This window comes from Haliotis rubra, unplaced genomic scaffold (genome assembly GCF_003918875.1).
Source record: "Haliotis rubra isolate DU_JTF1 unplaced genomic scaffold, ASM391887v1 Scf301, whole genome shotgun sequence".
Taxonomy (NCBI): domain Eukaryota; kingdom Metazoa; phylum Mollusca; class Gastropoda; order Lepetellida; family Haliotidae; genus Haliotis; species Haliotis rubra.
This window is the reverse complement of record NW_025766971.1, coordinates 419,838-480,785: the sequence shown is the minus strand read 5'-3', so window position 1 is coordinate 480,785 and position 60,948 is coordinate 419,838. Positions and strand designations below refer to the sequence as shown.

At 40.0% G+C, this 60,948-nt stretch overlaps 2 protein-coding genes across 2 annotated transcripts; both read left to right on the top strand.

Annotated features, from left to right (window-relative positions):
- The first annotated feature begins 280 nt into the window (after nt 1-280).
- On the top strand, nt 281-15,346 carry LOC124282720 (autophagy-related protein 101-like). The gene is given in 8 exon segments (XM_046718741.1): nt 281-678; nt 6,117-6,153; nt 6,773-6,813; nt 7,435-7,518; nt 8,651-8,758; nt 10,223-10,337; nt 11,889-12,055; nt 12,614-15,346. Coding segments are annotated over 8 exon segments (669 nt in total). The 5' UTR covers nt 281-648; the 3' UTR covers nt 12,701-15,346.
- Nucleotides 15,347-29,414: 14,068 nt separating this feature from the next.
- LOC124282708 (cytochrome P450 3A29-like) lies at nt 29,415-46,697 on the top strand. The gene is made up of 13 exons (XM_046718728.1): nt 29,415-29,539; nt 37,458-37,554; nt 38,661-38,713; nt 38,930-39,026; nt 39,272-39,391; nt 40,408-40,496; nt 41,127-41,275; nt 42,261-42,385; nt 42,917-43,034; nt 43,949-44,106; nt 45,087-45,313; nt 45,692-45,854; nt 46,326-46,697. The coding sequence occupies exons 1-13, from the start codon at nt 29,466-29,468 to the stop codon at nt 46,401-46,403; spliced, it is 1,548 nt and encodes a 515-aa protein (XP_046574684.1). The 5' UTR covers nt 29,415-29,465; the 3' UTR covers nt 46,404-46,697.
- The last annotated feature ends 14,251 nt before the right edge of the window (nt 46,698-60,948 follow it).

Genomic DNA, 60,948 nt, shown 5'->3' with positions numbered 1-60,948 from the left:
TGTCTTATAGTCTCCCTGGTGTTATACAATATAGAAGAAGTTGCCATCCATATACTCGTCTTATAAAGTCACGGATGCTTATGTCTTCTTTGCTGTTGTAGATACAACTAAAGCAAGATTTTAAAAGTCTTGTGTCTTTTTTTTTTATTATTTCAAACCTTTAGACCACAGTGGCTACACGAAACACATAATAAAATGCTGTCCGAATCAGATGAGAAAACCGATTGCTCCACAAACAAACACGCCCAGCAAGCAGTCATCTAGAGTTACGGCCCTTAGAGGAAGTCAAAATGTTTTCATTTGTGACGCAAAATCATCTGTTTACCAGTGTTTACAAACATACTTTTGTCTTCTATAATTAAATTTTACTCAGCTTAACAGTCATCACTGAATGTCCGACGGAATGAAAATATCTCGATGACGATGGTCTAACAAGAAGACGGAAGCCTGAATGGGTATTTAGCCCAGGAGATAGCGAGAAACATCCGTTTATTGCCAAACCCAACAACTGCAAAGCCAAAGGACATCTCAGTAGCTCCGTCAGAGCGAACTAATTTTGAACAGGAGTGGCGTTAGTGTTTTGGGTTTACACGATTATGATACGTGATCGATATATCATATAAAGTCGCAGAAGAGAATTTGTGGAGAATGAATGCAAGGTCTCAGGTGTTTGAGCTGGTGAGTATCTCTTGTACCCATCTAGGACTTGAGGTGGAATATCAACTGTTTGTGATTTTTGTGTATGTTTCGGAGATTATAATTAGTGAGTCTGTTTTTAACTTTTGAAATCCCGTAGGTTACATGAGTCACAGAGAATGCTTAATTATCAATCAATCAGATTAGAGAAAGAGTTGGTTGAAAATAAGTGACGACATTCAACCTCATGCATTTTATTACCTTACGAGGAAAAGGTAGTCTTACTTTTAACAGTCTGAGACTCCACACTGACGATTTTGTAATGTCCTGTGATATTTCCTCTTTTAATCCCTGAACCTCCAATACATGCCAACCTCTAATTGGCACTAGGTCATAAGTTTGGACAGGGCATCTATGATTACGGCCTAATCCGTCGAATTTTGAACAGTCAGCAGTGCCCATCTGTCGAATCATGCTTGAGTGGTTCTGGGCTAATCAGTCGAATTTCAGACCATGCTAACACACTGGGAGAGTCTAAGTTCATTAATTAAGGGATCAGCTTGCATTGGATTAGACTACATGTTTTCTAAAATAGTTTTAACTCAGTTCAGTTCAATTCTTTATTTACCTATAGTTGTACAGCTAATCGGTTGTGAACATGAAAATATAGTCGAAATTTAGACAAATATTTTGTATAAATTGTAGGAATTGATTTTTGAAGATAATATTGCAAAGTAAAAGTATCAATAATATGTTTATGCAATTTACACTTAGTAAAACTGGACAACTGACTTCCAATACACTGGAAAGCGTGACCAATAAGTCTTTGTTTAATGATAAGAGACATTCAATTCTTGCTTATACCATATATCACCAAAACACAGAGTTGTCAATATAGTCTTAACCTGAAAGGCCCAGTTCTGAACATTATTTGTTTCCACCTCATCATGTAGATATTCATAACCCCCATGTAGAATATAGTTATCAGTTCCTAGCAGCTTACTCCAGTACTTGACAGTATTGAACATCTGTTTGTAGCGCAAGGGATAATGACCAAGTTCGTCATAAACCATACAATTACAAGTTGATTTTTTGACACCCAATGACCGCTTTCAATAATCCAAATGTAATCTGTCAGTGTTTTCAGCCTTATGAGAGCCCCATACTTTAGATGCATAGCACAAAACACTTCCAACATAGCAATCGAAAACAGATAATATCATTGATTGTGTTGGACACTTGCTCGTAGTATGGTGATCGTGTGTAACATTCCTACAAACTGAAAATGTGTCGATGAAATAATGTTTCATTTTGTTGAATGCAGATATAGATATAATATCCTTGTATATATTTCTCCTTATGAAGGCATTTTATTTAGTGCATCAATTTCTCATTGCATCATATGAGTATGGTCTCCTAAGTAATAGTTAGAATCTATGTAGAGAAATTTTAGTGGTTAAGAAGGGGTGGAGCGAGCGAGCCACTTCTTAGCCACTAAGATTTATCTACATAGATTCTAACTGACTTAGAACCTACTTTTGATTGACAGTTATGAAGTGATGTCACTAGCAAGGTCATATCCTATGTGATTTCTTTACCTCACAATTTCAAATGTGAGCGCCAAAGTGGAGAGCCATGAACGAGCAGTCCGATTTCGTGAATTTTGATTTGTTGTTCGACGAACTTTTCAGCAATACTGACTTTGAATGTACACAAACTCCAAGTCTAACCCAGTTGCTGTCTATTCCATCTCAAGATTTTGTATAACATGAGCAAAGTGACGGTCGTTTCGCCCCACCCCTATCATCCTATGATATCAAACATTCCAGAGGATATTTCTGCGTCGAATAACCGCAACCTTGATTTGTGCATGCAACGTTTCATTCTTGAAATACGGAGAAAGAACAAATCGCCGTATCCCCCAAACACGTTGACACAGATCGTATCGGCGTTACAGAGATACCTTCGGCAAGACCTTGGCAGACCAGATATCAACTTTTATAAGGAGGACGATCCTACTTTTGCCGAATTTCGTAAGACATTGGATGTGCACAAAATGAAAAAATTAACGGCAAAAGGTGTCTGCGTTGACAAGAAACCTTGTGACCCAGTAACAGAAGCGGACGAACGGAAAATGTGGGAATCCAATGTGTATTCTTTGGATTCGGCGGAAGGACCAATTTAAGTAATGCTGAAATTTTATCAGCAGGCAGGTATTGATACCGAGGGCAGGAATATCTCCAACCACTCAGGCCGCGTAACATGCTGTACAACATTGTACAACAGCGGATTTAAAGACAGTCCGTCACAAGTCGAAGTGAGGTGAGGTGAGGTGAGGTGAAATTGGGTTTAACGTCGTGCTTGAGAATATTTCGCTCATATGACGACGTGCATGCATGTGTATGTGTATGTGTGGCTGCTTGTACTAGCCCAGACTGAAGCTGGTTTTATAGTGCTAACTCACTGAGATACCATGCCGCAGTGAAGCATGAATACCCCACTCAGACACATTATACTGACTCCGAGCTGACCAGTCCTTGTTGTACCCATTAATGCCGAGCGCCAGACAGGGACCAACAAGTACCATATTTGAACGTCTTTTAGTATGACGCGGTCGGGGATCGAACCCGCGACCTTCCGCTCTCCGGGCGGACGCTCTAACCACTACACCACGGAGGCGGTCCACAAGTCGAAGTAAACATTGCAGTAATGCTGTGAGAAGTTACCAACGTAAACAGTTTGGAATTCTACAGGACATCAGTAACACGCCATGTCCAACTGGGAGTGATCAGTTCCCACTGGAACCCACTATGGGTCAAGAGTATTGGCTACCAACATGTCCAAATGGGACTGGTTTTACTGCTGCCCTGGGAAAGGATAATACAAATGCATTTATTAAACCATTTGATCATGCATACACTAGATTTAACTCAACCTGCTCAGTCAGGTAAAATATTGGTAAAAGCCAGCGGGATTTCTCTCATATTGTAGAACTAAGGCAAAAATTAATAAATGGTTGTGTTACTATATAGAGTTTATTGCTGTTGTTATTAAAAGGTACATTACATGGATATAATATTGTACTTTGTTTGATGTATATGCCAATCCCTGGTGATACTGAACAGTCCAGGCTGGTATTAGTGGTAATTACTTTGTTTCAGGGGAACCTATGTCATCAGCATACTTGGTACTGATGTAGTGTATGGTGGAATGTGTCATGATATGGTACAACATGGTACAACATGGTACACATATGTGCTCCAAATACACACAATAGGTCCACATTGCTCTAGAAAAATGGATCTTTAATCTCAAAACTGGAAATGTTTTCTGATTTACGTAACTATTTATTTTAGTATGTAGAGACTTCCAACTAATCTCTTACTGTACACAATTATGAGTAAAGCAAGAAGTGTGCAGATGCTTTCATTTATTATCTTGCTGATTGTCTCTGGATTCACTTATCTCACTGGCCTTTCCTATCTCAGCCCTTTGAACTTGCTGAACCCTTTTGACATTCTAGTTAGCAAACTGTTGTGCCTCTTAGATAAAGATGTATGATTTTTACAGTTTACATATTGACAATTTCAGTCAGTGTGCAGGCTTTGTTGTAGAGTAAACAGTCGGGGAAAGAGCAGCAGTTATCAATATTGTCAATACTCTGGAATAATGTAAACAGGTTGACCTTTCATTGAGTATAGCTGCATTTTCTTTTTTTGGTACTCTGGGGCAAAGTACTGAGTTCTTCATGCTTGTCAGGCATATAGAGACTTTTTCACCATTGTCGAACAAATTACCTTCATAGAATTGAAGATACATGTTTTACACACATGAACATACATGCAGAGTAGGTTTTTCATTCATTGATTTTGGAAGAACATATGTTTAAATCAATTGCAACAGACAGCAGTCACCTGTCATGAATTGGTAACAGCTGTCATGAACATTTTGGAATCAGTACCAGAAATTGCAAACAAAAAATATTTAACATATGTTATTATGGTTTTGTTTAGGATTACAGACAGACAGATAATTTATTCAGTATAGAGGCCAAAGGCCCATAATACACATAAATTACAGAGTTGGAATAAGGGCACATAAAAGTGACAGGTTTATGTTTTGACAGTTGCAGCTCTAGTTTTATGTATACATTTAAAAAAATTCAAACATTTATGATAATATTTTTGTCTTTACTGTTAAGGATGTGTATTAAGTTTTGTTTGATGGCAGTATTATACAAGAATGGAGCAATAAACCTATTTCTAGCATCATTATATAATATACAATCAAAGAGGACAGGTGTTTCATCTTCAAAACAGTTAATATTATCTAGTTTACAGTAAAAACAGACTCTGTCAGCCATTGGTATGTTATTTTATCTTTCTACCTCTATACCTAACCCAAAATTGCTACACCTGAACTTTGCTAGAAGAGATTTTTAAGAAGGAGAGATAGAAAATGATAGGTATCTTTCTACATGCAGTAATGATTTAAAATGTTTGTAAGGAAATGAATCTGAAAGGTTATGAATAGTGGCAGACCATGATTGTTTGAGATTATCAGAAAGCCGAAGGTTAAACTGCTGCATAAATACCTTGCTATCACCGACATCCTGTGAGAGCCATACAAACCCAAAACCAAATGTAAATAAGATATTTTTTATATTTGTAGCCCATGTAGTCCTACCTGAATCATCAAGAGATTTGATCATCTATTTGGGATTACACTTTCTTAGTAAAGTACAGAATCTAGTATTTTTGTTGGGTTGAGTCCCATCTGGGATTCGAACCCACACCTTTGTGGAAACAGCAGTGGCTGAGAGGGTTAGGCAGCTGACTTTGTGTGTTGGCGATTAGGTGCCTGACCCAACAAAAGTACTAGAATCTGTACTTTACTGAAATCCCAAATATAACATATGTTACATTTGACCACTTTCTAAATGGCATTGTGTATTCATAAAAAGATATTTGCATATGAAACATGCCATTATGGATTTTGGTTTTTGATCTGTTTGAATGGGTCATAGTGTCCTGCTTGCTTGTTGTGTCTTTAGTTAGTGATCCTAGTAATCACCTACCAGTGATGTGAAATATGTTGATTTCTTTTAGATATTTTTGGCATTTTTGCTCAAAGTTACTTTTCTGATATTCATAGATAACCGATCAATATCCACTTAACGATTATTTATCTCTATGATTTCAATCAACAGCCAGGTCGGTGGGGTAGCCTAGTGGTTAATCCACTTAACGCTTCTATCTCTTGGGTAGCCGTCAGCGCCGAAGATCCGGGTTCGAATCCCCACATGGGTACAATGTGTGAAGCCCATTTCTGGTGTCCCCCGCCGTGATGTTGCTGGAATATTACTAAAAGCGGCGTAAAACCAAACTCAGTCAGTCAATCAACAGCCAATCCTAACTCACACACTACTGATCACTTCTGTGGAGTCTTCTTTTATGGTAACATCATCCTTTCTGTTCCAGTCTGTGGAAGGACGACAGATCGAGGAGGTTGTACAGAGTAAGTATACGACCATTTACCATGTTTACCATGCTTATGATGTTCATCATATGATGACTATTATGATCGTTGAAACATAAAAATGACATAATCCCAGTAACCTGACTGAGGATTATTAAAGCCTCATTTAAGGTGGTGATTATCTTCCCTCCACTAACCCACTAGGTGTGCTGATCTGGATGGTCCAACCATACACTGACAGCACAGAAGATAAAGTGGAAATGTCTAGTAGGGAATTTCATGTTGTGTCATGTTTTTGTGAATTTTAATTTTTTTCATGGCGTTTTTCGCATCATCTCCCATTGTGTTAATTCATATTTCACGTGGAGATTAACAAATGATTCTGTTCAAAATTAACAATCACCGCAAAACATGTATCAGGTAAAAGTGATTTGTTGCAAAACAGCCATTTTTTAATAAAGTGCAACAGGGCATCATGTGAACTAGGCTCTGTCTTTACATGACACATGTTGTGAATGCACATTGAATAGATGCATGTTGCACCTACATGACCATTGATAACATGCATAATTATTTTTCTTGAGAATACAAGTCACCATGGCAACAGTCTGCCATATTGCTTGCTACCTGTGTAATATCGTCTTGTGACTGTTTTCAGGTATTTTCCACACACTGCTTATGCATCGGACACTTGGAAAGGTGAGCATTATCAGCAGAGATGTTAAAATGTTTAAGGAAATAGTATTGTATGCATAAATGATTTTAGTTACAAAATTAGCCTTGCACAGGCCTTAGAAAGTTCTGGAACTGACATCTTAGTCTTCAAAAGGCTTTTAAAACAAAAACGCATGCGTGCACATGGTGTGAACATATAATTCTATAGAAACCATTTCAGTTCTGTCAGCACACTTTGTAAAAGAACTCTGCAAAATCCACTGGTGTGTATAGCAAGAACTACTGTATTATCTTGTCCGTTTTTTACCCGTGAAGATCCGGGTTGGAAATGGAATTAGAGCCAACTAACGGGATCAGGTGGTCAGTCTCGCTGACTTGGTTGACACATGTCATCGTATCCCAATTGCAAAGATCAATGCTTATGGTGTTGATCACTGGATTGTCTGGTCCAGACTCCATTACCTACAGACTGCCGTCATATAGCTGGAATATTGCTGAGTGTGGCTTTAAGCAAGTCGTGGAAGTAGTTGAAGCCTTGGTTGGAGTAAATAGAGATTATGTCTTGGTCCCATTATTTACCAGTGATTAAATAACAAACATAATGATAACAATACTGAGTGTGACCTGGTAACATATTTTTTTCAGTTCCATTACAAGCAGGAGGGAAGCTACTCCATCGGAACTGTTGGAATCATGGACGTCGACTGTGACTACATAGATTTCACATATGTAAGTCTGGCAGATACACTGAATAGCAAGTCATCATTGTATCATCTTCATATCTATTATTAGTATTTTGAACAATTCGGCTTAGGCCAAATAAAAAAAATGTTGTGGTTCCAATCACACCTCTTTAAAATTTAGGGTAGGTAGGTAGGAAGGAATTTTTTTATATATATTTTTTTAGAAGTAAGGTACGAACTAATAACATATTTATCAATGTGTAATTGTTTATTCAATCAAGCTTGCGGCAATCATGTCGACTTTCTCTATCAGAATGACAGATTGGTGCCGGGAAAAAACAATGGTATGTGAAAGCTTATTTTATTCATACCTCGTCAAAAAAACTAGGGTCGTTAAAAAAATTCAAGCGTCAGTCTGGTAGTTGGAACCACAACATTTTTTGTTAGGCCTTATTCAGTGTCATGTTTTGTTGAAATGTTTGTACTACGAAAACAGACATTACAATTTACTGTGCAGTGTTGCCTGCCTTCGGTACCAGGATCTGGTGATCCTGAGTTTAAATGCCAGATCATGATCCTTGCTTTGCAGGGGTGGAAATAACCCATTGCCCGACGTCCGAGTCCAGTGACTTTTTTCTGTTGGGCAAGCAAATTTATATATCACACTGTACCGGTGTCCAGTTGACTTTCCAACGTTAATTATGTTGTTTATTTAAAAAATCAACAAGAAAACAGACGGTATAATGGTAAAATTATCAGGGCAAGTGATTTTACATGTGCCACTGTACACTACACTAGCAATTTTAAAGTTATTTCCACCCCTGCTTTGTCAGCATAATGATTATCAAACTGATGAGCTTCATCAGAGCCATGAAATAGGAATCATATATTCATTTTCATCATCGTTAATAATATTCAATTTCAACTGTTCAAAATATATACATGCAACTTGTGGAATTAAGAACATGATGAGATACTGTAAATATATTCCTATGAACATATTGCAAGTGATTCCCTGGGATTAGATTGCCTAACCAAGCAACTGGTTTTGCATTTCTGTTACAAAATATTGACTGTTGACTGTTTCTTGATTGGCTGATAATGGAGTTGCTAGGGCTTGTGTCTTCATATTTATGTCAATTATGTATTTACTGTTTTGTCCGTGAATATATTTCCAGGTCCGTGTAGCGTCTGAAGAACTGGACCAGAATCTGCGCCAGGGAAGTCAGCATGTTCGAGACACTCTCTCGTAGCCATGGCGGTCCAAATAAGTGGGATCTGGCCAGGTGGGTTGATGTTTGATGATACTGCCCGGTTGTTTGTTTGGTACTTGGTTTGCTGTTTAACACTGCACTCAGTAATATTCCAGCTATATGGCGGTGGTCTGTAAATAATTGAGAATCCACTGATCAACAGCATGTTGTGTAACGCAATATTCCAGCTGTATGGCAGCTGAAGACCAATTCTTACCTGGATATTCATGGTCTCCATGGAATGAAACACTTGCTCTTCAGTACTCCTGGTTAGAGAGACACAGGGACTAGTCTAGGAATCTAAACTAAATCAACATTAAAGTGTGGACCAACCGCCTCCGTGGTGTAGTGGTTAGAGCGTCCACCCAGATATCGGAAGGTCGTGGGTTCGATCCCCGACCGCGTCATACCAAAAGACGTTAAAATATGGTACTTGTTGGTCCCTGCCTGGCGCTCGGCATTAATGGGTACAACAAGGACTGGTCGGCTCGGAGTCAGTATAATGTGTCTGAGTGGGGTATTCATGCTTCACTGCGGCATGATATCTCAGTGGGCTAGCACTATAAAACCAGCTTCAGTCTGGGCTAGTACAAGCAGCCGCACATATACATACGTTGCATGCGCGTGTTTTATGAGCGAAATATTCTCAAGCACGACGATAAACCCAATCTCACCTCACCTCACCTCACCTGTGGCCCAGACAACCCTGCAGTTGACCTCATAAGCATCTCTCTATGCAACTGGGATAAGATGACATGTGACAGCCAAGTCTGTGGGCCTTTGGAATGTAGATTAGGACACTATTGTTATTATGTTCTAATTCATATTTCAGTGATGTTTTAACATTTTTTGCATTGTATTGTACCTTAGAATTCAGTGCCGTTATTCAACACAATGGATTCAGGGCTCTTCCTTGTTACTGGTCCGGATACCTGTAGATTACTTCATGACTAAGTCATCACACAACATGCTGGAAACCATTTTTACATGAAGTTTAGTTGACATGGGAATATTTCCTGGAATCTACTGCAGACTTTGGGGTGAAGATAGTCATGTGAGCAGGTCCAGATTAATTCGGCAATGGTTAAAATAACAGCACTCACTGACAGTGTTAAACATGTTCATGAAGTTTTTTTAAAAGAAATGTAAAAAATATGCCTATGTCATCATATGTATCTGCACAGTTCTAAATTGATCCATTTATTTTGCAGTTCGTTCATAATAACATGTACATGGGCACAATCTGTGAAGCCCATTTCTGGTGTCCATAACCGTGATGTTGCTGGAATATTGCGGCCAAAGATAACAGTTACTGTTCAGTGATGATAAAACCAAACTCGTTGTCAGTTAAGCATGTTCAAAAAAGTTATGTTTCAAATATCATCTTCTAAAATGCCAATGCCTATGTCATCATAGTTTTAACATTTTTCAAAATCAAATAATGATTTCATGTTGGCCACATATAAAGTGTAGATGTGATCACGTTTACTTTTCCAGATATCCCTGGAGTTCTACCAGAAGAAGCGAGCACGCTGGCCCTTCCAAGCAGAGTGTATCCCCTGGGAAGTGTGGACGGTCAAGCTGGACATCATTACTCTGGCCAATGAACATGGTTGGTTGTTTCCTCATGTATAAAGAGAGGGAATTAGTGGCTAACTATTTTAAGGTGCAGCAAGTCTTGTACAGAGTTGCATCCCTTGACCATGCCAGGATCCAATGATAATGGGTTTGAATCTATGTTTATGATCCTTGGTAACATCAGTGTCTTGGTAACATCAGTGAAACATCTGTATCACCTTTGATGTTCCTCCAACATCAAGTTGATACTGATGATGATGCTTCAGAAATAATGTTCAAAACAATGTTAAACACAAATGCCCCACTCACACATATGAAGTTGCTAAATGGTTTACATTCTAAATTTGTAATGGTGCATTTGTTTTGTCATACCTACCTACCCTACCTACCTACCTACCTACCTACCTACCTACCTACCTACCTACCTACCTACCTACCTACCTACCTACCTACCTACAAACATTTGTAAAGCACCGATATCTAGTACAACTGCTCAAAGACGCTTTGTTTTCCCTCGATCATTGGATATTGTATTTTCAATCTCAACTCCCTGGGGATCATGCAACTCTTGCTGCCTACTAGGCGCACCGAGTTAATGTGGCTTTCCCATCCTTACGAGGTACCCATTCACAGCTGGGTGGACTGGGACACCTAGTCACAGTACTTTGTCCAAGTTCACTGCACGTTGCTGTACCTGCAACTAGGTGTTGGCATGTATTCATGTGGCCACCATCTGGTCAACTACCAACGGATTCGTGGGTTCTTTTAAGTGCACAAGGTTGTGTACTGTACACTAGGGGTTGTGACAACACTGAAAGAGTCTGCACACAAAGTTGACTTCAAGTTTTTTTACACCCGGTCACATGTGGGCTCGATACCGGCACTTCCAAGCTCGATGGATTACTAGCCTGGCGCCTTACACAGCTTGCCCACCGCGCCCCCATCATTTGAAACCTTGTCTTGGTACTGAATAACAGGACTACCAGTATTTCTTTTGATCATGAGACACTGTAGTTTCGGAGGGGTACAAGTAAAGTATTTCCTTAAGTGGCATTTAGACGCTGGTATGATGAAGAGGAACACTCTTTATGGACAGACAACTTCTTTATTGAAATAGATGCAGTGATAGGATCTACACTGAAACGTCGCATCTATTGCAATAAAGGAGTCATCTATCCATAAAAAGTGTTCCTCTTCAACTGAAGCACTATTTCCCAGTACCAATAGTGTAAACATTATGTATTACATTTGCCTGCAACTTTAGCCCTAGACTTACTCTTAGTCTCTGAAAATAATTAATTTTAATTATAACAAACAACTCCATTTTAGTTGAGCCCAAGGAAGATTAGGAATTCAGAACCTGCGGAAAATCTAGACTTGCTTCATTTCGAGTCTTAACATTATAGTAAGGTTTATGCTGAGACAGACTACTTGGATTCTACTGCTTCCAGCACTATTCTATTCCAAGGGATGCAACCCATCTCAAGTTTGGTTCTACATCTTTAGGTTTTTGAAAAAATCATGCACTTACTGTTTGTTCTTTACTGAGAACCACAAGCCCAATTTCTAATTATGTCTCATGCAGAGCGTCAGGTGTGCCGAGAGAGGCTGGGTGAGGTGCTCGCAGAGAAGGTCATGTACGTGGCCGACACCATGAACAGACATGAATACGTCCCCAAGATGCCAAACCAGTCAGATCTCGATCTCATCTTTGACACCGTGCATTTCGATGTGCAGCCATATCTCTACAGGGTGAGTATGGTGATCAGATTTGTTATATCACACTGCTCCATGAACTTGTACATACTTGTAAGGCATTGAAACTATCACAGTGTTTTAGGGGCAGTGGGGTAGCTTAGAGGTTAAAGCGTTTGCTCATCACACCGAAGATCCGGTTCGATTCCCCACGTGTTCAATGTGTAGAGCCCGTTTCTTGTGTCCCCCACTGTGATATTGCTGGAATATTGCTCACTCGCTCACAGTGTCTTATCCTAATGTGCCTATACACACCTGTGATGTAGTGTTGACTGTCAACCTGTGAACTGGTCTTCAGCAACCCATGCTTGTCGTAAGAGGCAACTAACAGGATCGGGTGGTCAGCCTCGCTGACACATATCATCATATCCCAATTGCGTACATTGATGCTCATGATGTTGATCACTGGATCGGCTGGTCCAGACTAGAATATTTACAGAATACCTCCATATGCTGAGTGTGGCGTTCAACAATGAACAAACAATTGACAGTAACTGCAATACAGTCTGAATGCATGTTAAACACATATATACTGACAGCGGGATGTTATTTCAGATATCGCACCAGACGACGGGTCCAGCAGCATCAGCATCAGTCGGCACCACCATGAGGAAGTTCCTGAAAGACACACTAGCATTATAACAAATACTGGATGTAGGGGATAATGACTAGACCAGTAGTACGTTATACGGATATCTCCCTCTTGTATCACGCGCTCGAGATTAACTCAGTGTATACTAACTAGGTTATGCCTTCATGCTTATCATAGTAAGGTTAAACAATGCATAAGTACAATTGGGAGTCATGCGGTTGTTATCAGCTGATAACTGTCTAGCCTGTTTCTCATCCTGATGATTGTCTAGCCTGTTTCTCATCCTGATGATTGTCTAGCCTGTTTCTCATCCTGATGATTGTCAAGCCTGTTTCTCATTCTGATGATTGTCTAGCCTGTTTCTCATCCTGATAACTGTCTAGCCTGTTTCTCATCCTGATAACTGTCTAGCCTGTTTCTCATCCTGATAACTGTCTAGCCTGTTTCTCATCCTGATAACTGTCTAGCCTGTTTCTCATCCTGATAACTGTCTAGCCTGTTTCTCATCCTGATGACTGTCTAGCCTGTTTCTCATCCTGATAACTGTCTAGCCTGTTTCTCATCCTGATGATTGTCTAGCCTGTTTCTCATCCTGATAACTGTCTAGCCTGTTTCTCATCCTGATAATTGTCTAGCCTGTTTCTCATCCTGATAACTGTCTAGCCTGTTTCTCATCCTGATAACTGTCTAGCCTGTTTCTCATCCTGATAATTGTCAAGCCTGTTTCTCATCCTGATGATTGTCTAGCCTGTTTCTCATCCTGATAACTGTCTAACCTGTTTCTCATCCTGATAACTGTCTAACCTGTTTCTCATCCTGATAACTGTCTAGCCTGTTTCTCATCCTGATAACTGTCTAGCCTGTTTCTCATCCTATTCTCATGGTGTTTAGATGGAAAAGACCTGCTATAGTACTGTTGCAAAGTGCTTGTATGAAAGACTTTGCCAAACATTGGGCAATATCTAGGATGGATGTATGTAAGACAGTGTTTCAGGGCACGATATTTTCTCTTGATAAACATGGCTTGACTCTTTTGGGATCCAATGAACAAGCCAGAACCACATTTGGAAGACTGTTATAGCATGTTGAAATCATAATTTCTTTCTAGTCATCTAGGAGCTTTTGAGAGATTTCTACAAAAGATTTAGAAGCTTTCTACATTTCATATGTAGATGTATGAAACGGTCATGAATTCTAATATGAAAATTTGAAGAAGTTTGGATGAAAGAATGTTAGGTTGTTACAGTTAGCCCCTTGTGTTCAGTGTCAAAACATCCAGATTTGACTTTAACTCACTCAATTTAGAACTAAAAGAATTCATCTCTTGACTTCCAGTGAACATAAGCGCATTTGTGGCTTGAGTTGTTGACCATCTTCCATTTTATCATTAGCAAGATTGTATCACATTGGCATAGCGTCATTGTCATATAGTAGAACATGGATATTTTGTACTGAAGGATCGAGAAGGAGAAGTTTAGACTAGTATGCGTTATTACTATATGTAGATGTTGCCAGTCTCTGTGATGATGATGATGATGATGATGATGATGATTTCTAGATGACCCAGATAATGCTGAGTATCATTATTCACATACTGACCTCATTTCACAAATCAACCTTGACAATATTGCACACAGACCCTTGATTTTAATGCCATTAAATTTTGTGGATGAATTGTTTATGGTACTTCATCAGGGATTGTTTTTATCAAAATTGATATCAGTGCTATCAGTCCTGTGTGATTATTGGAGATTAACATGGTGTTAATACACACAACTATATTGAGATTAGATGATATACAAATAAAGATATATAATTGCTATGTGAAATGAGGACTGAATTAGGTAGTAAATGTTCATTTTCTTCTCGCTCATAATCCAGTGGTCTCTGTGAGAATTATGTCTAGCTTTGTGTTTTGTGATGGCGGGTGCAGGGTGTTACAGTAAAGCTAGGGTTATAACATGTACACTGATGGGATGTTAATACTAGTAGTACTATTTCACGTAAATGTTATCTTGTATATCTCATGGCCAATTATGGTAAACCTTCCTAAACTTGCCTTGATCCATTTCCTTGGTTCTTGAAATCTCAAATTGTCTGTCCTTGATTTTCAGTAACTTTTTCAGCCAATCAAATGTCTCGGTAAGGGGAAAGGAAATGGGGAAGGGAGAACTTGCAACTGTTAGTATTGAAGGACACAGAGACATCCTTTCCTTCTAAAAGATTATTTAGGGCTTTATTGTGCATGTCAGTAAGTCTTCAGTGTTGAATTTCTGCCTTTCTCAATGTTTATGAATCAGACTGGTCACCATGTCGTTGATACTGCAGACCCAAAATTGAGCTGTTTTGAAACTCTCATTCTGATTGGTCTGTTAGACAGAGTAGTGTAGCAAATCAAATTTGGTAATAAAAATCAAGGGCAAATAATTTTTAGTTTGTGAGAACCACAGGAATTGAGCCAGGGGTTAGCATAGTTTTACAGAAAAGTAAGAATTGTAGATGGAAAAAAGTTGGTACCTGACTTAGAAACCAAGCCAAAAAAGAAGAACCCGAAGTCATATTTTCTCCACATCTGGAAGACATGGTAAAGTATAGGTATCCGACCTTCGTGCAGTGATTTAAAAACAGACAATCAGTGTAGGGACATCTTCATGACTTTGCCAACTTCTGTATAGCTCATTCTATCATTTACAAAATTTGAAAAAAATCTTGCATTTTGGATGAAGATCGGTGTTATAGAAAATGAACCGATTTGAAACATGATTACTTTGAAGATAGTTTATAAATGATACAAGATGTCTCATTGCTAATGAATTTGATCTAATATATTGTTAATTCAGATGGATTTGACTGTTTACACTTAACTTACCAATGTCTTGTATTGTCACACAAATGTCATAATACATTGATCTTTCCAACCTTCCCGTCCTTGTCTCACAGCGTTACCTGCTGTAGAAATATTAACCGAGTCACAACTCTGTGGTTGGTCAAGGGCAACATCCATCTCCAGTTTTGTTTACATGGACCATTGAGTCCTTAATTGAATAGCGTGTTTAGGGACCGTTCATAATTTATGGCTAGTGGGGGTGATAATGATTTTAAGGGGGGTCACCCATTTTGTTCTGGGGAGGTAGGGGGTCATCAATTTTGTACGTGTACTAGGGGGTAATAAATTTTGTACATAAAAATATTTTAAAATTAGGCTTACAAAATATGGGTAGGGGTGGGGGTCATTGATTTTGTACATGATATGCAGAGGGGGGTCACTTATTTTGTACATAAATTTTAAGGGGGGTCAGTCACATTGTACATGCTTATCCATAAAAATCATCATCAACCCCACCCCTAGCCATATATTATGAACGGTCCCTTACTGTATTTTAGGATTATGAAGCCTTTGTATGATTCATTTTGTAGATAATGTATTGTCCATCATGCTATCAGTTATCCTTTATGTGCAGCGTATTGTCCAATTGTGCATGGTCGCCAACTCTTCCATGAAAACATGTGCAATGCTGTTGTCTTCAAAGTGGTATGGGCAGATTTTAACTCCCCACATTCAACAGGATATTATCCATTTAACAGAATACATTGTACATGTATGGTAATTTAGTTAACTGTTTGTATTTATCAGTTTGTATTTATTGTCAGAGAATACTAGGTAGAGTTTCATATACTGCAATATCAGTTGTGAGGCAAGTAACACTATTGTTGGAGAGTACTGGGGAGAGTGACATGTATTTCAATATTAGTTGTGAGGAAAGTAACACTTTGTTGGAGTGTACTGGGTCAATTTATACGTATTTCAATATCAGTTGTTAGGAAAATAACACTCTTGTCGGAGAGTACTGGTGAGAGATACATGTATTGTAATATCAGTTGTGAGGAAAATAACACTTGTTGGAGAATACTGGTGAGAGTTACATGTATTGTAATATCAGTTGTGGGGAAAGTAACACTCTTGTTGGAGAATACTGGTGAGAGTTACATGTATTGTAATATAAGTTGTGGGGAAAGTAGCACTCTTGTTGGAGAGTACTTGAGAGAGTAACATGTATTGTAATATAAGTTGTGGGGAAAGTAGCACTCTTGTTGGAGATAACTTGAGAGAGTAACATGTATTGTAATATCAGTTGTGGGGAAAGTAACACTCTTGTTGAAGAGTACTTGAGAGAGAAACATGTATTGTAATATTAGTTGTGGGGAAAGTAGTGCTCTTGATGGAGAGCACTTGAGAGAGTTGCGAATATTGCAACTGTGTGTTCATTTTCATGTTTGTATCATTGATTCATCTTTTATATCATTTGATATACGTAGCTAATGATTATCTTGACTGACATTTGTATATGATGTTATGTATAGCGTTATCATCATGATAATAATTACTTCATGCATTAGGCATTGACCTATTGACCTGGGGGTATTCAATAACTATTTATCGCAAATACTATCTGTTGTTATGAGATTTAGTATGGTAAAATGTGAACTATGTTTAATTTGCTGATTTAGTTAGATACAAAATACCTAAGAATATCTACCTTTGCAAATTCAGCTTTCTACAGATCCATAATGGCAGTTCCATCCATATCACATGCTACTCAAACACTTTAGAGAATTTCATCCCAATAATTTCCAAAACCCTAGCATAGAAACATTTGGACTACGTCCACCCTATGTTTCCCCATACAGCCACATGCACTGTATTAGGCTATACCATAGTTTCATATCTCCCAAACATTTAGGGAATTGGGTAGCCTAACGGTGAGAGTGTTTGCTGGACTTGCTGAAGGAAGGGGTTTAATCCTCATGTTGGCAGTCTGTGGAGCTAACACTTGATGTAAGATATAGTTACATGGCTGGAATATTGCACTATAAAACCATATTCATTCATTTTCTGCTTCTAAATAAATATCAGTTTATTTAACATTGCTGATACATTTTCCAGTCCGGTGATCTGAAGTAAAGTACTCAGTTACCCTGGGCTAATGTGATGTGTACGTGTTAAACAGTAGATCCCATTCGTAACCCACTCGTGTTATTCTAATACCCATTCGTGAACAACGTGTTATTCCGGGACAAGCCGAATAGCGATCTTCTTGGAGGTTACGGAAAGGGGCGAGTGGTGCCCATTTCCGTAACCTCCAAGAAGATCGCTATTCGGCTTGTCACGGAATAACACGAGTCCGTCACGAATGCATTCGTGACCAACTCGTGATATTCCGGGACAAGCCGAAGGTTACGGAAAGGGACGAGTGGTGACGAATGTCACGAATGTAGTTTCCATTCGTAGCCCATTCGTGTTATTCCGGACAACAGATCTTCTTGGAGGTTACGGAAATGGCGAATGCAGTAGTTCTACCCAACCCCAGAACCCTCGTTGTGAGCTTCCTCCCGTGTGATGCTCTGGTACATTAAGCCCTGCTTTTAACATTGTATGTTGATCTGTCCCATACTATACCCATAGTATCACTGACGTACGTCTTCGTTGCCACAAGTAGGATCCTTGCACTCGATGTGTACAGCTGCTTGTTTCCTGTTGAAGTGTGTGCATAGACTGGTGAAAGGGGTACGTAAGTGTCGGTGTGAACTATTTAAGTTATGGACGAGTGATTGGTTGGTTGTGCAGTTTGTAATGATTGAATAAAGTATGCATTTAATGAACATGGTTTTGTTGTGATTTCTTGTAAATACGAACTGTCATTGCAAGAACACATTCAGTCTCTGAGACTAGTTTGTCTTCAGCAACCCATGCTTGTAAGAGGCGACTAATGGGATTGGGTGGTTAGGCTAGCTGACTTTGTTGGTCAACACGTCATCGTATTCGTGTCGTACTTTGATGCTCATGATGTCAGTCACTGGATTGTGTGGTCCAGACTCGATTATATTCATATGACCACCATAGCTGAAAAATATATTTGGTTGAGACGTGATTATCCGACGAAACATGGTAAGTCCAAATCGCGGTGAAAATTAGATGTTTGGATCAGAAAATATAAGTTGGGTTGATTCGATGTTTAACAATATTCTATATGATGGTGGTCTGTAAATATCGATTCTTGACCAGACAATGATCAACAGCCAATTATTGGCATGAGTGAGTGAGTTTAGTTTTACGCCGCACTCAACAATATTCCAGCTATATGGCGGTGGTCTGTAAATAATCGAGTCTGGACCAGACAATCCAGTGATCAACAGCATAAGCATCGACCTGCGCAATTGGGAACCGATGACATGTGTCAACCAAGCCAGCGAGCCTGACCACCGGATCCCGCTAGTCGCCTTGTACGACAAGCATGGGTTACTGAAGGGTCATTCTAACCCGGACTTTCACGGGCCAGTTATTGGCATGAGCAATGCAGGAATGTCTTTCAGACAATTTGAACTTCAAGTTGGGCGCAATCCTTTCAGGACTCCTGAACAAGCTCACGGCTGCCAATGATATTAAAGATCTTCCAAGATTTGGCAGACCCGTAAGACAACAATACGAGATGATAGAGCATTGTCAGGCACCGTTCATGGGACTCAGGCACATCGTTAAGCCAACAGTGGTTACCAGGGAAAACCAGGACTCTACTGTAAGCCCAGCCAATGCTGAGTATCATTATTCACATGCTGACATCATTAATGATTCACATATTGACCTCTTTTCACAAAGCAACCTTGACAAAATTGTATACATGCCCTCGATTTTAATGCCTTTGAGACTTTGTTGATGAATTGTTGATGGTACTTCATCAGGGATTGTTTTTATCAAAATATCAGAGCTATGAGCTCTGTGTGATTATTGGAGATTAACATGGTGTTAATACAGACAACTAAGGATACTAGTATTAGATTGCTATGTGAAATGAGGACTGAATTACGTAGTCAATGTATGTTCAGGATACACGTCTAGAAGACACATCAGGCATATATATCTGTTTCCAGCTCATAAAGCAGCAAGATGTCCCTGGTGTAAACAACGTGTTCGCTGGAACATTGCATCAAGGGTTCACTTTTTTCCGATGAGAGTCGTTTCTTACTGCATATGCTGGGTGGGCGTACATGTGTCTGGAGATCATTTAGCTCAGCTGTGGTTCCCGGCAAAATATCCTGTAGACGGGTCCCTTCGGGCACAGGGGCGTGTCACGCTTAGAAACAGCGTTAGAAAGACATATAGGTATATAGACTACAAAATGAGCTATAAATGGTCACACCGGATCATTATTTCAAAAGTTATACGCCACGACTCACCGAAAACAGCTACCTCCGCAATTCCAAGCCAAAATCATGGATCACCCAAGACAGCAAAAACTCACCTTTTAAATTTGTTTATTAATTCAAGCCATGTTGACAGCACCCATGTAGGGCTAGATTTGATCGGCAGCGGCATTCCACGGGTCTAAAAACTTATTTCAACATCTACAAATCATTTCCTCGACAGTAAGCAGGCATTTTCTCCAAAACCATCGGCAATCATACTCACTTGTCGGCCATAGATGGCCTTGACATTCAAGTGATCTGAGCAGATACGAGAAACTGAATTGGACCATCCGATTGGTGGAAAATATAATATACCGTAAGATATTGACTGTTTGCTAATATGGTGCGATGAAATATGAACTCTTTGGCAATATTTCTTCTATTTTGGATGATGGGAGCTGGAATAACAGTAAATTGTTAGAATAATTTTAGAGGTTGTAAAATGGATTCGATATTGGATTTTTAGGAAATTATATTTATAAATATTTAACCTCTGAAATTATTCTTACCAATTTACTGCTTAGATCACTTAAATGTCAAGGCCATCATGTGGGGAATCGAACCCGGCCTATACGAATTATACGAAATGACTGTCCTTCCTATGGTATCTGACCGGAGCGAAAGCGAGGTCAGATAACCTATAGGAAGGTCACGAGTTTCGTATAATTCGTATGTAATGAGACCGAGTGTGGTATTTCCATTTATTACCCACGTCTTACATGCATTTAAATTGACAAAATAGCGTATTTTGTTATGTTTTTGGTTTCAAACCGAAACCGGTTTCATAAAGAGGTTGCGGAAGAGTTTCTTTGTACTGTAGTACAATATTTTGCATGACGTCACAGTAATGACGTCACCGCCATGGTAACCGACGTCACGATTCATGTCAGTTGTCATCGCCTCGTACAGCCTCCTACAGTAAACTACTCCGTTGCACCTCGTTTCTTGGTTTCCAGTTGCTTCATTCGGCTAACATTTTCTCCAAAACCATCGGCAATCATACTCACTTGTCGGCCATAGATGGCCTTGACATTCAAGTGATCTGAGCAGATACGAGAAACTGAATTGGACCATCCGATTGGTGGAAAATATTATATACTGTAAGATATTGACTGTTTGCTAATATGGGCGCGAAATATGAACTTTGCAATATTCCTTCTATTTTGGATGATGTACGGAACAGTAAATTGTTAAGAATAATTTTAGAGGTTGTAAAAATGGATTCGATATTGATTCATTTTTAGGAAATTATATTTATAAATATTTATCCTCTGAAATTATTCTTACCAATTTACTGCTTAGGTCACTTAAATGTCAAGGCCATCATGTGGGGAATCGAACCCGGCCTTCGGCGTGACGAGCCAACGCTTTATCCACTAGGATACCCCACCGCCCACTGGATTTAATGAAGAGTATGTATTCAGTATTGCCCACGTGTCGAGAGAAGAGTAATATCACTAGACCAAATGGGGGAGTCCATATTTGCCAGAAATGACCCTCGTTGACCCCATCCTTAGTGGTGTACGTTTAATCAGAAGAACTGTATTTACACCCAGATTTAGGTGGCACGCACGTGACGGACATTGACCTCTCTGTCAAGCGGGCCATGATCTACAAATGAACACAGATGGGGGTTCATTAGGTTTGTGTACCACGAGCTGCATGTGTGTATTGGGTTAGTTTGAAGTGGAACACATCTAAAGATATTATGTAGAGTGGATTCAGCACTGATTTACCACGTCTCAGACTTTAGCCAAACTTAACATACATGCTTCATTCTTCTCATATTTTAGTTTAAGAACTATGCCTGTTTTAGTTGCTACATATACGGTGTTTTGATACAGTTGTTTATATCTGACTACTTAAAGACGAAAACTGTGTACAGCGTTAATCACGGAGCGCTAGATTGTTTGTCTTGTGTTTGTACTCGGGCATTAGCATGAGTGAGTTTGGTTTTACGCCGCTTTTAGAAATATTACAGCAATATCACGGTTGTGGGCGCAAGAAATGCGGGCATTAGAGCTTCAGGAGTTTATAAATAATAAAATAATCTGACTGTGCGCTGATTCAGCACAGATGTATGTTTAAAGCCGGTAATTTTCACTATTTGTCTTATTCTTGACCAGCAGCAACAACACCGACGACGATGACGATGATAATAACAATAACAACATACGCCACACTTATCTCCTTGGATAAAGACTGTTTCATGCATACCTAAAAACAAATGTTAAAACACAAGAATACAAGCAAACCGGAGTTATTAAAACAAATAATAACTAACACAAATACTGTACACGTCAGTACCTTTGAGGGGCGGTGAGTTAGCCTAATGATTAAAACGTCCGCTCGTCGCATTGAAGACCCGGGTTCGATCTCCCACATGGGTACAACGTGTGAAGCCCATTTCTGGTGTCCCCGCCGTGATATTGCTGGAATATTGCTAAAAGCGGCGTAAAACCGCCCTCACCCAGTACCTTTAAAGTGGTATCGACACCCACGTGTGCGGTCGGTACATCAGACCATCACCTTTATTTAATTTATTAAGCTCAAAGAGGCTATAAGCATCCCCGTCCAAACACTCACACACCCCTTCACTTTCAATTATCAGGTTCACTGTATAATGTATGCATCACTAAAAGGATCCTGGTCGCGAAACTAGAAATTGTACATCCTCTAATTTAGTCTGTGAAGTGTCAAGCTGACGATTGTGATGGCAACGGGGGATAGTTTCTACAAAGGCTAAGGTGAAAGTTCAGACTGCATTAGTCACGAGGGTAGAGTTACGTACCCGCCAAATACAGGTGCTCGTCTGTATTGAAGTCATGGCGGCTTTGCAAATATGCTCATTTGTTCCTCTACAGAGGTAAACGCGCAACAATGGTGTTTTGATATCAAACAGTTTAAGGAAGGTGGCACTTAAAGGATTCCGTTCTTGGGGCGATTTCGGATATCCGGAGTTGTCAGTTCTGGGATGGTGTAGGAGGTTGGGAGACACCTTTGGTGAAAGTGAAATGGAGCTATTGTCGTGGCTGAGGGTGGCTGTTGGTAAGTACATAAGTACGAACGTAGCTATTTACGCATGTATCGTTTCACACCCGCCACGAAATTTGGAGTCCCAGAAGTGTAACGATAAACACCAAATGATGATGATATCATCTAACGCCGCTTTTAGCAGTATTCCACCAATATCAGGGTAGGGGACACCTTAATCGTGCGTCTCACATTCTACCCATCTGGGGAATCGAACCCGGGTTCTCGCGAACGAGTGAACCCCCAGGCTTAGTGTGTATTGTTGGTTTCTGTATCTACTCGGGCATCCTGTTACAAATAGTGCAATTATTACTGTGAAAGATTTTCTGTTGAATTTTATTCCTGTATATTTTAGTATTTTTTGAAGGGAGAAACGAATGATTGTGTATGTGATTTTTTCAGAAAGCTTAAATGGCATTTGTTACACTCTGTGTCCTAATGTGTCGATTCGCATGGTAGTCGAGTGGTTAAAGCCGAAAGCCCGGGTTCAGTCCCCATATGGGAAGAGGAGTGAAACCTATTCTTGGTGTCGAGATATGACAGATAGACACAATTATCAATTTATTTTAAACGAACTCACTATCCTATGGTAATATTACAATTACGATTTTCTGTTTCAGGAAAGAATCTAGGATAATATTAAGATTTTAAGACTCGTCTATTTCAGGAAAGAATTTAGGGCAATATTACGTTAATTTTGGGGCAATATTTGTTAAGTTTTAGACTTTGTCAAAGTATTATCTCTCCATTACTGACCACTGTGTTTCTAACTACCAAAGAACATGTTATTGGCGATCAAGGGAAACTATTAAATCTACCATTACCTGGTGGAATACCGGTTCATCTAGAGTACAAAGACACTTAACGGTATGGAACATATAGTTACTGTGTTTAAATGGTCTAGAGCCGGATACAAACAACCTGATGTCTGTGTCTCGAAAATGAATTAAAACATATCCTTCTGTTTGATTGGACAGTCTAAATTCGCCAAGTGTTCACTTTCATTAAATGTGCCCTCAGATCGTAAAGCATTGGACTGAAATAGCTGATTTTATGAGACCGCATATATGCATGCATATAATAACTTGAATAATTAATCTAAAGCCTTGTCATTTGACAGACAATAGCCTATCTTACCCGTTTAAAACGAACAAATTTGCCCTCTCAGGGGTATTTTTACCCCATGGGGTACGTCACCGGGGGTTTGTAGTGCATGTAACGAGGCTTAAGTGTGTTGACGTTTGACGAGACAAAAGCCTATCTTAATCTTGAAAAACGAAAAACGAAATTATGACATCCAAAATCCTCAGCATCCCACGTCATCCTTGCTTGTAGGCCATGATCTGGTATGAAACCATCTTGTGTGAATAAGTTTGATCTAGTAGCGAATTGTCTACTTGAATCTGCAGAGTAGATACAGTTGTCTTCTCGTTTATACCCCAGTTCATCACTGGTAGCTGGGAAAGTTCCTATAGGTCTCCAATTTCATTTTTTAAACAATCTGAAACCATTTATGCTGAGGATACATATTTTGTCTGTGATAATTTATACACGGTTAGGATCATAATAACATAATATTATTATTATTATTATTATTCTATGTCTTGTCTTCGTTATGCATTTCAGTGGTCGGAATTGTTGGTACCGGAAGTTCAGATATTGGCAACCCATGCTGGAACTCACGTGATTTTGACATCATTCCTGGTGAAACCTGCTTCAACTACATCTTCTGTTACTATGGTTACCCTATCAACAAAGGATGGTGCTACAGAGGGTCGGCGTTCGATGCTGAACTCAAACAGTGCACAACCAAAGCGCACGGAGTCTGCATATCTCGAAGAGGTAACACCAGTTTGATTCCAACCACTTAATTAATGCCACGAACCTTTCTCCAGTTTTGCACCAAATAACCCGTTAGGAGAGCAGTTGAAAGATTGATTTTCTTGTGGTTGAAAGTTTGGCCTTCGTTTATAAGATATTCTTAATGGAAACCCAAACACTGCCCAAATGTACTTTCAAGCGGGGTTTATCTGAATCAAAAGTTCTTGTAAGATTTGTTCAGTATTAGAATTGTCATCATATTATGTCCAGTAAATCTACATTAGTTTACTCCACAATACCACGTAATGTTCCTGGGCACTGGGGTAGTAGCCTAGTCACGCCGAAGACCAGGAACTAGATTTTCGAAGCTCTCTTAGCGCTAAGATAGTCGTAAGTTAATGTTAATGCATGACACTTACGACTATCTTAGCGCTAAGAGAGCTTCGAAATTCTAGGCCCTGGGTTCGATTGCCCAAGGGAACAATATGTGAAGCCCATTTCTGGTGTCCCCCGCTGTGATGTTGCTGGAATATTGCTAAAAGCAGCGTAAAACTAAACTCACTCACTCATTACAGTCAAACGCCGTTGTGTCGAAGTGTTCGGGACCTACGTAAATACTCCGAGATATGTGTGAGGCCCATTCCCCGCCGTGATATTGCTAAAAGCGGCGTAACACTATACTCCCTCACATGACGTTCCCCATAAGGAGTCCGGGTTAGAATACTAGTGGATCCCTAGCAACCTGTCCAGTTCCTATTGTAAGAGGTGATAAAACTCACTGACTTTGACTAGAGTAACATCTTGCCCAGTTTGCTCTATTATTTACATCCCTTGAATTGGATATCGCCGAGAGTGAGTGAGTGAGTTTGGTTTTAAGCCGCTTTTAGCAATATTCCAGCAATATCATGGTGGGGGACACCAGAAATGAGCTTCACACATTGAACCCCTGTGGGGAATCGAACCCGCGTTAACTTCTAGGCTACCCCACCGCCCCTGATATCGCTGAGAGCGGCGTTAAACAATACATCACAACATGACCAATTGATGCTTCAGATTCGTTATCATCACCAAACACCAAGTTCATCTGCCCAGTCGATGTGAGTGAAGGTTACTACCCAGATTACTCCAACGGGTGTCCAACAAAACAGTTCTACAAATGTCGCGGCGGTGAAGTCCAGTCAGTGACGTGCGAGACGGGACTCTTCTTCAACGAGGGCACAGACAGGTGCGATAACGCTACAAACATACCGTGCGGCGCCATCTTGATCTGTCCGCCATCTTTAGATTATGGCGTCTACGCAGACTACAGCAATGGTTGTCCACCTAAAAGGTTTATTCGTTGTTTTGGAGGCTTTGGGGGCGAATCGATCAAGGTTGAGTATACATGTCCAGATGATTTGTTCTATAACGAAGGAATTAAATCTTGTGACTACAGTAAAAACGTACCTTGTCTTGCAAATAAAAAGGATTGATAATCTGATGGTGTTTTCCTTATATACCCACGCCTATAATAAACAAATAAGCTATTGTCCGTTTGCTGCAAAATCGTACCGATGAAATGGCAAATATATACTCATAGAAACGAATACAAGAACACATGAAAGTACATGTGCTCCTTTATTCTTTTCCAGGTTTCTTCACAAGGTATGTATTGCATTGTGAGTTCAAATTCTGGAAATTAATAAAGGAGCACTTGTACTTTCATGTGTTCTCTTATTCGTTTCTAGGAGTATTTATACATTCGAAACAACAAATCGTCTTAAATTGTATGAAAGCTAGTCATTTGTCCATACCAAATCGTCAATATAATTTTGGACATTGGCATGACGAACGGGAAAAGTTGTCTAATTAACAAACGATCATGTAGATGTTGACTATAAACTAAAGACATGTCGCTTCTATTTGATCATCGAGAACCGGGTTAAGTAAATGTTGTTAGAACCGGTTAAAAGTGGATAGGGTGGCCATTCGGCTTGCAACACAGAATAATCAGCAGTTTCAGTTTGTTCCAAGGGAGATCACTCTGAACGTATTACCTTCATCCTATGATATAGATCACACCCAGAATTATATTCAATAGAACACCTTCAATAAGAATATCAAAGCATGCAAGATCGTCGAATGGACATCCTTCGTATCTCAAGGGCTCGCATTTCGGGATGCCTACACTAACTTCCGGTTCCATTCCTGTGGTTCTCATGATATCGAATTGCCCGCCCTTGACTTTGTCCACGTGACAGTGGAAGCATCACGGAACGGTTACATGTTTTCAACAGGAGGCTAGTGTTGTGTTGAATACAATACTGTCAGTTTTTGCTCACACGGAGACACAGCCAGTTACGAGCTCAAAACCCAAGGGCGGAGAGGCAGCCTAGCGGTGAAAGCGTTTATTCCCCTCATGGGTTGAAGTTATGAAGCCCATTTCTAGTGTCCCCCTCTGTGATATTGGTGGAATATTGCCAAACGCGACGTAAAACCATATTCACTCACTGCCTCTGCTCACACTTTGATAGTCCCATGACGCATCAAGGAAACCCGTAAGTTCAGCCATTGTTAGGGTAGTGTTCATAACATGCAGTAGATTGACTTCGCCTCACATTAATCTGACACCCCGCCAGTCTCATTAAAATCAGGTCTTGGTCGTCGCTGCCGCTACACAAAGATCCCGTTATAGGTCAGAACAGAACGACCTTTCATCTGATCTGTCAGAGCCTCGCTTAAAGGGAATGTCCGAATGTGTTTTCTATCAAGCGACAAAGGTTAACACGGGGCATTCCGAACGACAGTTACGGGCGATACGACTGGTTCTGAATGATAGACATCGTCAACCTCTCGCTAAAAAAATGGTGGCAAAGAATTAGATTGGATGAGGCTTTCCATAGCCCGTTGAAAGTACTGACATTTAATGTCGTCTGTCTATTAAACTTTCCAGAATTTCTTTTGCTCTGTTTCAAATTTTAATCGATTAATTTATGATTTTTTCTAAGTCTGAAAGTCCTCATTTTTGAAACGAGTGCCGCAAAGTTCGAGTTATCTACTCTGATTAGCTCATGGCGACTGGTTAATTGACGTGATCTATACACGATGCCAGTATGTGATTGTTTCATAATTTGTGAAAAATATGTAACGTCATTTTGATAGCTAACACATTTGTGTTGCCTAATATAAAGTATTTCAAATAGGGATATAGTCGTGAACTGAAAGATTTAAATACACCTGCGTTTGTAAACATAACAACATGAGTGTTTTTCTCTGACGATCTTGCGGGCTTGCTTTGGAGATTTTACGTCCGCTGTCCAACAGTTTTAGGTGATGTACATGTAGTTATAAATAGCCATGAGTGAGTGAGTTTACTTTTACACCGCACTCAGCAATATAATTAGCTAATAGTTTTAGTTGACACATGTCATTTAAGGGACCGTTCATGATTTATGGCCAGGGAGCGGTTGATGATGATCTTTGTATGGAGAAGCATGTACAATGTGAATGACCTACCCCTCACATTTATGTACAAAGTAAGAGACCCCACTGCATGTCATGTACCAAACTTAATGCCCCCACCACCTGCCCCCACTGTGCATGTGCACGAAATTGATGACCCCCCTTACCTTCCCAGAACAAAATGGGCGCCCCCCTCAAAAATCATCATAATCCCCACCCCTCACGGGCGGATACAGCTTTTGAGAACAACACTTGATCCGCATTTACATCCTATGTCATTTAATAAATCAGGGCAAAGGGGTGGGGTGCGCATCCCTGCAAACCCCCACCCCCACACACACCCTAATCAAATTTATTCTTGAAATTTGTTCTTGAAACGATGTGCTCTTCTTACATTTCACAACGCTAGAGATATTTCAATCTGACGTTTCTGGGGCCATTCACAATTAGTTTATTCTTCATGTTAAAATTCCACAAGGGATATGCACAGACATGGCGTACTCTCATTGCTGACATGTGTCTCCGCAAATTCTTCAGTTTAAGAGATATTTTTCAGTACTTATCTATTTTGGGACGTTATTTTAATTGCAGAAAAAAATGCCATTTGCGCTTCTTAAACCGTATTCAGAAATATACATCTGCAAATATTAGTGAACAACTGGAATATACTCATGCCAATATTGGTTGTCAGCCCCTCCCCACCCCAACCCCCACACACCTCACACCCCTTCTCCAATTAAAAAAATTGAAGGGGGTGACAACCATTATTGGCATGAGTATAATTACTCAAAACATGTTTTCAACATTATCTTCATTGTTTTAAACATATCTTTTCAAAGCAGCATTTTCGAGTGTTTCAGTAATGCTTATTGCTGTTGGAATTAAACAGGAATAGAGTTGTCCCTCTTGTTTGAAGTTAGCTTGTTTGTTTAACATCCCATTCAGGCATATGACGCCCTGGTTTGAGGTTGTCCTGGCGTTCGTATGCCAGTATAAAATCCTTCCAGGGGGACACGAATACTCGGCCTGTCCCGGAATAACACGACTTGGTCACGAGTGGGTCAACAGAAAACGAACTATAGATTGACCTGGTGATAAAGTAATCCCATCGGTATAACCAGACAACGCCGATATGCCAAACCTTGACGCAACTAGGCCTAGGTATTACAATATAGGTCATATGTACACAGGCGCTCACTTGATAAGTCGGGTCTGTCTCAGTCGTATATAAAGGACGGGTCGATCGTATGCAATATATCTGTAGTGTAATAGGGTATCATGGATATTCTCGGTATCATCGACCTCCCATTGTGGTTGGTTCTCGTCTGTCTCCTTGGTCTGCTTTTTTACTGGTAAGTTATATACTACTACTACTACTACTACTACTACTACTACTACTACTACTACTACTACTACTACTACTACTACTACTACTACTACTACTACTACTACTACTACTACTACTAACTGTTACGCAGATACGCTAAAACGTAGTGCCATTCATACGAGTGTTAAAACGGAGCCCTACAATGAGCAGAATTTCTGCGGGATAAATTCCGGAAAGTGACCTACTACTACTACTACTACTACTACTACTACTACTACTAACTGTTACGCAGTGACACTAAAACGTAGTGCCATTCATACGAGTGTTAAAACGGAGCCCTACAATGAGCAGAATTTCTGCGGGATAAATTCCGGAAAGTGACCTACTACTACTACTACTACTACTACTACTACTACTACTACTACTACTACTACTACTACTAACTGTTACGCAGTTACACTAAAAACGTAGTGCCATTCCTACGAGTGTTAAAACGGAGCCCTACAATGAGCAGAATTTCTGCGGGATAAATTCCGGAAAGTGACCTACTACTACTACTACTACTACTACTACTACTACTACTACTACTACTACTAACTGTTACGCAGTTACACTAAAACGTAGTGCCATTCCTACGAGTGTTAAAACGGAGCCCCTACAATGAGCAGAATTTCTGCGGGATAAAATTCGGAAAGTGACCTACTACTACTACTACTACTACTACTACTACTACTACTACTACTACTACTACTACTACTAACTGTTACGCAGTTACACTAAAACGTAGTGCCATTCATACGAGTGTTAAAACGGAGCCCTACAATGAGCAGAATTTCTGCGGGATAAATTCCGGAAAGTGACCTACATCAGTGACCTGTTAATGAAAGCATGATCGAAGTATAAAGGTGCATTCTCACGGTACGACTTTTAGTAACGATTTGCAGTAACAGCTTGTACATCCAGCTTAGTTGCAACGACAAAAACTCTAATCAGAATGATTTTTAAATCACGTACAATTAGTTGCATCGGAGTTGTAAGACAAAGGACATGACCTATTTCGCAGCCTCTCGACCTGTCAGATCGCTCAGATGTGTGTCTACATCAGACTGACGTCCCCTTGTTCGGGTTCATCTGTACCTAAGGTGATGCTGGTAACGTGCGTTACCAACATCCCAACATCTTCCGCGTGTATACAATCAATCTTATGTAGCACACTGATAAACCTTTGGTGGTTCAAATACATTGAATGTACTGAATTTGCATATTGATGTCTATATGTTGAAGAATAAGCAGTTTTAAATTCGACAATTTCTGTTTACCGACTAAAGCAGGACAGTATGAGTTACCAGCATCATTCATTGCACGTTACCCACATCCAGACTTTGAGTTACCGACATCCTCGCGCAATTTTAAACTGCTTACCAGCATCAACTTCGGTACAGTGGTGTTGTCATCACATGTCGGAGACACGACTGAAGTAACTTGATCTTACCAGAGAAAAGTGAACGATGTTTCGATTGAGAATCCGGTTGCGACTCTCACCGATATTGGTTTTAGAGGGAGAAGATATCCTTAATAAACTGGGCTTGGCACTAAAAAACACAGCAAGGTTTGGGGCGTCCTGGTATCCACAAATATGTACAACTGCAATACTTACAGAGGCGACGTTCAACTCCATTTCACTTGACCTTGTGACCTGGGCCTTGCCCTTCAACTGCTTCAACAATAGTCAGTGACGGAACAAAATATTGGTCACGAACAGCTAAGTTCAGTTTTTCAAACCTCTCTTGACATTTGTTTCCTTTTTCATACACTCACATATTTCACTATGGTTTATTTATAATTTTCAATATCTCTAACAAGATCTAGTACATTCATTACAGAACCGATCCGTAGAATTCTTGGTTAGAATTGATCTTGGATTGGGTGGCTGTGTTGGTGGGGGGTTGGGGTCACTGACTGTGGGTCGACTGTTGGACCCCTCATGGATCTCTGAAGCAAGGTATGGTCTCGACAGTTGGACCCCTCATAGGTCTCTGAAGCTAGGTCTTGTCTCGACATTTGGACCCCTCATGGGTCTCTGAAGCTAGGTCTAGTCTCGACTGTTGGACCCCTCATGGGTCTCTGAAGCTAGGTCTGGTCTCGACTGTTGGACCCCTCATGGATCTCTGAAGCTGGGTCTCGTCTCGACAGTTGGACCCCTCATGGATCTCTGAAGCTAGGTCTAGTCTCGACTGTTGGACCCCTCATGGGTCTCTGAAGCTAGGTCTAGTCTCGACAGTTGGACCCCCCTCATGGATCTCTGAAGCTAGGTCTGGTCTCGACAGTTGGACCCCTCATGGGTCTCTGAAGCCAGGTCTGGTCTCGACATTCGGACCCCTCATGGGTCTCTGAAGCTAGGTCTAGTCTCGACTGTTGGACCCCTCAAGGATCTCTGAAGCTAGGTCTAGTCTCGACAGTTGGACCCGTCATGGGTCTCTGAAGCTAGGTCTGGTCTTGACAGTTGGACCCGTCATGGGTCTCTGAAGCTAGGTCTGGTCTTGACTGTTGGACTCCCTCATGGGTCTCTGAAGCTAGGTCTAGTCTTGACTGTTGGACTCCCTCATGGGTCTCTGAAGCTAGGTTAGGTCTTGACTGTTGGACCCTGTCATGGGTCTCTGAAGCTAGGTCTGGTCTCTGACTGTTGGAGCTCTCATGGATCTCTGACGCGAAGTCATGTCTTGATTGTCGACCCCTCAAAAGTGCAAAGATGTTCCCCTTTAGCGTTGAACAACTGTGTCGTTACCCTGTCTAAACTGTACTTGTGATTTCTATGAATCTTATCCATTAACTACTGATGTGTAAAGTCTGCTAAATGTACAGAGCAGTAATAGTTCCTTAATATTTATATATTTTCCACCCTTTCTATAGATACAATGGTGTTGTAATCATTGCCTTGGTCCAGTTTTCTGGCAATACAAACAAAATACTAAACACCATTTGAATAAGAAGTAATAGCATATGGATTGAGTGTTTAAAAACTCAGGGATTAAGCATCCTCACAAGTATGCTTGGAACATTTTCAGGCTATAAACAGCTTCTAGATTTCCCCTTTACTGATTGGTGAGTCTAAAATATTTCAAGTCATTTGAGCAACAACAAAGACATAATCTTCAACAGAAAAATTAATCAGAATGTTAAAGGGAGAAAAAACGTTCATCTGTAGCCAAATGTTTTCACGTGCATTAGTACGACAGTATAAACGTATACCAGAAATATGTCTCAGTGCTGACATTCTTCATTCATTCATTATAGATAGATATATTCTTAAGCCTTTTCTGTTCTTGTTACAGGCTACTGTAGTTATTTCTACAATCACACACTACTCTTCATTTTTCGACACACTTTCATCAGCTGCTGGTTCTCTTGTCTTAGATATTTACATTTATTATTGAACCAAGGCTTATTAGATTTGGCAATCACATTGTAAATTGAATGTGTGTGTAAAATCAGCTGATCGGTGTAAGGCATTGCTAAACATTTCACTAGCTACATAATCATCGAAAGTACGTGTTACATCGGAAGAGAGGAAATTAGACAGTGTCTGGTACAGTCATTGTCCAAACTGAATTTGTAGATCGCATGCATTCGTAACTACTCGACTCTTTTCGTGACCTAGACTCGTACGTACCTCTATCGTACGCCATTATTTCCAAGAATCGTGGCAAACCAATCAAATTGCGCGTAGTAAAACGCATTTCGAAGCATGAAAATGGCGGCACTGTTGAAGTTTGAAACTTCGGTAAAACTATGTGAAGCACAATTTAAACATAAACTTTGAGTTAAAAGATCAGAAACTTTAAACACTGAAACATATTTACAAAGGAAATGACTGTATTGCTGTTTTGCCCACGGGATATTCTAGGAGCCATGTTTGGAAATTCGGAGTTATCTTTCCTTGGTATGGTACTAGACTATTTTCATCTCCATGCCCGTTTGCGCTTAGACTCGGCCTAGTCGTAAACATGGCCACGAGAGGGTACGATGCCATCCGGCTTGCCGGAATGACACGAGTAGTTACGAATGATCACTGTGATGACTATGGATGATCACCCATGTACTAGTAAGAGCTTCTGTTATGGAGGCCACCAGGAAAAGTTCAGATTTTTACCTTATTCTGTATTACCCTTAATGCATTTACTGCTTTACATTTGACAAGACGGAGCTGTGCGATGTTGTTTCCCTGTTATTTGAAGACAATAACTTGAATAAGGGATCATTGTAGTGCTTGCCGGAATGAATGAATAGTTGCGAATGGATCGCATGCTGCAAAGGTCATTCGTCACCACTCGCCCTTTCCGTAACCTCCAAGACGCTATTCGGCTTGTCCCGGAATAACACGAGTTGGTCACGAATGGCAAAAGGTTTGTCGATTACATCACGTGACAATCACAGGTGATTGGCAGATGAGGAGACTCTGACCTAAATCCGATATGAAAAGCACTGCATAATGTCAACATGTCACTTGATGCTATAACATAGTGGAGAACACTTTCTCCAGACTACCTTGAAATCTCCAGCATGTTCGTATTTATCACCGCCACATCAACCATTAAAATTGAGAGATTAAGGGTTGAACAAAAGTCAAACAATTTTGTACCGTAATTATTAACTATTTTGTCACTTGAGAAACGTTCGATATCTATACAAGCACTCAGTAATACATATGCAAAGTGGATAAAGTGTCGTCATCCACAAAATCTAAATTTACCCCAGTACGCGCGTTTAAAGCGGCGGTCACATCTTACGGAAACGCACGTATTTGACCGTAGTGGGGAGAGTGGAACGTAGTAGACCGCAGTAGACCCGTATTTGATCTTAGTTAGACGTAGTTAGACGTATTTAAGCGTAGTTCAACGTAGTTATGACTGTACTTTGAACTTCAGCAAACCCATGATTTGGCCGTGTTTAGTCCAGACATTTTTCAACATGTTGAAGATATCTCTACGGTTAGCTTGAATGTCTAGACCCTACTGTTACCGTAGTTTGAACGTGGTTGATCCTAGTTCTCCCTAGTAGACCGTAATTAACCCTACTGCACCGTTGTGTTGACCGCAGTACACCGTGGTAACATGACACTAGGATCAAACTAAAGTTTACTATGTACATCACTATAATATACGGTCCAGTAGAACAACGGTCATGACCGTACGGTGTGACCACGCCTAAAGCCTCATCCAAACATTACCAACACAATGCAGTACATAGGTTCAGTAATCCTGAAACATTATAATACCCTGGCGTTAAAGGCCGCACTAAGCAATAATCGAGTCTGGACCACACAATCCAGTGATTGAGCCTCGAAACACGCAATTAGGATACGATGACATGTGTCAACCAAGCCAGCGAGTTTGACCAAGAATATCATCAATTTGAACGTATGTTAATGCATAATATATTTCCCTTGTTATCAGTTATATACCAGCGGATAGTCTGCCGTGAGAACAAACTCTAACAGTATCCACACTGTAACAAATGTAATCAGTTACTGTAGAATAGTCATAGTTGCTTGAGTTGCTTGACCAGGTTTCACCAGGAGTCCCATTGGCGGATCCAGAAGGGTGGGTGGTGTTTCAGCGGGTTCGATCCCCAATAATCACACACACACATTGAAGATTTTTTTCCGTTAGCGGAACCAATGGGGGTTCAGGGGTTCGAACCCCCTGAAACACCCCCACCCCCAAATTCCTGATCCGCCCATGAGTCCTACAACAGGAGTCGAACAAAGTTAAGGAGTAATTGTCGGATATCTTTCCTGACAATCTGTTTACGTTAATGAAACGATGGTTGTTCTGAGGGCCAGTATATACGGCTGGACTCTTTCCACACCTTCTATTTCCGCCTAGTAGTGAGTGAGTGAGTTTAGTTTTACGCCGCTTTTAGCAATATTCCAGCAATATCACGGCGGAGGACACCAGAAATGGGCTTTACATATTGTACCAATTTGTGGAATCGAACCCGGGTTTTCGGCGTGGCGAGCGAACGTTTTAACCACTAGGCTACCCCACCTCCGTGAACACAAGGCAGGCAGTAGTGCATGATGTCGTTCGTGGTAGGAGGGAGTTACAGGAGTTCCTGTAGCAGAAGACGCATCAGGCACAGCATTAGTCGACGGGCCTTTGTCAGTGACAACCAGCTTTCCGTTCTTATAGTAACCGAATTCACTACCCCTTTGTGTTAGTATAGTTTCTGTCGCTGATGTTCCGTAAGGTTGCACGATATACCAATCCTGTGTGAGCTCAGTGCTTCACGTGCCCTTTCTCCCCAGATTTTATCCTCAGAGAAAGGAACTTTACAAGCATTAGCTTGATTGTGTCTGGTTTGCCTATAATTCTGCCTGGGCGGAGGGGTAGCCTAGTGGTTAAAGCGTTCGCTCGTCACGCCGAAGACCCGTGTCTCGATTCTCCACATGGGTGCAATGATAGAAACCCATTTCTGATGTCCCCTGCCGTGATATTGCTGGAGTATTGCTAAAAGTCACCATACTTCTGTGGACTGACCAATACAACCTGTGGCGAGGTCATTACTATCACTATTTGCTGTAACTGGTCAGTATGTCACACATATTTCTTACACACAGTAGCTTTTCTTTTAACCGTTTCAAGCAAAACATAAACAGCAAGCCAGAATATGTGAACAGTGCTCACTGATACCTCTGAACGCGACTCCTAACTTCAGCTGAACAACAATTAATAATGATTAATCTTCAGAAAGATACAATATTTCTATCCAACTTTGCACTTCACCTTCCAATTAACAAAAAGCCACACCCAAATCTGAAAAGAATCCATTAAATGATTGTAAGGTCATTGGTTGAACAAGTTTGATGTGGGACTTTTTCCCGAGTTCAAGAGATGAAATCTGTGACAATTCTCGACTAATATAAAAACATCAAAATATCAATTTTAACTACTACTTTTCAATCTTTGGATGAACAAACCTTTTTGAGTTCAATTTTTTAAATTAAGAATAATAATTTGCACTCCTTCAGACAAAGAAGGCGGTCTCCAAATTAGAAAACAATCCAACCAATAGCGTTTAAGTGATTTGTTGAACAAACCTTTTTCAGCTACCACAAATATACTACGGTTCTTTTTTTAGAAACAAAACAAATTACAATATAACGATATCAGCTTTGACCAATAGTTTTCTATCTATTGGATAAACAATTTTTTTCCAAGTTAAATGTTTTAAATTGCAAAATATTTTTTTAAAACGATCGAACGTACAGTTTTCAAGTTATTGGTTGAACAAAAATGTCTTCTGACAGACGGAAGGTATGTATAATAATGTTATTCCTTCTGCTGTAATGGCCTGGGTGTCGTTGTACAAAGCAACCTTAGCGCTACGCCAGTCGTAAGTCTGTGTTAATGTATGGGAGTTACGATCACCTTAGCGCTACGACAGTCGTAAGTCTGTGTTAATGTATGGGAGTTACGATCACCTTAGCGCTACGACAGTCGTAAGTCTGTGATAATGTATGGGAGTTACGATCACCTTAGCGCTACGCCAGTCGTAAGTCTGTGTTAATGTATGGGAGTTACGATCACCTTAGCGCTACGACAGTCGTAAGTCTGTGTTAATGTATGGGAGTTACGATCACCTTAGCGCTACGCCAGTCGTAAGTCTGTGTTAATGTATGGGAGTTACGATCACCTTAGCCTTAAGATCGCTTTTCACAACGGCACACTGGTCTCTCTACCAAATTTCCAGTGTACCATGTTTATCTGTTACAATAGCAATACGATCGTTGCTGGAGGATGATGCCTCTATAGGTGATCACGTCTGTCGGCAATCTCATTGGTCAGTGACGATTTGTCTTGTTTTGACTGCCCATATACTTGCCCGTTACGTTTATGGTATTTCTGAAATGTTGTATATTTCATGTTGTTTTTCTTCCACAGGTACGCGACACGCCCCTACTACCTGTTCGCATCACTCAACATCCCCGGCCCAAAGCCTATACCCTTGTTTGGTAATCTGCTGACCGAAACAAAACAGGTGCGCTACAAGTATCAGTCTGCCAGTGGTGATTTAGGGTCAGAGTGGATCAACCACTGAAGATCCGGGTTAGAATTATTCTTCAGCAACCCGTGCTTGTCGTAAGAGGCGACTAACGGGGTTGGGTTGTCAGGCTCGCTGACTTGGTTGACACATATCATTGTTTAGATCGATGCTCGTGTTGTTGATCACGGGATTGCCTGGTCCAGATTATTTACAGACCGCCTCTATATAGATGGAATATTGCTGAGTGCGGCGTTAAAAAACAATCAAACAAGCAAATATAATGGGGATCGGGTGGACAGGCGTGGAGTGTCGCCGATGCTTCATTTACTTGTTTGTCTGCCCAGAATCGATTATTGACTTGCCTCCTTAATGCAGTGGGAAGAGTGGAGAAAAAACCCTCAATTACAAGGTTTCATCCATAAATGCATGCCGAAATGGTGATCAATATCTATTACACTTGCAATCTAACAAGACGCTTTACACAATTTATACATAACATGTTATACACATAGAAATAATGACTTCTAACAACTTTCACAAAATTAGTGTCGAATAAAAAAACTTCGTAAGTGTGGGTGCTTTTTGAAATGATACTGACAACCTTTGGATACACAACTGTTCAGATTTTTGCTTTTGATCTTTCTTCATGTTGTGAAGGGGTGGTGGAGTAGCCTAGTAGTTAAAGCGTTCACTCGTCACGCCGAAGACCCGGGTTCGATTCCCAACATGGGTACAATGTGTGAAGCCCATTTCTGGTGTCCACCGCCATGACATTGCTGGAATATTGCTAAAAGCAGCATAAAACAAAATCTCACTCACTCACTCACTCTTTGAATCAGTAATTTAGGAGGTTTTTTTTAATGTTTTTAATTTCAAACCATTTTATAGTGACATCCTGTTCAAATCAGTCTGAAATTGAATTTAGGAAAGTGAACGTGTCCATCATGTACAGCGGGGGAAATCAGAAATGGGTTTCACACATTGTGAATCAAACCCAGGCCTTTGGAGTGACGAGCAAATGCTTTAACCACTAGGCTACCCCATGTCACTCACTCGTGAGCCGGACATATTTTCAAATGTTTGTTATTATTTTCTCTAAGGGATTCCATGTGGCCCATCAACAGTGGCTGAGACAGTATGGAGATATTGTTGGGTATGTATGGCTTTTGCTGTATAGGCATTTTGAATTTTTACTGTAAATGTGATAAATAGAAAAAACTACATTATATTTATAATATATGATATAATGTAAGCTCTTGATGGATAATATGAAATGTTTACTCTGTGAACTATCACGGTCATATTTATTCTTAAAAAACTTTCATTTTACCAAACTTTATAATAGTAAGATTGCATGTTTGACGCCCAGGTTCTACGAGGGTCATCACCCATGCATGCTGGTCGCAGACAAGGCCATGCTTAAAGAGATTATGGTTAAACAGTTCAACAGCTTCAGGAATAGACGGGTAGGTTTCATAAAACGTCTTTTTTTTAAAAAAGAAGAAGAAGAAAACCCCCAAAACATACGTTGTATTCGGGTTAGATAATGACTTAAGCCTTACAGGACATAACAATAGTGAGAGTGTCCTATATTCATGATACCGGGAGGGTAACGATGGTGTCACGCGAAGAGGATGACCTTGACAGAAGTATTCCAAGGGGAGACAATTCGAACATTCGTTTTGTTAGGTTGTCGGTTGTTTACTTGCAGCCTCTGGGAAGCATAAGTGGCTATCCGATGAGTAACGGCATCATGCAGCAAAGGGATGAAGACTGGAAGCGGTCTCGGAGTATCCTCACGCCGACCTTCAGTTCAGCTAAACTCAGACAGGTCAGAGGTGAAGGTCAACCTACAACCGTTAATTATTATAAATATTTCAAAACCCAACCAATCTTTGAAAAAACTCTTTTTCTTATTCCAATAAATATATACTACCCAATTTTGAAGTTTAGAACATCTACCCATAAATTACCAATTGAGACTGGCCCGATGGTTGGGCATTCCACGTGAAGACCGACAATGTCCACTCTGTGTATCAAGCGCTCTTGGAGACGAGTTTCACTACTTGTTTAGATTTGAGCTTTTCTCCAACTGCGACGTCAGTCTCTGAACACTAAATACCTAGAATTTCCAAATTTGTCCATCTTAAGAAACTCTTGTCTACTAAGCATAAGCGACCTTAAAGGTCTTTCTAAACTACTGAATCATATATTTAATGCATTTAAGAAATGAAATATTGTTGTTATCTTATATCTTTCTATCGTGTAAGCTGCTGTCTTGTATATTATGTAAATGTATATACGTTTATCTCATGTACCGCCGTTGGCGGTTTGTAGAGAATAAACAGTTTGAGTTTTGAGTTTAAAGGAGACACCACGCAATGGCGTGGTGCCGGGTTGCGGTATAGATCTAGCCGTTGAGAAAGCTCCATCATCTGATATTGAGAAAACGTCTTTGTATGATTGGGGTAATCAATAATTACCCTTCAGTACATAACTTACATTGACGTAGCACGTATACAACACATTCTTTAACAATCTGCCCGAAAACAAATATTGTCTGATTACATGTTTTCAAGCTGTACCGAATTGTAAATATATCACATAGATATGGTACATAATAGAAGGATGCTGGCATGTTTTTAAGATAAGTTGTCTTTCAAAAGGAAGTTAGATGTTTTAAGTTTTTACATGATTCATGAGGAAAAGAAATGTTTCTTAAACACCATAAGACCTAAAACACGAGGATAATTAGAAAAAAGCCCCATGGTGACAGTTGGCAGAATGGCCGACAGGAATAGTACGGAGTGCCACAAAGTCTAATGTTGTTTCATGACGTTCGTCCAGGTGTGTGAGCTGGTCAGCACGTGCAGTGACACGCTTGTGGCCAACTCCCGTAAATTTGCACAAGAGGGCCGAGAAGTGGAGTTGAAAGAGTGAGTGCATTCTTATTTGGGTAACCAGGGTCACCTGAACAAGGACACCGAAAGAACGCCATGGCAGGATCCGCTGACCTTGAGTTCGAATCCCGGATTCACCCTCCCGGATTCACCCTATTTTGATTCTTGGTTTGTCATCATTGGTGTGATAAATGTCTCCGTTGTGAAATACCTTTGGATGGATTCCTTCCATATCTACTCCTTCCTTTGACCATAAAATGTCTACTTTCGCTTTCAATTGCAAATGCGCTTAAGCACTAAAACCCGTGGAGATCCTGGTTAGAATTGGTCTTCATCAACCCATACTTGTCGTAAGAAGCGACTAACGGGATCGGGTGGTCAGGCTCGCTGACTTGGTTGACACATGTCATCGGTTCCCAATTGTGCAGATCGATGCTCATGGTGTTCACTGGATTGTCTGGTCAAGACTCGATTATTTGCAGATCGTAGCCATATAGCTGGAACATTGCTGAGTGCGGCGTAAAACTAAACACAACCACTGGATTGTCTGGTTCAGACTGTTTTTTACAGACCAAAGTCATATAGCTGGAAAATTGCTGAGTCCGGCCTTAAACAACAAACAAAAGAAACTTAAGCAATTTTTTTCATAAATTACTTCGTCTTTAGTCACTTTTCCGCCTTCACCCTGGACGTGATCGCAAGCTCAGCGTTTGGCCTTCAGATCGACTCACAGAGTAACCCGGATGACAGCTTCATCAAGCACGCCAAGAATCTCACCAACGTTAAATTCGCTGGTCTCCTTTTCATGTCGTATTGTAAGTATTACCTATTGGGATTTTGGAATAACGCTCCTTATTGTCATGTCTCTCACAGAATAAGGTTGTTTGGAAAGGCAAGGCCGTTTGAGTTCACATAACTCGACCTCGTTTATTCGGACCAATGAACCTAGCACAACCTGGATTAACAGGGTTAATTTCTCCATATAGCCAATAGACAACAGGTGCTTGCATGTCGCTGAATGTACCAGTTCAATATTCAAGCACTATTCTTCGGGATCCCGATCTACAAAGCGTTCGTAACTTTACGACCTGTCGTAACTCTATAGTTTATCATAGGCTTACGAATGACGTAGCGCTACGAACGCTTTGTGGATCAGGACCCAACTTAGGGACAACAGAATGTATAACGAGGCTGTTCTTATGCAGTTGGACACTGAAAGAACCTGTGTCAAAATGGATGGTGTCCATATACCCATCACTTATTTCTGCGACAGTTAATCAAACAAAATCATAAAAAGTATTTGTGTTAAAATACAATGGTCCAATGAAGACTGGGGTAAAAAATACCGTCTTCCATGCGTTGTATATTTGAGTCGAAAAGACCAAATTTATTGATTGTCAAAAATAACAGTTTAAGTGAGTGAGTGAGTTGGGGTTTACGCTGCTTTTACCAATATTCCAGCAATATCACAGCGGGGGACATCAAAAATGGGCTTTACGTATCGTACCCATGTGGGGAATCGAACCAGGGTCTTCGGCGTGACGAGCGAACGCTTTAACCACTATGCTACCCCACCGCCCCTAACATTTTAGGATACCGACCATCACTTGTGTATTATATGCAATAGTTTTAACTTTTAAAATGTTAAAAATAACAGCTTGTAGAAGTATTCTAAGTATACTAAGAGCAAATAAAGGTCACCTTTGGGATATAATATCGCTAACATATGATAAAATCAAATGATGATGTATAGTTTCTTTTGCCCCTCAGTGTATGTCCACATGATGATGTACTTTCTAGTTTTAGTGCCATTCGTGCTCCCTGTGTTCAAACTACTCAACCTATCAGTTGCACCTAAACAGCCATTGGACTTTTTCCTCAAGGTTGTGGACCAAGCTGTCAAGGTCAGACAGTCTGGAGAAGAGGTGAGCTTACCGTAGAATTCTAAGCCCTTAAACAAAATGTCAATATCTGTCATCTTAACATCGATATTCTCGGGCCGATTGTTACATCCCATGTTGATTGTACGTGTGTATCTACTACAGTGAGTGAGTATGGTTTTACGCCGCTTTCAGAAATATTCCAACAATATCATGGCGGCAGACAACAGAAGTGGGCTTTACACATTATACCTATGTGGGGAATCGAACCCGGATGATCGGCGTGACAAACGAACGCTTTAACCACAAGGATACCCGACCACACCTACACACAAACAAAGACGAGTGAGTGCGTTTACCTTTACACCGCTTTTAGCAATATTCCAGCAATATCATGGCGGGGGGACACCAGAAATGGGCTTCACACATTGTGCATATTTGGGGAATCGAACCTGGGTCTTCGGCGCGACGAGCGAACGCCTTAACCACTAGGCTGCCCCGCCAACCCTACACACAAAGGGAGACAAATGTCTGTCTGTTTAGGTACACATGTGTATGTGACATCTTTGTCTACAGACCAGGACAGATCTGCTACAGTTGATGGTAAACGCCCACCATGATGATTCTGGGACGGTTGACCCAGAGGACGACCTCAGTAGCAGCCTGCAGTACGATGTAAAGGGGATGAAGAAAGGTCTGTACCAGGTTGGATCTCTTGATCTTTACATCTTTAGGACCATATCAAAGTTTATTGTATTCTGGTCGGTCTGTAAGGAAGTTCCTGTAATTCATGTTACCCCAATCAGAGTATCAGTTAAAGAGATCGTCACATTCCGTAGGTCACGTGGTCCTTATATCTAGTCGACACCGAAGGCAATCTCTTTACCCCCTAACAAAAACAAAAGAAAACAACAGCAGCAACAGCAACAAAAAAGGCAAAAAACACCAAAAGACAGAAGCAAAATACATGAGTGAGTGAGTGATATTCCAACAATATCACGGGGACACCAGAAATGCAAAACTAAATTAATAGCAACTAAAACAAGGACAAGCAATCAAAAACAACACCAGAAAATATTTGCTCCTCACTTTAAAAACCCACCATATTTTAGTAGCTCTTTAAATATAATTAAATTCAATTGTGATGATAAGATATTCTATAATTTTAGATACAGATGAATTGATAATTAGACTTTTAAATTAAAAGGAATTGCATATATTTAAACCACGAAAACTGCTTTGTGAAAAGACGCCTATGAATGACAACCCTAAGATACAATACCTATTTCAGGTCTATCATCATTTATGCTTGAAACAAAACCGTAATAAAATGCTGATCTAGGAATTTGAAGTAGGCCTAGTCTAGTTGAACACTTCAGTAGTGTCCAACATTGTTGTTGACGTTCCTTGATCTTCAGTAATCCACGCTTGTCGTATGAGACAACTAACGGGATCTGGTGGACTTGGTTGACACATGTCATCGTATCCCAATTGCGTAGGTCGATGTTCATGATGCCGGTCACTGAATTGTCTGGTCCAGACTTGATTATCTAATGACTAATGCCATATAGGTGGAACATTGCTCAAGTTGTTGGTCGTTCTGTGTAGGGCTGACCTCTACGGAGATCCTTGCTCACTCGGTGACATTCTTCCTGGCGGGGCACGAGACTACCTCGACCACGATGTCCTTCGTAGCATACAACCTTGCCCTTCACCCCCATTGGCAGGACAGGGTTACCATGGAGATAGACGAGATCTTGGGAGAGGTATGCATAGACACGATATAAAAAAATAAGGTATGGCACAACTGTCTGTAAGATCACAACAATTTGGAATAATCATTGTAAATAATTTCTATAGAATGCCGTATTCTAAACCAGATACTTTGGGGTAGCCTAGTGGTTCCAGTGTTCACCTGTCAGGTCGAGGCCCGAGTTTCATTCCTCATATGGGCATAATGTGCAAAACCTCATGTGTGTTGTCTCCCGCAAATGATGGGGATTTAAAAGAAACTGTATAAACGCATACTCCTTCCAGTTTACCAAACTGTTTGTGGAAGAGTCCAGGAACAAATAGAACGGAACCAGAATCAGGCGAGTGAGCGAGTTTTACGCCGCTTTTGGCAATATTCCAGCAATATGACGGCGGGGAGGAAACCAGTAATGGGCTTCACACATTGTACCCATGTGGGAGATTGAACCCAGATCTTCGACGTGACGAGCGAACGCTTTAACCACTAGGCTACCCCACCGACTCAGGCTAATTGGAAGACTAGTTTGAAACAAGTCATTTAAAACCAAAGCACATCATTGTCAATTATTTATTTGACAAAGTCTGTAATTGACATGTTTAGATCTAGGTAAAATTGTACCCAAACTGTGTCGCAATATCGTTGTCGGTACACGTTGACGTCAGTTAAATGACTATTTAAAAACTAATTCATCCCTAATCATGAAAATTTCATTTTCCAAACTTATAAATCAGACAAGAAATAGTCCATAACCTCGCTTTAAGAGGAATATTACTAGTGGAACAGACATGACGTTTAAGGTAGGCTGCTCAGTCGAAACAGGAACTCAACTATCGACCTAGCATTACGTAAGAATTATTGTCAGTGCTACTCGGGTAGTAGGAGGGGTGGGGCATGCAAACCCGTGAATGAGACACTTTTGTTAGCAACTTTAGACTCTTGTAGGAACACCTAAGCAGACGACACTTTTAAAACCACTTCTTCACGCTTTCGTAGACTCTCCCCACTTACGACAACGTCGGTAAGTTGCAACAACTCGAAATGTGCGTGTTGGAATCTCTGCGCCTCTACCCGCCAGCCGTCAGGTTTGAGCGGGAAGCAGCAGACGACATTGTCATCAGTGGCGTCTGTATTCCAAAGAACACCATGGTCATCGCTCCAGTCTTTGCAATGAATAGGGACCCGAATGTGTTTCCAGATCCGGACATTTTCCAGCCAGAAAGGTATATTTACTGAATATATATTCCGAAAAGCTAAGCACGCTTTTGAAACCCTGATACCCCAATTATCAATGTTTTTTAAATATCCACTCAGAATTGGCATACACATACACTGGTGTACACCTCAAATCTCAAAGTAGTGAGAAAGCGAGTTGGTTGTAGCCCCGCTTTGAACAATACTTTAGCTTTATCATTGCATGTCAAATTGTTCTGGAAGAAAAAAAAATGAATTGATGACAGTCTTTAACATTGGAGAAACCCATCATGATATGGTGCGCCAGTTCAGTAGACCAGGTTATTATAAACAAAATGTTCAAATGTTAGTTACCGTTTTCACATGGACTTTTTTGTGGTGTTTAACACAATCTGCTACACCGCCAGGTTCAGCACTGAGAACAAGTCCCGACTTGGCCAATACGACTTCATGCCGTTCGGGATGGGCCCACGGAGCTGCATTGGGATGAGGATGGCCATGGTGGAGACCAAGATGGGACTAGCCAGAATGCTACAGCATTTCAAGTTTGTCAGATCTGACCAAACGCAGGTATTTGATAGTGAGTGAGTTTAGTTTTACGCTGCACAGAGCAATAATCCAGCTATATGGCGGCGGTATGTAAATAATCGAGTCTGGACCAGACAATCCAGAGATCAACAGCATGGGCCTCGATCTACACAATTGGGATACAATGACATGTGTCAGCGAGCCTGACCACCCGATCCCGTTAGTCGCCATTTACGACAAGCATGGGTTACTGAAGATCAATTCAAACCCGCACCTTCATGGATACTAAAATCCGAAATAATGCTTTCTCTCCCATCTGAGGTAGTCCAGTGGTTAAAGCGTTCGCTCGTAAAGCCGTAGACCAGAGTTCGATTCCCCACATGGGTACAATGTCTGAAGCTCATTTCTGGTGTCCCCCGCCGTGATATTGCTGGAATATTGCTAAAAACGGCGTAAAACCATACTCACTCACTGACAACTAGTATGGATAATGTCGACATGACTACGTTGCAGGTGCCGTTGACGTTCCGGAAGTCCCCTCTGCTACAGCCAGAGAAGGGAATATGGCTCAAACTTCAAGCAAGAAAATAATATCAATTTTTCATGTAGTTTGTTGCATTTGTGAGTAAAGCAATAACCAAGGAATGTCAATATAGATGAACCTTTTTACTCATGTAAGTGGAAATATCGGGGACCAAAACCAAACTTTTTTAATACCAAATTTATAAAATCTTTAGAGACAGTATCAAAAGCCTTTTCAAAATCGATCAAAATTAATAAACCTGGGATGTCTCTTCTTTTTGTCTCAAACATAATGTCATAGAGTAATCTTGTGTTTTCGCTTATATTTCTACCAGGTATAAAACCAGTCTGATTTTCATGTATAAGAGAGTACAGGGTTGTTTTTAAACGATTAGAAATACAAGTACTTACTATTTTATACAGTGAATTCAATAAAGTTATTGGTCTCCAGTTTTTTAAAAGGGTTCTGTTTTTATCTGGCTTGGGTATACATGTAATAACACCTCTTTTCATTGTGAAAGACATTTGATTCTTATTAAAAATATCTTTAATAAATCTATAGATCCAATATTTAAAGATCACATATACTCTAGGGGGGTACAAATACATAAATCACTAACTGGCATCGCTATAAATGAAACCCCGTCATTAAAACTACTCACTTCGGTCTTTAATTAACTTAAATCGACCTTTTTGACAACAGTGCACAATTCTCACCCGTGAACGAAATTTCAACCAATCAGAGCGGGACGTCTCTGTGACGTCATATGAGGAATAGATATGAGGGCCGATGCAGAATTCATCTACATTTCAGGGGGTAAATTATCTTGTTTACAGGTTTGTATGAACCTGAAATCGTGACAACTGTTGTGGAAAATGAAAGCTATATGTTCTCACAATCTACTGTCATTTAAGTTTGTCTTCTGCTTTGCCTAGTTTCCGAGTTACAACTTGTTTTCATAGACGATTCTGTCAAAATCGCTTGGTGTCGTTAGGCCTTATTTGTATAATGACTGATCCAAATTGATCCTATTTCTGTGTTTTTTTACCTCGATATTTAATCATTTTATGTAAAAATATGTTTGTATTCTCAAAACAGTGTCGGCCCATAAGTTTTCACATGCAATACAGCAATTAATACTCCCTGTTGTAACCCGTGTTAGGTGGTATAAACCTACACATGTTATTTGTCATCATTCACTTGATGGTCAGTTAATGAATTTATAACAGGTATAATTAGTGCTAACACACTTCGATTACCCGACAAAGGTTCCCATTTGGCATTTCTTGTGTCTGGAGTAAATACTCAACATTATAAACATCGATCAAAGGATTAACCGATAACACGCTGATTGATTAATTACTTTTATCTTACACAGCGGATTTGTCAAAAGGCAGTGTTTATGTATGTAGATTTACTAATCTATACTGAATACACTCTGTCGTGTCGGTGTCTGCGTAAAAACAAGCGAATAACCGCCAATACATTGATTGATTGCCCATTATTGGCTAACTAAATTACTGTTTTTAAAGAAAGGTGGACATTATGCAATTAGTTGCCAGGTGTGCTATCTTGGGTGACCAATGAGACTATACACCAATGTGACATACCTGAAACGATAAATCACTTTTTCGTATACTAGACTGTTAAAAGACACATTACTTGGAACACCTGCAGATGAATGGCATATCACCCGTTTTTGTGGATATTAATGGATACATTCCTCGAACAAGGTAATAGCCTGACATTGTTCCTGTAACTTTAATCTGTTTTAATTTTAATATTTGCATTTTGTTTTTATTCATTTGTCGTAGCATTCAACAGAATCATTGTTTTCGCCGTGAAGTGTAATGAGACAGACAACATACACTAGGGGTGTGTGTGCGAATTATGATTCACATTGGCAAACTATAAAATGTCTAGATATTACAGTTCTGTTATAAATTCACTATAAGTATCAGCAGATCGTCTGCTTTTTATTTAGTTTCAAAATGCATACAAGTATGATAATAAACTAATTAGGATTATAAGACCAAATATAAAGACGCACATTGACTAGTATCTACATACTGGTGAGTGGACATTAACCATGTGAATGTAACTTTATCGCGCAGTATTGTGACTTCGACCCCCACCTCGCTTCCGTGGAAGAAATCGTTATGTTATAAGTTGTGTCATGCAAAATCCTTTTGGTTATGATTCCAATACATATTTAACTACGAGTAGAAAGTAGTTTTGATTTTCTAACTTGATGAAAACAAACCATAATCTCATTAATTCTAACAGACTTTAGCCCGTCACTTTACGATTTTCAAAAATGGCGGCGCCCTGTCGCGAACATCCGCCAGTCTGAGGATAAATGCTATTTAGGTTTGTTTTCACCGAGTTACAAAATCAAAACTACTTTCTACTGGTAGTAAAATATGTATTTGATTGATGGCCAATAGGATTTTGCATGACATAGCTTATAACATAACAATTTCTCTCGTGGCAGCGAGGTGGGTGTCAATATAATACTACTTACAATATTATTGTTACTTCGACCACAACCTCACTTCCGAGGAAGAAATCGTTATGTTACAAGTTGTGTCATGGAAAATCTTTATGGTCATCAATCATATACATATTTTACTACAACTAGTAAGTAGTTTTGATTCTTTAACTTCCCTGAAGCGATCTGAACACAAGTAAGATATCGTTTCAGGCTTCCACAACGCTCGCTTCGCACTCACAAACATAACCCATTTAGCACGAACTGCGGGGTCCTGTGGAAATCTGTGCATGGTGACACCATCGCCCGACCCCTAGGAGCAATTGACGACAAAGCAACGATTCGGCATGTCGTCGTTGATGTCGAGAAATCATCAAAATGATGAGCGTGCTACACACTTTCTATACAACTAACTGAAAATCGTTCCTCATATGACGTCACTGCAGTGCTCTGGCGACAGAGCTACGTAACCTGTCTGTGGTTTCGTTGGCGGGCGAGAGTGAAGCAGGCGACTTTTTTGGCAACTTTTAATCGCTCGGTATTAATTAACCACAAGTTTTTTAAGAATACATTTGGTGTTCCGCATAAGTCTAACCACAAATTTTTCATATGTAATAGTTAAAAGAGTACAAAAAAAGTTTATTTGTTCTTTAAAGTCTTTCCAAAAATATTTAAAGAAATCTATTGGAAATCCATCTACACCAGGGCTTTTGTTATTTTTCATATGTTTAACAGCCAATGTTATTTCTTCCATGTCAATATCTTTTTCTAATTTGTTTCTAAGATGGCCAGTTAAAGTGGGTGTTACTACATCTTGTAAACAAGTATCATCCTCATATTTCCTGCCAGAAGAGTAAAGTTGTTTGTAAAATGTTTTTTACTTCATTTAAGATAGAAAAGCTGTCAGTAATTTCATCATTGTTATCCGTGACAGTCTTATTAATTGATTTGCTGACATAATTTCTATTTTCTAGGTTGCAAAAATACTTGGTTGGCTTTTCCCCTCTTCATACCATAAAATTCTGTTTCTGAGCTGTATACCCCTTTATTTCATCTTCTTTAATTTGTTGTAGTTCAAATTTATATTTTGCAAGTTCAGATAATAAATTTTCATCTATAGTTTGAAAGTCCTTTCTTATTGATTCTTCATAGTCTTTAATTTTAGTTTCTAATTCTGTGGTTTTATCAATGGTTTTCCTTTTTTAGAAAGGTTGAAAATGAAATTGATTTTCCCCTAACATTCATAAGGAAGGTTTCTAAAAATACACTATCATCAATCTTAAGTTTTATATTAAGGTCATTAGCATTTTCATCATATACATCAATATCTGAATATTCTTCAACTGTGTCCTTTAATATGGATATAACAAGTTCACTATATTCAGGTTGTAACTATAAACTTTTTCTGGTTTGGAGGCTGATGTCTGTTCCTCTCTCCAGAATTCGAGTTTGCACATTGTATTTTTTTCTGAGCTCAAAAGCTCGGTTAGCCAGGCGGACTCTTGTCTGACGTTGACAACACTGTGTATAACAAAGGAACGGGTGGCAAATGATCAAGATACAGAACTACAGGGAGCATTTCGTCTATGTTCAAAGTAGATATGAAAGGTGTTTTGTTTAAACGTATCAGCAACAGCTGCTGACGTTGTGTTTTAGTGTAGCGTTTCCGTGTATATATGACATGAACCTTGTGTCGTTCCCTAGTGTCTGTGACCGTCTCCGTGGTGTAGTGGTTAGAGCGTCCGCCCGGAGAGCGGAAGGTCGCGGGTTCGATCCCCGACCGCGTCATACCAAAAGACGTTAAAATATGGTACTTGTTGGTCCCTGCCTGGCGCTCGGCATTATTGGGTACAACAAGGACTGGTCGGCTCGGAGTCAGTATACTGTGTCTGAGTGGGGTATTCATGCTTCACTGCGGCATGGTATCTCAGTGAGCTAGCACTATAAAACCAGCTTAAGTCTGGGATAGTACAAGCAGCCGCACATACACATACACACGCATGCACGTCGTGATATGAGCGAAATATTCTCAAGCACGACGTTAAACCCAATTTCACCTCACCTCACCTTAGTGTCTGTAATAAAGGCCTGTTCATATTACTGAACGGGAACAAGTGTGTTGATTGTAATTGTTTTATCTCCCCGTATCTATACTTGTCTTCCGTAATTTTACTGAAGTATATAAGTGTGTTTATTATCTATATTGCAGGGGCGGGTACAGCTTTTTTTAGAAAGGGGTTGGGGATACACACTCATAAGAAAGGGGGGTGCACACGTCATTTTCACGAGTTTCAATGGTCATTTAATAAACTTTCAGGAGAGGTGGGGGTGGGGGTGCGCATCCCCGACCCCTCTCGCTCCGCCTATGATATTGTCGTCTCGGATAAGTCGTATGGCACACTTGCTTGTGTAATAATATCTACATATTTTTCTATGTCGCTGAAATGCTTGGATTTAACCGACATTTAGTGCGGATGTTAGAATGAGGAGTTTATATTTGTTCAAGGCATCAGGATTGGAATTTGCGTTTTTGATAAAAAATCCTGAAACATGATAAATATTCTTCTAAAAGTCTGAACAACATTAGATGATAACGGGGCGGTGGGGTAGCCTAGTGGTTAAAGCGTTGGCTCGTCACGCCGAAGACCCGGGTTCGAATCCCCACATGGGTACAATGTGTGAAGCCCATTTCTGGTGTCCCCCGCCGTGATGTTGCTGGAATATTGCTAAAAGCGGCGTAAAATCAAACTCAATCAGTAGTTGATAATGAGAAAAGAGTAAGTCGGAATGTTTAAGCCAAGAAACTTGACATAGTTGTCTCCCCTTAACTGCAAAACTACTCAACCACGTACTCCCCAACACACCTACGGCGCTGACCATGGTCGTACCTTGGAAAGAAATGAAGTGTAGGCACAACTGGACGTGCGAGACTTCTGGGAGGTTGTTTTTTTTCTTTAAAAAAATAAATAGCTCTGGACAGCAGTTGGTGGGCACTTCTGGATCCGCCTATGGTTCTGTTAACTAAGTTCTTTGTGCTTTCAATATGACGATATGTAGTTTGCATGATTTTTTAAACAATGACATAATGCTTTAACCGATTTAAGTACTGGGGATTATTTTTATCATAGCACGGCAATCATTACGCTCGTTCAGATTTGTTTGTCGTATTTTCGCACATAACAAGCATCAAGACGGGGACGAGTCTTCTTGGAGGTTACGGAAAGGGGCGAGTGGTGACGAATGGGGGTCGAGTCTTCTTGGAGGTTAAGGAAAGGGGCGAGTGGTGACGAATGGGGGACGAGTCTTCTCGGAGGTTACGGAAAGGGGCGGGTGGTGACGAATGGGGGACGAGTCTTCTTGGAGGTTACGGAAAGGGGCGAGTGGTGACGAATGGGGGACGAGTCTTCTTGGAGGTTACGGAAAGGGGCGAGTGGTGACGAATGGGGGACGAGTCTTCTTGGAGGTTACGGAAAGGGGCGAGTGGTGACGAATGTTGCTGTGTGAATACATTCATCACCACTCGCCCCTAACTAAAAGGAGAAAAGATTTAGATTTTCTATCTCCCTGGATTCCTTATCGCGATATTGCCTGCTTTTTCTTTTGATAACATTCTTGTATTTTCGTTTTTGTTCACGTAATCTATTTCGGTACACAGTCGGTAAACAGAAATTGTTGATTTATGTTTAAATACAAAGGAGATACTAATAACAGTTCTTATATTTTACACATATGTGTACAGCTGCTACATTAACAGTATGAGCGACTTTTTCTGTGCACCGGAGAGTTGTTGCTTGTCTTGAATCAGGGTATGTTTAATCACGCTCAGTCAGTTTATGTGGCGTGTCATTGAACTTGAACGGACTTAGATGTGTGTGCCCATTGTCCATTACGCTAAGAGCTTTTTCTCTGTCCCAACTCAATTCGGACATTTGACATGTTTATTTCGTTGCAATGTTGACGTTTAAAGTACATTTTACATCGTGCATTTATTGGGTAGGGCTGAATATATATAGCTATATAGTCTGTCAACCTTAACTTTAGGGACTGCATATTTTGCACCTGCAGGTGTCTGTCACCTGCCAGACATTGCATCAATTGAACCCATGCCCAGGTTGAGTTGATCAATACAATCACGAAAAAATAATGATATACACATCGAACTTCATTAAACACATACACGCACGCACGCACGCACGCACACACACACACTGCTAGCTTAATACGGCGCATAATTCTCCATCTGCTTGTACATACATTCCTCCCACGGTGACTTTATTTCTTGAAAATCGTTTGTATGGTAAACGATGCAGGTTGTAGGCGTCTTTGGTTCTCATCCAACTTCGCACGCTATGAGAATTGACGTTAGGGTTACGTCGCTTCAGACTGGCGTAAAATTTTCGTTCGCCCGCGAAAGCCCCCGGGTTCCTGGGATCGTAGTAATCCTGTTGATAATCAACCTACATGACGGCTCGTTGAATCTACTATATTTTCCCACACCAACGTTTATCCGTCCGTTTGATATGGTTCATCCACTGGTCAGTTTGGACACTGGTCTCGGTGGTCTCTAATTTGATATTTCAGAAAGTATAATGGAGAGATGTTGCGTAGATACGGATCACCATCCACGTATTAGCGCCACTTCAGAATACTAACTACGTCTTCGTCTACGGCTTTCATAGTTGTATGAAAAAGTGTATCGAAATTATACTCTGTCCCTTGCTCATAATTTTTGATGGATCTCCATACGACTGTAGCGTAGGCGCGCGTTAGATAGTATTCCAAATATGCTGTCACTCTCTCGGAATCTATTTCGTCCACCTCCGCTGGTAGGTTCATTGATTGATTACACAAAGTACTAGATTCTGTACTTTACTAAGAAAGTGTAATCCCAAATATAACATATGTTACGGTAGGTTCATTTCCTGTCTGTGTCGTATGGTCTTGGGTGATCGTATACAGTCTGAGAATATATAAAAATGTACGGGCTTCTCCATGAGTCTGGTATGTCCACGGGTCGATATCGGAGCTTCTCTTCCAGATGGCGTAGACACTCACCTTTTAAATTATACCAATGTTCACCGCATCCGACCACGACTTCATATCGAAATGTCTGTCTATGCCGTGGTGGTGGCTTGGCTAAAATGACCCATTGATATTGTTTCGTAGCCATCTCGAAATGTACAATGAACTCGGTGTTATACGTCCTACATTTTGACTACGGTCGCCTATACACTTTTCTTCGGAGTTTCCCGGGCCTATATAATTTTCTTCGGAGTTTCCCAGGCCTATATACTTTTCTTTGGAGTTTCCCGGGCCAGGTGTTTGCCATACGCGGCGATGTGTTTAATTTTCTTCTTCTTCTTCTTCTTCTTTTCACAATGACTACAGTCATGAGGGGGGTCCTTTTGCCAACTTTCCAACAAATCTTCTCCATCAATAGAGACGGTCGTACTGTGTTTTTAGACCTCGTAATCTTGTAAAGACATAGCCTCTTGAAAAAGGTTTTTAGCGGCAACTCGGTCGTTTTCACTACTGAAACATTCATAGGCAACCCGTCCATCTCTCCCTACGTCTTCACCCAATGTTTCAGGACACAGTCTACCATTCCACTGCATGTCTTTGATCACTTCAGTCCATGCACCGTAGAGATCTATTATTTGTGAAGTCCATGCACCGTAGAGATCTATTATTTGTGAAGTCCATGCACCGTAGTGATCTATTATTTGTGAAGTCCATGCACCGTAGAGATCTATTATTCGTGAAGTCCATGCACCGTAGAGATCTATTATTTGTGAAGTCCATGCACCGTAGTGATCTATTAATTGTGAAGTCCATGCACCGTAGTGATCTATTATTTGTGAAGTCCATGCACCGTAGTGATCTATTATTTGTGAAGTCCATGCACCGTAGTGATCTATTATTTGTGAAGTCCATGCATCGTAGAGATCTATTATTCGTGAAGTCCATGCATCGTAGTGATCTATTATTTGTGAAGTCCATGCACCGTAGAGATCTATTATTTGTGAAGTCCATGCACCGTAGTGATCTATTATTTGTGAAGTCCATGCACCGTAGTGATCTATTATTTGTGAAGTCCATGCATCGTAGTGATCTATTATTCGTGAAGTCCATGCATCGTAGTGATCTATTAATTGTGAAGTCCATGCATCGTAGTGATCTATTATTTGTGAAGTCCATGCACCTTAGTGATCTATTATTTGTTAAGTCCATGCACCGTAGAGATCTATTATTTGTAAAGTCCATGCACTCTAGTGATCTATTATTTGTGAAGTCCATGCATCGTAGAGATCTATTATTTGTGAAGTCCATGCACCGTAGTGATCTATTATTTGTGAAGTCCATGCACCGTAGTGATCTATTATTTGTGAAGTCCATGCACCGTAGTGATCTATTATTTGTGAAGTCCATGCATCGTAGTGATCTATTATTTGTGAAGTCCATGCATGTAGTGATCTATTATTTGTGAAGTCCATGCATCGTAGTGATCTATTATTTGTGAAGTCCATGCACCTTAGTGATCTATTAATTGTGAAGTCCATGCATGCAGTCCGCACTCTAGTGATCTATTATTTGTGAAGTCCATGCATCGTAGTGATCTATTATTAGTCCATGCACCGAGTGATCTATTATTTGTGAAGTCCATGTAGTGATCTATTATTTGTGAAGTCCATGCACCGTAGTGATCTATTATTTGTGAAGTCCATGCACCGTAGTGATCTATTATTTGTGAAGTCCATGCATCGTAGTGATCTATTATTTGTGAAGTCCATGCATCGTAGTGATCTATCTATGAAGTCCATGCACCGTAGAGATCTATTATTTGTGAAGTCCATGCATCGTAGAGATCTATTATTTGTGAAGTCCATGCACCGTAGTGATCTATTATTTGTGAAGTCCATGCACCGTAGTGATCTATTATTTGTGAAGTCCATGCACCGTAGTGATCTATTATTTGTGAAGTCCATGCATCGTAGTGATCTATTAATTGTGAAGTCCATGCATCGTAGTGATCTATTATTTGTGAAGTCCATGCACTCTTAGTGATCTATTAATTGTGAAGTCCATGCACCGTAGAGATCTATTATTTGTGAAGTCCATGCACTCTAGTGATCTATTATTTGTGAAGTCCATGCATCGTTAGAGATCTATTATTTGTGAAGTCCATGCACCGTAGTGATCTATTATTTGTGAAGTCCATGCACCGTAGTGATCTATTATTTGTGAAGTCCATGCACCGTAGTGATCTATTATTTGTGAAGTCCATGCACCGTAGTGATCTATTATTTGTGAAGTCCATGCATCGTAGTGATCTATTATTTGTGAAGTCCATGCATCGTAGTGATCTATTATTTGTGAAGTCCATGCACCGTAGAGATCTATTATTTGTGAAGTCCATGCATCGTAGAGATCTATTATTTGTGAAGTCCATGCATCGTAGTGATCTATTATTTGTGAAGTCCATGCACCGTAGTGATCTATTATTTGTGAAGTCCATGCACCGTAGTGATCTATTATTTGTGAAGTCCATGCATCGTAGTGATCTATTATTTGTGAAGTCCATGCATCGTAGTGATCTATTATTTGTGAAGCAGCGTACTCGTTTCCCCACACTGACACTGTAAACAACATTTGGGAAGCTGTTTCTTTCAATGTTTCTGTGTTTTTCGATTATTTCTATCACATCATTCCTTTCTTTTACAACATACTGTTATGCCATTTTCTCAGTGGTTTAGATAAAACAAATATGGTGATTATAGACAAAGATTCTGTCTGAAGGAGAGCTGTCTGCAGAATGACTGAAGTGAAGTGAATTGCCTGTTTTATAGAAGGTTGTCAGTTTAAAAATAAGTCCGTGGTCATTATTATTTTATCCAAAAATGTTCTCGCCTTCCTTGATGTCTTTAGGTTCACACACCATGTGAATGTAAGTGAGTGAGTGAGTGAGTTAATATTTAACGTCACATCGGCAATATTTCAGCCATATAGTGACGAAAACATACTAGTATTTGACATTGAAATGGAAAATGTATACATTATAATCCGTGTCATCAAAGGACAGTAAAACAACTAGAATATCACAATTACAATTAAAACTAGTGTAGAAAGTTAAAACTAATAGCACTATAGGGACAATACAAGATAAAAACAGGCTATAGATCGCCAACAACCGAAGGTAGATCACAATACTAGGGTCCACGGGGACTTACAGTACCTTTGCTACCTGCATGGACCCTAGTTGGATTTACACCATCCCTTCAGCGGCTGGCGATTGTAGGAAAAGTTTAGCCGATGTTTAAAGGAACAAATATACTACGTTTGGGACTTACGTACCCTCTCAGGAGGACAATAATTTTACGATACTTTAACCCCCTTCGAGGATACAGCCACTAACAATCGCAGTTACTAATTTATACTACCATGTTTAAAATACCATTTATCTATTTACAAATCATATAATAAATCTAATTCTTTTAAAAATGCAATAATTAAATGAGAACTGACATTATTAAAAAGATCCTTCATAGTTCGTGATTTGAATAGATATCCCTTGTGATGGAATATTCAACACAGTCAAGCAGGCCATGCTTGACCGTGATTCTTTCATCACAAGGGATACAAAACGGAGGATCCTCACCTTTCAATAGGTACTCATGAGTATATCTTGTGTGGCCAATACGACATCGTCGTATGATGACCTCTTCAAATCTGGACTGACAACCCAAGTAGGTGTAACCGATAGTTTGTTTTATTGCATGTAATTTATTGATACCTACTTGGGTGTCCCACTTCTTCTACATCAGATCACGGATATAAGATCTGATGACAGCTTTATAATCAGAGTATGGAATAAGAAGTGGTGTCACAGATTTGTTTAGTGCTGCCTTGGCAGCAAGATCAGCCATTGTGTTACCAGAAATGCCAACGTGGCTGGGTAACCAACCAAAGACGATGTCGTATTGGCCAGTAGCAAGATCATTATATAATTCTATCATTTCAATTAAAAGTGGATGTTTACAAGAAAGATTTTTAATCGCCTGAAGGCAAGAAAGAGAGTCAGAAAATATTATATAATGTTTATATTTAGGGTGTGTATTAATATATCTTAAGGCTGTTAATATGGCGTTAGCTTCTAGCTGTGAAAATAGAGCTGTTATCAGGCAATCGAGAAGATATTGTTCTGGACCTGATGACAGTGGCACAAGCTACAACGCCACCATCCTTGGATCCATCTGTAAATAAGGATTTATATGTATTATATTTATTTCTAAATTGACTAAATGTTTGTTTATACTGTAATTCATTAGTTTCTGATTTTTTAAATGTGGTCAATGTTAGATCAACTTGGGGCCTAACCAATTGCCAAGGGGGAGAAGAAAGAAGACGGGAAGGAGCTATATTTTCCAGCTCAATGCCGGCAGCAGAAAGGAAAGGTTTAATTCTTATTCCTAGAGGCGGAACAAGAGATGATTTCTTGGTGTATAAATCCTCATAGAGGGGATTGAAGACACAGTTATATACAGGATTAGATTTGTTAGAGTACAGTTTGGTAAAAGACTGTAATGATAGTTTTATACGGCGTTGTGCAAGAGATGGTTCATCTGCCTCGACGTAGAGACTGTCAACAGGAGAAGTTCGAAAAGACCCAAGACAAAGTCTTAGGCCTTGGTGGTGGATAGAATCAAGTAGTTTTAGGTTGCTTTTGCAGGCTCCACCATATACGATGGAGCCATAATCAAGCTTCGAGCGGACCAGTGATCTATATAGATGAAGGGGGTTAGATTGATCCCCTTCCCACTTTGAATTAGAAACGACTTTCAATAAATCAAGTGCCTTCAGGCATTTATTTTTGAGGGATTTGATATGAGGAAGTAACGTTAAATGGGAGTCGAAAATTAAAACCAAGAACTTGGCCTCCTTTACAACTTTGATGGGAGTGCCATTTAAAAATAGTTCCGGGTCCTTATGCGGCTTATATTTTCTACAGAAGTGTATACAATTAGTTTTTGACTTTGAAAATTTATAGCCGTTTTCAAGACACCATTTATTTATTTTGTTTAAGCATAACTGCAGTTGCCGTTCAATAGTATGCATGTTTGTACCACGACAGGAAACATTAAAATCACCCACAAATAACGATCCATCAATTGAATCGTTTAAAACTTTTGATAAACTATTTATCTTTATACTAAATAGTGTGACAGATAAAATACTTCCCTGTGGGACACCCTGGTTCTGATTGTAATGATCAGACAGGGTAGAACCAACGCGAACTTGAAATTGTCTGTCAGTTAAAGATTTGAGGCAAACGGCCTCGCAATCCGAAGCCATGTTAATATCTTAAAATGCCATATTTCCACGTAGTGTCATATGCCTTTTCAAGATAAAAAAAGATAGACACAGCGTGTTGTTAATTAATTAGAGCGTTTTTAACAAATGATTCCAAAGTGATCAACAGTACTTCTGTTTTTTACGGAAACCACATTGTATATCTGTTAAAAGGTTATTTGTTTCCAAGTACCAACCAAGTCGATTATTTATCATTCGTTCCATGGTTTTGCAAACACAGCTAGTTAGTTGAGTAGGTTGGTAATTTGACGGATCGGTATGATCACGTCCAGGTTTAGGTATTGGTACTACTATAGCGTCACGCTATGAGGGAGGAAATTTACCTGATGTCCAAATATCATCAAAAACATTTAAAAGAGTTTCTAGACATGATTCTGGTAAGTGCTTCATGAGTTGATAATATAGGTTATCAGCCCCTGTAGCAGTATCGTCAGCTTGATCAAGAGCAGGATGGAGCTTGTGAATAGAAAATAGTTCATTATAGTCTTCCCCATTATTTGAATTGAAATTAATAGTGTTTTTTCTTGTTGTTTTTGATATTGTTTGAATTTAGTTTGTGTTTCACCCAGTTTATTCGCAATATCTGATTTATCAGTAAGTAATTGATCTCCATGTTAAGATGATGGACGCTAGATTTAGTACCTTTACCTTTAATTTTCTGTACCATGTTCCATACTTTGGACATGGGCGTTCGAGAGTTTATTTTGGATACATAATTTTTCCAAAATTGGCGTTTATTCTGTTTAAAGGTACGCCTCGCTTTAGCATTTAAAATCTTAAATTTATTTAAATAATGCACCATAGGGTGGCGACGGAAATAATGTTCTGCTATTTTCCTTGCTTTCCTAGCTTGTTTGCAATCATCGTTGAACCAAGGTTTTCGAATATGTGGAATTGCAGAGGAGTTTGGTGTGCACTCATCAGCTATGATGTTCAGTTCATCAGAAAAAAAACATTTGATAGCATCAGGAACGTCAATAAAAAGTTCAGGTTCAAGTTTTGCAGCACACAGTGTTTCATATAGAGCCCAGTTAGCCTTTCTAAACTTCCGCCTTGATGAAGGATGAACATCAGATGGAGTTACAGGTTTTAGTATAGTTGGAAAATGGTCACTTCCACAGAGATCATCGTGGACTGACCATTCAAATTCATTTAGTAGTTCTGAATTTGTGACTGACAAGTCGAGAGCAGAATATGTTCCTGTACCAGGGTGTAAATAGGTGTTTGAACCATCATTACAAATGCATAAATCGTTATCTTAACAAAATTCCTCCAGTAGTTTACCTTTAGCGTTTGTAGTTGCACCACCCCAGAGTGGATTATGGCCATTTAAATCTCCCATAATAATACAGGGTTTCGGCAGTTGATCATATAGAACTTGAAGATCGGTTTTGTGCAATGTTGAAGACGGAGAGATATATAAAGAGCATAATGTAAACGCAACGTGTAAAGTAAGTCGCACTGCAACAGCCTGCAGATTAGTAGTAAGTGAAACAGGGCTATGGATAACGTTTGTTTAACTAGGATGGAAGAACCTCCAGTGGCCCTCTCACCCGGAGGTGAAAAACAATGATATGCATTGTAAGAACGCAGGATAAAAACTTCTGTCTGTTTTAAATAAGGCTCCTGCAGACAGAACGCTGATGGTGCATAATCCTGGATCAATAACTGTAAATCATTGTAATTGTGCTTTAGACCTCTGCAATTCAATTGTACGATGTTGTTGGAACAATCTATCTTCTCGGGGGATTTAT

Excerpts from the sequence above, each read along its gene's own strand:
- LOC124282708 (XM_046718728.1), top strand. The coding sequence starts at position 29,466 with ATGGATATTCTCGGTATCATCGACCTCCCATTGTGGTTGGTTCTCGTC. Across the intron at positions 37,555-38,660 it reads TGCTGACCGAAACAAAACAG|GGATTCCATGTGGCCCATCA; the intron begins GTGCGCTACAAG and ends ATTTTCTCTAAG. Across the intron at positions 42,386-42,916 it reads TCAGACAGTCTGGAGAAGAG|ACCAGGACAGATCTGCTACA; the intron begins GTGAGCTTACCG and ends CTTTGTCTACAG.